The sequence below is a fragment of the Lynx canadensis genome, chromosome B4 (genome assembly GCF_007474595.2).
Source record: "Lynx canadensis isolate LIC74 chromosome B4, mLynCan4.pri.v2, whole genome shotgun sequence".
Classification (NCBI taxonomy): Eukaryota; Metazoa; Chordata; class Mammalia; order Carnivora; family Felidae; genus Lynx; species Lynx canadensis.
In genome coordinates, this window is record NC_044309.1 from 46,539,310 (window position 1) to 46,610,284 (window position 70,975).

General features: G+C 45.0%; 2 protein-coding genes across 3 annotated transcripts; one reads left to right on the plus strand and one right to left on the minus strand.

Moving 5' to 3' along the window:
• Positions 1-2,318: 2,318 nt before the first annotated feature.
• FAM234B (family with sequence similarity 234 member B) lies at positions 2,319-37,594 on the plus strand. 2 transcript variants are annotated; one of them, XM_030321833.2, is made up of 13 exons: positions 2,319-2,426; positions 13,121-13,519; positions 16,661-16,759; positions 20,103-20,291; positions 21,342-21,472; positions 25,088-25,235; positions 25,595-25,736; positions 26,739-26,882; positions 27,046-27,127; positions 30,097-30,252; positions 32,602-32,719; positions 34,280-34,500; positions 35,082-37,594. In XM_030321833.2, the coding sequence occupies exons 1-13, from the start codon at positions 2,390-2,392 to the stop codon at positions 35,085-35,087; spliced, it is 1,872 nt and encodes a 623-aa protein (XP_030177693.1). In that variant the 5' UTR covers positions 2,319-2,389; the 3' UTR covers positions 35,088-37,594. The 2 variants fall into 2 exon arrangements, with proteins under 2 accessions (XP_030177693.1, XP_032449804.1); XM_032593913.1 differs by having other exon boundaries at positions 2,376-2,426; positions 20,094-20,291.
• A 606-nt stretch (positions 37,595-38,200) lies between these two features.
• Positions 38,201-54,446, minus strand: GSG1 (germ cell associated 1). The gene is made up of 6 exons (XM_030321685.1): positions 54,321-54,446; positions 44,174-44,495; positions 42,345-42,515; positions 41,482-41,634; positions 40,695-40,806; positions 38,201-38,736 (listed from the first exon to the last, which is right to left on the minus strand). The coding sequence occupies exons 1-6, from the start codon at positions 54,366-54,368 to the stop codon at positions 38,394-38,396; spliced, it is 1,149 nt and encodes a 382-aa protein (XP_030177545.1). The 5' UTR covers positions 54,369-54,446; the 3' UTR covers positions 38,201-38,393.
• Between the last annotated feature and the right edge of the window lie 16,529 nt (positions 54,447-70,975).

Here is a 70,975-nt window from a genome sequence, read left to right on the forward strand (position 1 = left end):
TCCTGCAGGTAACGAGAGAGGAACTTGCAGGTTTCCTCTTTGTAAAAGGCCAGGATCTTGATTCATTTGGTGGTTGCTCTGAGGTTTTTTTCCTTCATTTGGAAGCAAAGCACGTTGAAATTGAGAAACAATGTTCTAAGCTGGGGGTCCTGTGTTAAGACGGAAAAAAAAAAAGTGGAGGATGGAAGAGATTTCTGGAAGGGCCAAGGAAAACAAAGAGGGGGGACCGCTCAGGGAGCTGAGAAGGAGTCTTCAGCGATCTGCTTCCCCCTGAAAATCATTTGGGCAAAGCTGGGGTGATTATAGGGAGATTGTAAATGCCACAAAGATTAGGCATGGAAAGCTGAGGGGCCGGAGAGGACACAGCTCTGGGATATGTGTACATTCACCCGCGTTTATGTGCTCACAGGTAATTATGTACACACGTGGGTGCTTTTGGTGACTATGCCCTTTGAAGCAGAATTTTAATCAAACTGTAAGCTGTACACTTTTACTTCCGTCACATAAGAAGCATATACCCTTTTACTGTGAAAAGTGGATAGATTATCTCTCTCGTTTCTGTGTACCCTGGCTGTTCCAGCCCACCTGCTTTCTCCTAGAAACTCAAGTTCCTGTTCTTCTGCAGCTAACACTGACATATCCTGCATCCTGCTCACTTTATTTATTTATTTATATATTTTTTTACGTTTATTTATTTTTGAGACAGAGAGAGACAGAGCGTGAACAGGGGAGGGGCAGAGAGAGAGGGAGACACAGAATCTGAAACAGGCTCCAGGCTCTGAGCTGTCAGCACAGAGCCTGACGCGGGCCTTGAACCCATAAACTGTGAGATCATGACCTGAGCCGAAGTCGGACGCTCAACCGACTGAGCCACCCAGGCGCCCCGCATCCTGCTCACTTTAAAGTTATTTTCCTCAGTCTCCATATCTCAAGAATGTGTTCTAATTAGCTAATCTGGTATCAGGCAAGCCACTACTGGCTTACTGTGATCTGTAGTGCTGTTGGTCCAGGATGACCTACATAGATGTAAAATATGATTTTTAATCATACCTCCAGAGATATGGCAAAGAACATTGGGGTATTGTAGAACTCTGAAAGAATAAATGGATAAATTACCAATCCGTTATTATTAAATTTATGTTATTAAATTATTAAGTTGTCAAAAATTAATCACTTACTAATAAAAAGAAGCACTGACACTTATATGACAGGTACTAGGTGCCAGGCACTCTTCTAAGTGCTTTGCATGTATCCATTTAATTCTCAGGACAACTCTGTGGGATTGGAACTATTTCATTTTGCAGATGAGGAAATTGAGGCAGAGAGAGATTAAGCAAGAAGCCCTAGATCTGGCAGCTAGGAAATGGTGGAGTCGGGATTCAAACTCAGTGGCCTGTCCCCAGACTCTGTGCCCTATCAGAGTCCATGACATGTTTTTGAGTGGAAAAGGGTGATGGGATGTGAATTACACCCACAGGATACCCACTGACAGTTTCTCATGGGAATGAGGCAGAGTCCAAGAGAGAGGTATCTTAGAGCTTTTGTTTGACACTAAGAAGTCACATCATCTTTCTAGATCTTAGTTTTCTGTTCAGAGAAACAGGAGGGTGGACTAGGTGACCTCTAAGACCCGTCCCAAGTCTAAGATAAATAACATCTTCAGCAACCCTGCGCTAAAATGCTGATCTCTTGGTGCCTGTGGGGAAGAAGCAGGTCAGTTCCTGCTTCCTACACCCTTCAAGCCAGAAGCTGCAGGGTAGAGTGTCCAGTAGATACCTGGGAAGAACTGGAAACACCAGACGGGGGTTAGAGGCCTAAGAAACCTCACCCTTTACCTAAGAAACATAAAGAAACACATTTACTGAGCGCTTACTGTGTGCCCTGTGTCTTAAACAGATTATCTAATTCTCACAATAAGCCTGTGAATTAGGTAGGGTCTCCATTTAAAAAACGAAGCTGAAGCTTAGTCATGCCAAGTGACTTGACCAAGATGGCCCAGCTGGCAAGGTATGCAGGTAGGATTCAAATCCCGTCTAACTCCAAAGCCCAGGCTCATTTCACAACCAGTGCCTGCTTTAATACCTGCTATCTCATTCCATTCTCACTGCAAGCCTCCGGGGTAGTTATTATTTCCCCATTTCACTGAGCAGGAAACTGAGACTGGGAGCAGTGAAGTGACTTGCCGGGAAAAGGATCTGGCTCCGAGTGGGCGGGAGGAGAGCGGGCAGAAGCGTGCACGTGGACTCCGGTGCCGCAACCCCGCGCCTCCCCGGGTTCCGCTCTGCCTCGCGGCTCCCACCTTCCCCGGTCCCAGTCCCGCGCACGGCCCGCTGCGAACTACACTTCCCGGCAGGACGCGGGCGCGCGCACGCGCACCGGGGCCTCCGCCATGGCGACTGTGCTGTCCAGGGCGCTCAAGCTCCCGGGTAAGGAGTCGCAGCCTCGCGACCACCCTGCTCCTGCGGACCCTGGGGAGACTGGGAGGCGAGGCGCTGGAGGCGAAGCCGGTCGGGGCCTGGCCCCAGCCCCTTCGTAGATGCAGGCGCGCGGAGGCGAGCCGGTGCAGCCCCCACGGGCTGGGGGTCTGTCACCACCAGGGGGCGAGAGGGGCGCCAGGCTGGTCGGGGGTCGCGGGCGCGGGGCGAGCTTGGGAGACTCAAGGGAGGGAGCGCTGGAGGCGCGCGGGGCTGGTGGCCTGGAGCAGGCGGGCGTTGTTTCGAGGGCGGCAGTCAGAGCGCGCGTCGCCGCCATCCCAAAGGGAGGGCTGGTGAGGGGAGCATCCTTTCCTGAGCGCCGCGGACCACATACCGCAGGGTCCCCAGCTCTTTCTGTCTTGGGCTGGCCCTGCGGGCGAGGGGGGACAGGAGCTGCAGGACAGCGGGCCACCCTCTGGAGCAGCCTCTCCACTTAATGACAACACTGACGCAGCCATAAGGTAAGCGGGACAGGTGTTTACCCCTTCTGATTTACAGAAGAGGAAAATGAGAGTTATTTGGCTAATTGACTTGTCCCAAGGTCGCAAAAACGGTATTGGAAACGCCTGGACTAGAACCTCTGGGGTCTCTTGATTCTAGATCCTGGGGTTTGCTTCCTATTGATCAGCCTCTGGCTCTCAAGGCTAAGTATTGAGGAGGGGAAGGATTTGGCCCCTGAAAGTTGAAGATAAATTGTGGAATGTTCTTTAAGGAGGCACACTGGTAGTGTCGACAACTTCTAGAGCTAATTCAGTACTTTGGGCAGCAGCTTCAAGTTTTTAAAAATTTTCGCTTAAACCTCCAGAATGGGACTGTGCCGCTACAAGCTTGCTTTTTAAAAATTTTTTTTTCTTTTCCAACGTTTTATTTATTTTTGGGACAGAGAGAGACAGAGCATGAACGGGGGAGGGGCAGAGAAAGAGGGAGACACAGAATCGGAAACAGGCTCCAGGCTCCGAGCCATCAGCCCGGAGCCCGACGCGGGGCTCGAACTCACGGACCGCGAGATCGTGACCTGGCTGAAGTCGGACGCTTAACCGACTGCGCCACCCAGGCGCCCCAAGCTTGCTTTTTTAAATAAAAGTATATTTGTCCTGCCCAAATAAATTTTAAACATTAAGCTGCAAACATGTATTTGCTGATACGGTGATAGTGGGAAAAGCAGGGTTAGTAGGAAAAACAGTTGCTTTCACTGGCATCAGAAGAAAGGGCTAGTTTGGTGTCTGGTGGATAATCCAGCATATGGCATCACAGGGTGCATCACAGGGACTTTATTCTAAAGGAGCTTCCAGCCTGCTGCCACATTGTGCCATGGATGACACTGGGTTGGGTATGAATTTGCATTTCTGTCCCCAGACTTCATGACCTGAGACATTTTTCCCCCGACATGGGCTCATTAGAACATTTGAAGGAACATTGATAGTATCTGTCTTGGAATGTGTATGTAACATTGGAATGAAGTGGGGGATGGATGTGTGCCTTTACCTGCAGGATTAGTTTTTTTATTTTTATTTTATTTATTTATTTTTTTAAGAGAATGCAGAGAGGGTACAAGCGGGGGAGAGGGGCAGAGAGAGAGAGAATCTTAAGCAGACTCCACACCGAGCTGGACGTGGGGCTCGATCCCACGACCCTGGGATCATGACCTGAGCCGAAATCAAAAGTTAGACACTAAACCGACTGAGCCACCCAGGCGCCCCAGGATTAATTAACTTTAAAGAGAGTACCTTTGTATATCCTTAGTGTAGGATGATATCCTCTCTAAGGATAATGAGATGTCAGACATATTTAGACTTATTTCTTTTAAGTTCCTTTTCTTTTTTTCCAGCATAGATAATTATTCTTCTCTAAGGATGGGAATGCAAGAAAAACGCTTTTGAAACTCTTGAGGTCTTTTGCATTCTCACATCGTAAGGCTGTGACACTATCACTCCCTGGAGTATTCAGTTGCAGTAACTCAGTCAGCTGACAGGGTAGGGAAAGTATAGTCTGGTCCTTGGGTCTGTGTTTGAACAGCGCCTTGGACCTGAAGAGACAGGTATGTTCCATACTTTTTAAGGCCCGGGTGCAATGGCCATGTGTTCTTTTCGATGATGTGGGTTGTGGTTTCTTTTGTTTGTTTTTGTTAGTACTTTTGCTTGTCTCCCTTTTGTCGTTTCTCCCCACTGCCCCAAATACAGTTTTTAGTTTTTATATTAGGTAGAAGTTGCCTTCTTAATAACTTTTTTTTGGATTTCCTGTGATTGGGACTGTGAGGCTGTTATCCAGTTTGGGCTACTGTGTTATGTTACCTTAGTTAACATCGTCTCTTTTTTTTAAACTGAAGTCTAATTGACACATCCTATTAGTTTTAGGTATACAACGTAATGATTCAATATTTGTATATATTGCCAAATGATCACCACAGTGACATCCTCACTATTTCTATGTGTAAGAAAGCAGACTAGAATGGTAACTAAGAGCATGACACAGCTTTGGGTTCAAGTCCAGTGTTTACCAGATTGGTTATTTAATCTTTTTAAGCTTTAGTTTGTTCATGTGTCGTAATACTATTATTATGGAAAATTCTTTAGGTACTGCACACTCTGCTTCATATTTACCTCATGGGGTTATTTGGCTTAAAATTTTTTGGGGGGCTCCTGGGTGGCTCAGTTGGTTAAGCTTCCGACTTCAGCTCAGGTCATTATCTTGCGGTCTGTGAGTTCGAGCCCTGCATCAGGCTCTGTGCTGACAGCTCAGAGCCTGGAGCCTGTTTCAGATTCTGTGTCTCCCCCTCTCTCTGACTCTCCCCTGTTCATGCTCTGTCTCTCTCTGTCTCAAAAATACATAAATGTTAAAAAAAGAAAAAAAAATTTTTTTTTCAAAGTTTATTTATTTTTGAGAGAGAGAGAGTGCGAGCTGGAGAGAGGCGAGAGAGAGGGAGACACAGAATCTGAAGCAGGCTCCAGGTTCCGTGCTGTCAGCACAGAGCCGGATACGGGGCATGAGCCCATGAACCGTGAGATCATGACCTGAGCCGAAGTTGGATGCTTAACTGACTGAGCCACCCAGGCGCCCCGGGATTATTTGTCTTAGTAGAAGAAATGGATGTACTGAAGAGGTTTGTTATTATTCAGTAAGTGTTAGTTCTTATTATCATCTTTGTTGGCACCAGGCTCATTTAGGAATGTGCTTCCTGAAGGAAGGCCTAATGTAACAGTGAGCTAATGACAGATGTCATCAAGTTGGTGAAGAAAGGACAGTTGCTTGGAATCTATTTCAGTCTCTTACCCTTCCACTAAGCCCAAGATGGAAAGATGTTTGGCTCACACGCATATGATAGGGTAAATTAGTAACAGAAGGACAATGTGACATTCATAAAGCAGCCTGTGGAACAACTTATCTTAAGTAAGTATTTTTTTTAGTCCATTTTAAAGTTTGAAGGTCAAAGCCTGAAAGGTATATCAGAGTGCAATGTTACTGTAACGATTTGTTTTATTATGTGTAATTTAGAATCGTTATGGGCCCTGGATAATCTAATCTATGATTAATGTGATTTACCTTTAATTGCAGTAGAGTGTAGTCTATGTATAGTACATATCACAGAATGGTGTGTTTTACACCATATTTTCCTGAACATACCTGGGGAAGATACAGTTGCACTTCCTTCCTGTTTTCCTCTGTACCATTTTGGGAATGCTGTTTAACTGGCATCCTCAGTCTTCCTAAGGTGAAAAGTGATAGCTGTGGAAAGCTCATTTATATTGATACATTATGAAATCAGTATCCTCTCCTTTATTCTTTGAAAACCTTTCATTGATTAAAAATATGGGTGGTGGCTGTAATCAGTAGTGAAAAGAGTGCTAAAGTGCCCTGCCTTCTGAAGTGTGGATTTGATCATGATTATAACTTCAGGCAAGTTGGTGTACTTTATACTTCACAATCCCTTGTCTTTCTGTGACAGATAGCAAACATATTTACATAGGAGTTCTCTGATCAAGTTTATAGTCTGGAATAATTAAGCTGGGCTTTGTGTAATGTCTGGAAAAATACACTATCTTTTGATAATATAGGTTACTGATAAGAAGTTAGCCTGATTATTTTATTTTATTTTTAAAATTTACATCCAAGTTAGTTAGCATATAGTGCAACAATGATTTCAGGAGTAGATTTCTTAATGCCCCTTACCCATTTAGCCCATCCCCCCTCCCACAACCCCTCCAGTAACCCTCTGTTTAGGAGTCTCTTATGTTTTGTCCCCTTTCCTGTTTTTATATTGTTTTTGCTTCCCTTCCCTTATGCTTATCTGTTTTATATCTTAAATTCCACATATGTGTGAAGTCATACGATATTTGTCCTTCTCTAATTTCAGTTAGCATAATATCCTCTAGTTCCATCCATGTAGTTGCAAATGGCAAGATTTCATTCTTTTTGATTGCTGAGTAATACTCCATTGTGTGTGTGTGTGTGTGTGTGTGTGTGTGTGTGTGTGTGTGTGTATACACCACATCTTCTTTATTCATTCATCCGTAGATGGACATTTGGGCTCTTTCCATACTTTGGCTATTGTTAATAGTGCTGCTGTAAGCATTGGGGTGCATGTGCCCCTTCAAAACCCTACAACCCAGCAATTGCACTACTAAGTTAGCCTGGTTTTTGTTCCCATCTTTAGTGACTGGATTCTCTTTCCCTTGGCTTGGCTGCTCATATATGATTCTTTTTTTGTCCTTGAAGTTTAGCCCCTTTTTTGCAATATATTTCAGTATTGATTACTCTGTATCAGTTTTTCTTGGGGCTCAGTGTACCCTTTACCATTTTGGGTCTTGCTATATTACAGGAGCTTGTTTGGCATGTCTTTTAATTATTGTTTTTTGTTCCATTTTCTTTTCCGTTGTCTTCTCCAGTTATGCATATATTGGGTCACTTTTGCTGTCCGTATCTATGCCTTTTTAGTCTTCTTGAAAGCCTTGATCTTTTCCATGGGAGACCTCAAAACCAGACTGCCTGGATTTGAATGCTTGCATTATTGCTTACTTGCTGTTTAACTGTGGGCCCAGTTACTTAAACTTCCAAACCTCAGTTTCTTCATCTTGAAAACGGAGATAATAATGTTTCTGTCTCCAAAAGTTGTTATGAAGATTGCAGAGATAAGGCAGTAAAAGGGTGTGGAAGAGGGCATACTAAGTGCTTGGAACTACCAGCCATTCTTGTTTCCATTTCATTTTGCTTGATTTTCCACCAGTCTGCCCTTTATATCTCGGACTCTTTTCAGCCATGTCTGCCCGTTTGCTCATTCCAGTAAGGGTATCTTTTCTAAACTTGTTTTATTAATTTTTCCATTGTTTTTCTGAGCCCTGCTTGTTTACTTCTCATCTTCTCTATTCAGTTGTCCTTTATTCTTAGAAATGTTATGTGTGTGTGTGTGTGTGTGTGTGTACTCTTATTTCAGAGAAACTGTTTTCTTTAATTTCTTGGATTCCCTGGGGAAGTATCTGTTCATTATTTCTTCCATTTTGTGGCATAATTTGTCCAGCATTGGTTCCTCAGTAGATTTTGTTGGCTGTTTCTTTGTAACTTCTTTCTTGAATATTTGCAGAACTTTGAAGTATCTCATAGAATAAGTACTAATGATGGCTTCTTTCTGATTATAAATCATATTTAATGGTCATTTGTTTTATACCTAGCTCTTGGCTGACATGCAGGCAGAGGCTGGGGGAGTGAGCCAGGGCAGTTAGGAGCTAGAATTTAATCTACTTGGGCCCCAGCCTGTTTAAAAAAAAAAAAAAAAATCCCCCTCTTCAGGTCTGACTGTCTACATCTACTTTTCTTACCTGCCAGGCTGACAGCCTGCTTCCTGTAAACATAGAAGCCTTTCTCATTTACTCTTACCTTGCTTTTGAGTCTATGGTGTTGAATGGGGCCCATCGATGCCTTTGGGACCCCAGACTTGGTCTTTCTAAGCAAGAAATAACCAGTTTGGCTATATATCCATGGAACAAGGGAGGTAATACAATTGATTGGTTAGGATTGTGAATTCTGTAGTCAGATTGCCTGAGTTTGAATCCTGGCTCTCTTTCTCCCTAGTTCTGTGATCTTATGCAACTTATCTCTCTATATTTTCATTTCTTGTTGGTAAAATGGGAATAACAACAACAACAACAACAACAACGATACCTACCTTCCAGGGTTGTCATGAGGATGGAATGAATTAACATGTACATGCTTGGACCAGTGCCCAGGATAGTAGGCACTCCTACTGTTCAATTAGCATCATTGCCATCATCTTTATTGTTGTCATTATTAACTCTGTGAACTCTGCTCACTGGTGGGGACCTGAGATGCATGTATCTACTCTTACTGTGCTTCCTCAATAGGATACAAGTTTTGCTGCATTTGGCAACAATTTTTCATAAATTGTAGTTTGGGAATGTGGTTGTTTTCTTTTCTCCCATTTTATTACACCCCTCCCTCCACCCCCCAGTTTTTAGGACAAATACTGACAGAAATGCTTTCCTTTGCTATCATCAACTGGAAGTATATAGTATTTTACAGAGACCATTTCAAGAGCAGCTGATTTTCAAAGGATGCTTGCAAATTAGTTTTATAGGTTTAGTAAAGATTTTACTAGTTTCTGTAGCATATGCAGCCAAGTTCTCTTCCTGCCTGTGATAGTGTGTGATATCATAAAATGCATTTCTTTTAAACTGTTTTGTTAGCCAATATTTTAGTAAGGGTTTTACTTTGACTGTTTTAGACTGGTATATTTGTTGCAAGGTGGCAACTGACAAGCAAGGTTGAATTTAGTAAGTATCAATGCTAAATTTTTCACTTGATGCTAAAAATCCAATTGTACCGTTATATAAGATGACCTGAGTGTATGTAGACAATAGTTGGGAGTTTGAGTTGAATCAGTTGTGTGATGTGACTGCCAAGAAAGCTGGCAAGATATTAGGTTACAGTAATCGAATTGTAGCATATTCTCTAGATTAGGGAGGACACGGTTCTGCCCTCCGCTGGCCTGGTCAGACTGCACCCTGGGGATTGTATCCAGTTCCAAGAACCATACTTTAAGAAGCACTGACATATCACATTGTGTCCAGAGCAGAGCGACCAGGATGTTGAGGACACGTGAAACGGTGCTTCTTCAAGTGATGAGTTGAAGGAGGTGGAGACGTTTAACCTGGGGAAGACAAGATTGGGCAGTTGGGAGAAATAATGCCAACAGTAATAATAGAAGCTGAAATCTGTTGACTGCAACTATAAGCCAGACCCTAAGGACCATGCATATGTTATCTTATTTAATCCTCAAAAATAGTTGCATGAGGTGGGAAACATAATTGCCCCATTTCAGAAATGGGGAGAATAAGGCTTACTAAAGCTGAGAAATTAATTGAGGTCACATGATTAAAAAGAGATGGAGCCAAGATTTGACTCTGTCTGTCTGCCTGTAAAGACTTGAACTCTTAAACACCATGCCATACTTTTCTTATGACTGGTGTCTTCACGTTTTGAAGGACTTGCATGTGGAAGAGGGGTCCCAGAAGTTAGAACTAGGGCAGATAATCGGCAAATGGCCAGAAACAGATTCTCGAATCAGTGTATGGAACTGCTTTCTGGATTGGAGGGCAGTGAGTTTCCCTCATACTGCTTATGTTCAGGTGTATGCTGAGTGACTGCATGGTGGGTGTTTGATTTCCTCTTTGTTAGATATAGTCTTTTTTTTTTTTAATTAAAAAAATTTAAAATCATGGTAAAGTACACATAAAAGTCACCCTCTCAACCATTTTTAAATGCACGTTTAAAATGTAACCAATTTTAAATGTAGTATTGTTAAGCATATTCACATTGTTGTGCAACCAGTGTCTAGAACTTTGTCTAGCAAAGCTGAAGCTCTGTAAGGCATCCCCCGCTCTTTGATAGTTTGCATTATGTCCCTTTGCTTTTATGGAAGACCTGTGTCAGTGCCTATTTTCACTAACCTAAAGAAATCCAAAGAGGATTTTCGCTTTTGTGAAAAAAGGCAAAAAGTGAAAAGAGCATTCAGTGCTTGTTTTGCAGCAAGTCATTAGAGAGGCAGCGCTCACCCCAGCCGTGGGAGGGGTCCTGCCAAGCTGCTTGCCTGGGAACCACCCTCAGCATCTCAGCCCCAAGCCGCCAGGGCTTTGAACTGTGTCTGGGGGCATCTGTGCTTTATCCCAACTTATTCTGTGCATCCATTAGCAAGATGTGCCCTGAGGTATCAGAAAAGCCTAGGAGAGGTTATTGCTTGGGTCTGGGAAAGCTCAAAAAATTTTTCCATATAAATTAATGATAATTGCTTCTTTGTTTTATGCTATTACAGCTTAGGAGGATTTTGACAGGAATACTCTAGTTTTTGATAGTGAGGGAAACCTGTACCCATTAAATAATAACAACTCCCCATTTACCCATACTCCCAGGCCCTGGAAACTACATTCTAATTTGTTTCTATGAATTTGATTAATCTAGATAAATATCTCATATAAGAATCATACAGTGTCTCTGTTTATTTCACTTAGCATAATGCCTTCAAGGTTCGTCTGTATTATATAGCATGTTAGAGTTTCTTTACTTTTTAAGGTGGGATAGTAATCCATGGGATGTATATATCACATTTTGAATCCCATCAGGTATATCCTTTTAGTTAAAAAAATTTTTCGTTTTAAGTTTTAGAGTTAATATTATTATAACAGCCTATGGTTCTGTTTGCAGATTATTATAACTAAAATTATATGGGACAGTTAGAAAATGGGGTACCCTAATTAATAAAATAATTTGGTTCACGGAGTAGATATATAAATTGTAGAAGATTAGCTTAAAACCTGTACTGACTTTATAGCATAATTTGGAAATACTATTTTGAATTAAGTTCCTAATAATTGGTCTATTTTCTTACAATTTGTGCCTTTACAAGACAAATCCAATATTTGTTGATAAAATCAATAGCTTTGAAAGTGAAAATACATAGGAGTGTCTAGTTAATAGAATGCCAGTTTGCTCAGTATCTTCTGTGTTTTTTTTTTGTAAAATACTTAATGTTATAAAGTATATCTGTGTAATGTTTATTTTTTTAATAAAATATTTATTGATTTTCTGTGTACCAAGCACTAAGCTTTACACTAAAGATTTTACTTCCCATATTGGTTTCTATATAGTGTTTTATTGCTTCATATTATGTCTTGAGTAAATGAGACATAATATATGGAGTGACATCACCAAGATCACAGTGACAAGAGGCAGAGATCAACATCAAGAGTTTTTCTTTTTTCCTTTTTAATTAACTGAGTCGTATTTTCTTTTTTATATTTCTTTTTTAAACACGATTGATTGATTGATTGATTGATTGATTGATTGATGGAGGGGAGAGTTGGGGAGAGGGGCAGAAGGAAAGAGAGAAAATCTTAAGCAGGCTCCATGCTCAGCATGGAATCTGACAGGGGCCTGATGTGGGGCTTGATCCCACGATGCTGGGATCATGACCTGAGCTGAAATCAAGAGTCAGACGCTCGACTGACTGAGCCTAGGTGCCCCTTTACATTTCTTCTTAATAAAAGCTTTAACAATGGAGTTTATGTTCGTACAACTTACCATGTAATTTCTAACACTGGAAATTTTTTCTTGGTTTTTGCATGGTGATAGCATGAACTAAAGGCATAAAAGCAGTTAGTCATTGGCGGTGAGGGTCAAGGAGTGGCTTGGGAGCAAGTGTTGCTTCAGCTCTCCTATAATTTTCACCTGTCAGCCACCCCGAATAAATGTAGAGTTTAAGTAAAAATAGGGCGCTTGTTGTGTAAGCCAGCTTTGAGAAAAATCCTTTACCGCTGCATTCCTGCTTGATCCCACCCCTCCTAAAATACTTGCTCAGAATAGCATTTGTAAAGGTAAACAGTGTTTACTGAAACATGTACTGACAGGGCTTTAGAATCATAGGAAGTTTCTCAGAAGTGAGTTTTCAGGTGACAGTGTTCTACTTTGCAAGCTGTTTCTGTGGAGACCATTAGGAAGCCATGAATATCCGACTGTGAGAAGCAGTGCCCAGAGAACGATTCTTCTGAAGTTTAGGCAAGTTCCAGGAAGGATTGGAACATCACAGATCTAAGAAAATCAAAGGAAATCTGCACATAAGGCATATGGAAGGTTGATATAAGAGCTATGTCTTTCTTTAGTGAGATTCACACAAATTAAGAGTTTTTTTTTAAAACTAAAAAGGTACCAAAGCATAAGAGACTCTTAAAAACTGAGAACAAACTGAGGGTTGATGGGGGGTGGGAGGGAGGGGAGGGTGGGTGATGGGTATTGAGGAGGGCACCTTTTGGGATGAGCACTGGGTGTTGTATGGAAACCAATTTGACAATAAATTTCATATATTGAAAAAAAAAACTAAAAAGGTATTTGAAATTTGCCACTTTGTTTCTTTTCCAATTTTTTAAAGTCATAAAAGCAATAATTTTAGAACACTGATTTTCTTCCCCCCCATTCTTTCCCCATTTTGCTGGCATCTGTTTTATAGATAGCCATCAAGATTTAAGTTTGTAAACTTAAGTTATTTTGTTTTCTGTGTTTTCTTTTAGCTGTTCACAGTTGCCATGTAATGGTTGAGGGTTTCTCCTTCCTAGTTCTTCCTGACATTCCGTCTTTCTGTGTTTCAGGGAAGAAAAGTCCAGATCTAGGGGAGTATGACCCCCTCACACAGGCCGACAGTGACGAGAGCGAGGATGACCTTGTGCTCAACTTGCAGCAGAAGAATGGAGGGGTCAAAAACGGGAAGAGCCCTCTGGGAGAAGTGCCAGAACCTGACTCAGATGCTGAGGCTGTGGGGGCTGCAAAGCCGCATCTTTCAGAAGTCACCACAGAGGGGTATCCCTCAGAACCTCTTGGGGGCCTGGAGCAGAAGGCAACCTCTTCCATCGTGTCTTACGTACGCACATCTGTCTTCCTGCTAACTTTGGTCATCTCCATGATCCTGGTGCTCGTATGTGCTTTCCTGATCCCCTGTCCCCCCAGAGATTTGCACAGCACTTGGAGCCGCCACCTGGGCCCCCAGAGAGGTGAGTTGCAGGATTTCCAGCCCCAATGGTGGAAAACTTCAAGTTTACATGTAATTTTGTAAAACTTCTGTAAAACTGTATGCTGATGACGTTGAAAATTCCCTCCAGGTCTTTACAAATAAATGTGTGTCATATAGCATTCCTCTCCCTGTGTGTGGAGGTGGTTAGGAGGTTAAAACTGGAAATAAAACAAAAAGATTGATACAGCTCCAGAAGCTTGGGAAGGTCGCTGCTCTGTTGTGTTTCTATTGGCGTTGGTCTTAATTAGATGCAGATAGGACAGAGCATTGGTTTGCTGGGTCCTTGCAGTGCAGCCAACACTGTCAGGGGAGAGCAAAGCTGTGAGACGGGCTATTTACAGAGAAAAGTAAGGCTCAAGGCCTGGCCAGACCAGAGGCCAGGGCTTTGTAGGACCCTCAGGCATTTGTCGATTATAGGAGCCTCACCCAATTTGAATTTTGAAATAATTTCTTTCAAGTAAAGTCGACTTGCTTTCTTGCGGTAAGTTTTCTTTCTTGCTCCTAATGGTTAGGTTGGTGCCACCCAAGTAATTCTAGCTATTTTGTCTCATTCTGGGGCAGGTTTCTTTAAAACAGCTTGTTCTGGGTCCAGAATGCGATTCCATCTGAGCTGTGAGTGCCAAACAGTCCTGTCTTTTATGAACTGCCTTGGGGTGCGGGGGTTCAGAACACCACCCCAAAATATGTCACAGCAAACAAAATATTGTTTATTTTGAGTTGAAGGCACATGAATAGCAGCAGATGCAAGAAGGGCACTCTGACCTTGACCTTTAATTCTTCCCTGAAGCAGGAGATGAAACTCCTATGTGAAAGATGCCCTCCCAGTACCAGGAGGAAAGAAGCATTCTAATCAACAGAGACAGGGGGTTGAGGCTGAGGGAAGTCTGTGCAAACAGAGACCTTGTTAAAATAACTCTTCTCTTCCTTTAGTCTCTTTAGACGTGTTAGCTCCCTTCCCATGGCTACCACTCTTTGTTCAACCTAGTACGTAAGCACTTCTCCAGGTCTTTATTTTTCTGTGGGGGCTCCCACGTACATGTGAAATTTCATTCAGTGAACGTTGAGTCCTTTTGTCACGTCAGTCTGTCTTCTTAACCAGTTATCTCATTATGTTTTATTACTCAGTCCCAGCTAGGAACCCTAAGAAGGTAGAGGAGAAATTTTCCCTCCCCTACAATACTCCCAAACCCCTACATCATCTTCGTTTAGAAATATTTTACCTCTGACACTTCACTAATTTTAGTTGATTTAGCTTCTGATGAGTTCTGTGTTCTCACCTTTACTTTCTCTTAAGGCAAGACTGGGTAGATGTGACGTATGCTGTATTCCCACCACACAGGATATCTCTCCCTGTCTTCCTTTTTTAAAAGATTTCAATTTATTAACAAAAATTTTTTTTTATTTTATAGAGAGAGAGAGCTCAAGTAGGGGCGAAGGGCAGAGGGGGAGAGAGAGAGAGAAAGAGAGAGAGTGAGAGAGAAAGAGAGTGAGAGAATCTTAAGCAGGCAGGCTTCACACTCAGCTCAGAGCCCAGAGCCCAACACAGGGCTCGATCCCATGACCCTGTGATCATGACCTGAGCTGAAATCAAGAGTTGGATGCTCAACTGACTGAGCCACCCAGGCACACCTCTTCCTTCCTTTTTTGATGATTCTAAGTGAGCTCTTATAATATTTGTATATGTGGTAAGGCTAGGAACAAATCACTGATGTATCCACCACCGAGTTTAAGAAATAAGACATTATAAAGACCGTTGAAATCTCCATGTGTCCCTCCTCACCAAAGCCACCTCTCCCTGCCGGAGTTCTACTGCTCTGAGTTTTGTGTCATTATTTCTTTACTTTTCTTTAAAGTTTTACCACATGGTAAAGTAATTTTTCCCATTTTGAACTTTGTATAAATGTAATTAAGCAGGCTTCTGTGACTTGTTTTTTCTTTTTGTTTAGCATGTTTATAAAATGCTTTTTGACGTTCATCAATATTGATATACTGTAACTGGACCTTACTCATTTTCATCGCTGATTTCCCATGGTATGATTATCCCATGATTTTTTGATTCATTTTACTGTTGATAAACATTTAGGTGACTTCTATTTTTTAAAAAATGAATAATGCTGTTAAGAAGATTCTTGTACATGTTTGCTGATGCAGTGTGTGAGCATTTCTCTAGAGCATTAACCTGTGAGTGACACTGCTGGGTCATAAGGTGTGTGTGTGTTCAATTTACGTTAAATTATTTTCCATAGTGGTTGTACCAATTTACACTTCTACCAGCTGTGCATGAGTTCTCTCCAACTTTGGCAGGTGTCCTCTGACTCCACACTGTTGAGGGGTAGGGTGGCACTATCTGTCACAGCTCAGTGGGAAGCCCAGACTCCCTGCTAGGCCTCTGCTGACACCACCCAGGCAGGGGCGGTGCGAGCTGCCTCATTCATGCCAGGTAGGGGTAAAACTATAGGCTTCCCTTGTGTGTGTGGAGGGCACTAGGCAGGGATGAAAGTCCTGGCTCCCCACCTGGCCTTCTCCGATGTGACCTTGGCTGGGGTGGGGGAAGGGTGCCTTATTACAGCTGGGCAAAGTGGAACTCTAGGCTCTCACTTGGCCTTTGCTGTGGGGGTGGGGTGGGGGCACAGTTCTATCTGTATGGTGTTTGGTTGGTGTAGAACACTTGTCATCTAAACCTTGCCTGTCTTGCTATGCTGCTCCTTTCCTGGTCCTTTGGCTAGGGGAGCCAGCTTTTCTTGGACACTTTTTGTCTGTACCTGCTGGCATTTCTGGTTGCCAGCTTCTGCAGCACCTCGTCTGGGACATTTCAGGCCAAAAGAAAGCCCAGGGGAGTCATCACCTTGTCATTCGTGGGTTTTGCAATCTCTAGCCATGCTACCTTCTCTGCACCTTCCAGAGTCTTCTTACATTTGTTTTCTCAGTAATGCCTGGGGACTTGAGCTGCACTTAGAAGAATAGGCAGTACTGTGTGTACTCTGTCTTATCTAGGAACCAGAAGTCTGCCTATTTTTTAGGGAGGTGCTGGCAGTGCTCTGTGTCTGTTCCCTTTGTAACCTGGGAGAACTGGTTTGTGGTGACTTAACTCAGGACTTTTTTGTTTTTATGTGTTCATCAGGTGGGGACCTGTCTCCGTTGGAATTGGCTGATGTGAATGGAGATGGCCTGCGTGATGTACTTCTCTCCTTCGTAACTTCAAGGAATGGGAGTGCGGTTGGTAAGAGACATGTCTTATAGAGGCTGCTACAGGAGAAGTTCATTGATTGGAGGGGCTGTGAACTAAGAGAAAACATGAGGGTTGTCTCCGGAAGGGCACTATAGAAAAGGATCTGGAGTCAATAGAAAGTCATCATGGGTCTATCATATGTGACTAACCTTATTGGAAAGCTCCTGTGTGTAAGCAAAGCTCATTTCAAGGAATCATGGAGAGTTGTAGCTGGAAGAACTTTTAGTGGGTCGCCCAGTCCCATAATACAGAAGCTGAGATCCAGAGAGGAAGTGACTTGTCTACACACCAATGAACAGCATTAGTTCTCAGGGTTCTTGAGTTTTCTCCTGGCCAATTTTCCATTGCTTCTTAGATTATAGTAAATGCTAATCCAATCCAACCTTCCCATTCCCAGCAGAAAGCTTCTGTTCATGTTCTAACATATTTTTACACACATATATCTTGGCCAGGTGCTTTCTTTTTACTCCTGTTTAGTCCTCTCTTGTTCTCTCTGGTCTCCCACCCTGCTCTCTGCACTGGAAGGCCAACCAGTAGGCATTATGTCAACAGGCTTCCTTGCTTACCAACTTCTGATTGGGTTTGGCCAATAGCAAGCACAGGCAAGGAGTTGGAGGAGAGGAAGAGAGTGAGGGGAGGGTATTTATTCCCTTGGCTCCTTCCCTGCCAGGGTGAGCTCAGGCTGGCTACATCCTTGATCATAGGTCACATCCTCTCTTAAGGTGGTCTTCTCATAGGACTTTCTTTTTTGGGATTTCAGGAATCACTTCCTCTCCTGTCTCTTTGTGCCTGGGAGTGGTAACAGTTCTAAGGGGTTGTACTATCCCTTGTGGTTTGTCTGTACCCAGACCACAACTTTGTAAACAGTCTCTTTATTAAACCTTACCACAACTTAACCTGACTGAGTGTGTGTCTCACAAAAAAAAAAAAAGTTGCTTTTTCAGTGTAGGTACATGGGGGCTTCTGGTTTGTCCTACAGCATCCATTAAAGTAGATTCAAACTATAGTCTGTAAACTGATATAGGAACTCTGGTTTGAGGCTGAGGATGCCCTAGTAGCTACTTTCTAATCATCCAGGCCCTGAAATAAACATCTAGGTATGTTTTAGGGAATGCTAAGCTGCCCTCTTCTCTGACATTATTAGAAAAAAACTTTCTGGGTCTTGTGTAATCTGTAGAAGCAATTTAGGAATAGATCTGTTTGCAGAGAGAAACTTCAGCCTAGAGGGTTGACTTTTGACTTTAATTGACTTCTATATGATTGAACTTTAATTACATTTTTTTGGTCTATGACTATTAGCCTTTGAAGTAAAAATTTTCCCTATCCCCTTTTAGATTTGGAGACTTTGTTTTAGTTATTGTTTTACACAGATTGCTATATATCAAGACTCCTAATGGCAAGGCCATGGGTTTGGGCACAATGCAGACTAGCCTGATTTTGTTACAGATGATGAAAACACTGGAGCTAACATATGGTACTTCTTGTGTACTATGCACTGGTGTAAGTGTATAACATGTTATGAACAAATTTATCTCTCAACATAATCCTATGGGGTAGACTAATATCCCCCTGTTCCCCATTTACATATGGGGAAACCGACATAGGGAGTTTGAGGAACTTGGCAAAGTCCCATAGCTGGTAAATGGTAGAGCTGGGATCAAACTGTATAGCTGAGAGTCTCTGGAGTTCACATCTGTGACCCTTATGTCAAACTGCTGTGCCCATAACCCCAGCCAGTGGGTTCAAAGATCTGTGCCACTGAGCACAAGAAGGGTTATGTTATTTATTTACTTATTTATTTATTCATTTGTGCATCCATTTATTCAACAACTATGAATTGAATACCTGCTGTGCACCTTACATAGAGCTGTGCCAGTCATATTGAGCTAAACAAGATGAATGTGGTCTCTGCCTCAAGGAGCCATAGTCTGGTGGGGAAGGGATAACCCATTACCACCTGGAAAAAGATGATTCAGAGAACTGATCTGGAGTCTCAGAGGGTCCTTAAGGAGGAAGGACAGCACAGTATATTAATCACAGCAACGCTGGGAAGTCCGGAAGCTAACATATGTTAGTGTAATTTGTCATGTGTATCAATGCTTCTGGCAACAGGGTCTGAAACAGTGAGCCACAGCTTGTCTCTTGTTTTTTGGTTGTATATTTAATTAGCAGTGCTGAGGAATAGGTGCAGGGAAGCTCTAAAACTTAATTGCTTTGTCCATATTGGTTGTTGCTGGAAGTGGAAAGTGTTGAGATGAGTCAGCATCCCTATCCTGAAAGTGAATGTAAAACTGGCAAGAGAGAAAGTTGTTATTCTAATTGTTAATTAAGTGACATAAAGGATTATTTACTAAAGAGATGAGCTACTCTGATCCCTTACCAGCTGTCCTTGAACATAGACATTAAGTTTTCCCAAGTATTCTTTCCTGACTGGGGCTATATCAGCTGATTCCATGGGAGTCTAGACCAGGAAGGCCTACTGATCATTGCTACGTGTAATCTTCAGGATTTTATTTTTAAAATGTTTTACTTTTTCTGCTCTCAGGGAGCACTTGCTAGCGATGATTAGAACTCAGGTATTTCTTTTCTTTTCTTTTTTTCCAAGTTTATTTATTTATTTTGAGAGAGAAAGAGAGAGCAGGGGAGGGGCAGAGAGAGGGGAAGAGAGAGGATCCCAAGGAGGCTCCACACTGTCAGCACAGAGCCCGATGTAGGGCTCGATCTCATGAACCATGAGATCATGACCTGATCTGAAATGAAGAGTCGGAGGCTTTGCTGACTGAGCCACCCCGGCATCTCAGAACTCAGGTATTTCTTTGCCCCTGCTCTGTGCATGTTCTAGCTCAGTCTGACTTTTCTGAGCATGCCTTACCCTCTTGATTACTTTTGTTCTCCGCAGTGACTTTCCCATGTTCTAGATTTTGCTCCTGTCTTTTATTCAGCAAACGATTGGTTGCTGTGTGTGCTAGGTGCTTTGTGAGGCACTGAGGATACAGAAATTAATGTGACAGTCTTTATCCTTACGAGTGTTGCTATTTAGTGGGGGCTGAGGTGACGGACATGTAAACAAGCGTGTTGGGGGAGGTGCAGCATGCACACAAGGTGGCCCGGACGAGGTCCACAACCTCTTGTCCTACGTGAGAAGTGTGTTGGGCAGATGTGAGAGGAACTCTGTTGTTGAGACTTGGAGCCAGAAATATGGGAAGGAGCAGAATACGCAGGTGTGAGGTGCTGCTTTGGCACCATTTACTTTTGGTTTTCTGGCCTCCTTCTCACCTGTACTGTTTATCTTCTCTGTCTCCTTTCTTTTCTTGTATCTCTCGAGTGCTTTTAGGTGTCTCAAGGCCAGCTGCTATCCTTGTGTGCCTTTCGGGGATGAATGGCAGCACACTCTGGTTGAGTCCCCTCCCCGAGGAGGCCCGAGATATTACATGTTTGGATCTGATACCAGGAAGCGTGGCTGAAACCATCTGCCTCGTGACAGGGACGCATAAGATGTTCAGTGCGTTCAATGCGACATCAGGTAAAGATCACTTTCCACAAAAGCCTCTGTTCCAGTGAGTCACAGTCTCTGGTCAGAACAGTCTCGTGTGGAAGGGGCCTTTCCACTGTCGCATGATGGAAAATCTGATTTTACTACTTGGGAAGGTGAGTATTAAGATAGATAGAGAAAGGGTTTGAATAGATTGAGTAATAGATCCATGGTTAAACCTGTTTGGTGTTAGGTTGGGGCTAAACTGAATTGCCCAAACAGAAACTACCCTGAGGCTTTTGGTTTCCAGTCTTCCTGCTGTGTACAAAAGACAGCCAAGCTCTGTCTCTTGTATCTGATATATACGGGGTCCCTGTGTAAACTTGGCCATTAACCACCTCAGCAAAGGTCAGGGAAGAAACTAAGGTTTGTTGATGCATGTTGATTTGGCCTTTTGACTTCTTATTATACTCAGACATCCATGACACAAGGAGTAAAAGAGAATCAAATATAATGAAGGCCCCCGACACCACCATAAGTGTACTGCTTATTAACACCTCGGACTCGAGCGAAGCTGAATGAATGCATAGCAACCTTCCCAGTTTTAGAGGTTGGAGTTTGGTAGTGGGGTAACTTTGAGTGAAAAAAATTTAAATGTGAGTTAACTCCAGAAGTGAAGTCATTTTGAAAACCTCCTACAATTTCCCTGCTCATGTGAACATGTGGTAGCGGGAGGGAGACTTGGTCTGGCTGGCTGCCCTTGGATGTTTCCTTAATAGTTGTAATAATCTCTTACAGATCAGTTTCTCTGCCCCAGACAAGTGGGCTCCTCTTTCTTGAAGAGACTTCAGCACTTCTATTTTATCTAAAAAATCTAGGCATGAAGTTATCACACAGGTTTATGAGTCAGACACTTGAGGATTTCAGCTTACACTCCCTGCTCCGTTTGTCCCCTGTAAGATAAAAACTAAAAAAGTAAGGAAGAGCTGCTGTCTGTCGTTTGCCCATTGGGTTTCTCTTTTCTGATCTGGGAGCATGGCGTCTGCCTTTTCCAGAGTCCGAAAGCTGTAAATTGTGATCAGCCTCTTTGCCCTCCCCTAGGGAAAGCCATTTGGACTTTAAACCCAAACTACTTATCCAACGGTACCCTGGCTGCCCCAGGGGTGGTGCTGCCAGACTTGGATGAAGATGGTGTTCGAGATCTTGTAGTCCTGGCCATTGGGGAATTGCAGGTATGCCCTATATTAAATGGTCTGTGTTTCTCATAGGAAATGTTCCAACTTTAGTCAGCTCCTAGTGTTGTTATTATAAATGCTGCTCGAAACCTTTTTACGAGGGCTTGGGTTTAAGCAAGTAGTCTTTGTGAGATTTAATGAATAAATTACGATCATGAACTCGTTTTCCCCGGCAGCCTCATTATGTTCCCATTGACTGTGACATGGTAGAGCTCTGGAGCCAAATAGGTCTGTGTTTCAATTTGTGCTCTGCTGTAGCTGTGTGGCCGTGGGCAAGCCATGGGATCCAGCTGGGCCCTGGACATGGGAAGGTTCTGTCTACTCACAGGATTGTTGTGAAAGTTGGAACTAATGTATTTAAGTGCCTAACGTAGTGCCTATTGGACCATGTGTTTGTGTTGTTAGTTATGTATACTTAATTTTTATTTTACATAAAACAGTAAGATAGGCTGATAGTTCATGTACATAAAGCATGTTGTAAATTGAATAAGTAATAACAACAATGACCTAAGAAAGGATAGTTGTAACGCAGGCTATGATAATACAGACTTTGAGTCTAGTACGTTGGTCCTTAAATTACGCTTCTCAATTCTGCTTTATTGGACCTGTGGGGTACTGGAACTAGTTATTCTGTGCACAGTTAAAATAATAGTAGTTTTCCCTCCTGATTCACAGGAAAGAATATGTTAACGAACAGATTTATCTCAACTTTAAGTTTTTACTCCTAAAGCTTTTCCTCAAGCTTGTGTCAGAGTTCCTCTAAGTCTTTTTCTCAGACTTCCTATGTGAGTTTGCCAGGAACAATTGGCAGATAATATTTGTGGAAAACTGTGGATGTAGATGATTTTGCTTTATTTGGTAGCATATGTTAATTTTTAGTAGACCTTGTGTTTGCTGCTGTGATTTTTGTAATGCATATGCGTGGAGTATAGTTATAAAATCTGCAAGTAAAATTATTTAGAATAGCGTGAAATCTATCAATGTTTTGTGTTTTCTGCCAGGAGCACCAGAGACTAACTGAAAGTGCTTCACCAATCACAAGTGTTGAGGAGCACTGCTCTAGGACACCTGGCGATACTTTTGTAAGATGAAAACAAAGAAGTTAGGTACATTTCTGAAGGCTAGTTTGTTTTAAGGGTGCTTTCTGTTAGTTTTTCTTCAGCTAGCCAGTTGGTCTCAAAGTAGATTGAACCCAAAACTCAACTATTGTTTACATAACCTTTTTTATTACAGTCATTGTGAAGAAAGAGACCAGGGTGTAGGGAAATTTTTGAAGACTATGCCCATCAGGGAGTGATTATCTGAAGGTGCCAAAGTGGAAAGTATGGGGAGTTTCTTTTCAATGGAAGTATGGTTAGCAGAGGCATAGCAAGAAATTGAAAAAAGTTTCTGTATCCTGGATAAGTTTAAAAATCTCGGCCTTAATACCCCATTTGGCTTCTTATTAGCCAGAGGTGGTTGACAGGCTAGAGGTTCTGGCTTCTAAGGACCCTCCGTAGTGAGGTGGCCTCTATTAGAGGAATTAGCTTCTTGTCTGCTCCAACTCTGTGCTTTTTTTTTTTTTTTTTTTTTTGTCTTAACCAAACAGCAAAAAAAGTGTATCACCCAACTTGTGTCACAGAATTATTTACACATTCTGCCTGAAAAGTTGATAGATGGTTGATAGATGGTTGGTAGATTAAAAAAATCTTAGTGAAGCAATGGGTTTACAGCAGTAGCCTCATCTTTCTACTGACCTCTCTTGACCATGATGCCAGCAACAAAGAACCTGGGAAACTTAAGCTGGTTTACTCTAAGCTACAGTATAGAAGGCTCTCTCTTCTTGAGGAATAGAACATACGAGGTCTATGACTTAGAGTGACTCTGTTCTTAGATCTGGGTTTAGAATGAGGTGGGCTTGGGACAGTGGGACCTGGTTTGGGGTGAGAGGAACTGATCTGGTCTAGAACAGTTTGGATCTTCTAGGTGGGAAGCCATGTGGTGAACCCTCTTCCACTGTGCTATAGTCTGATACGGTATTCTAGACACATTGGCATCCATACTCTCCATGAGTACTCAGGCTAATGGGAATATCACTGATTTGTAAGGCAGTTCATTTCATTTTTGGTCAGGTCAAGAAAATTCTGTCACATTGGTGAGAATTCTGTTTTCTCATAGCTTCTACTCACTGTTCCAGCTTCAGCCCCACAGAGCTACTCTGAAAGAATCTAATCCTCTTTCTACATGCTTTCATGTAGGCCTATTAGCCCTTAGCCTCGTCCCACTACACCTGCTACTCTAAGGCTACCCCCATTCTTATACTGTACTCTGTACAAAATGAAGTCTAGACCCCTCTCTTTCTTGCTTTCTTTTCCTTTGCACTCCATTTTATCCATATCTCTTTTAAAATGTGGTACCCATATCTGAAAACAATATTCTATTTGTGATATAGCCAGTTTTACCAGCATAGGGAAATTATTACTTCTTTAGATATAGGCTTTATATTTCTATTAATGCAGCTGAAGATTGCGATAGCCTTTCTAAGATTTAGTTTTTGTTTATAATCCGTTAAAGCACCCACACCTCTTACTTAATCAACTCATTAGTGGCCCCATTTCTTCTTTCAGATTTTGACCCATCTTCCAAGCCTAAGACTTCTTTGAATTTTGAGTTTGTCATATAGCATATTAGCTATCACTTTCAGTTCCATGATAAGCTTGAGATAAGCTATTCATTCAAGTCTTTGATGAGAATGATTAGTAGCAATGGGATAATGGCAGAGTGCTGTGACATCCCACCAAAAGTCTCCCTCTGGATTGGCATTGACTCTTACTCTAGGTGCACTGAAAACCATATCTTTTTATCTTGTCCAGAAGAATTCATGATGCTAAACTTCGTCAAAAGCTTTACTTAAGTCAGGATATCATGACAATCCTCATATTGTAGTGACCGGTGACTCTATTCCTAAAGAAAACCCTTTAGGGCAGGGTTGACAAACTGACCTGCAGGCCAGATTTGGCCCACTGCTTGTTTTTCTAAAGTTTTATTGGAGCACAGTCATGCCTCTTCATTTATTATTATCGATGGCTGCTCTCACACTGTGGTGGTTGACTAGTTGCTACAGAAATCATCTGAGTTGCAAAACCTAAAATATCCACCTTTTGACTCTTCACAGGATAGGTTTGCTGATCTCTGCTTGAGGGTTGATAGTGGCCAGGCTAGACATGTAATGTTATGATGGGAGAGACTGCCCGTGTTGATTTTAGTTGGGACCAAATATTACTGGGGATTTCTGGGTATGAGAATAGAGACCCAGCAGTCAGCTGTCCTATACTTAGCTCTCGGCTAGAACTCTGTGCCTCAGAAGACTGTTAATCAGCAACAACCATGCTTCAGAGAAATTGCCTGAGCTACCATGAAGATGCTTTTTGCACATATCTAACAAGGAATGGGACATTGGCTTCATTTTCTTGCTTCCAGGGAAAAAAAGGGAAGCAGGTTTGGCTTTGTGCTGTGCAACTTTGGGAAGTGTTTCTGAACCCTTAGCTAATCAGAGCGCAGTGACTTCTGTAGAAGCTACTTGATTAGGAGACGATATGACATCTATTGACTCCCGTTTTTTTGCTTCTTCAGCCAGATCTGTGCTTTCTGCTGGTGTCTGGCCGGACAGGGAGTCCGGTGGGCCGACCTGTGAAGTACAACATCGTGGGCGTGGGGAATCTGATTGGTCCTCAGGTTTACGTCACCACAAACGGGGCTGTCTATATCCTTTTTGGCTTTGGTAAGAATTAAGTGTAGTTTTGCTGCTGTTCCCCATCTGTGTGTGTGCGTTAGGCCTCCCTTTTGAGACAATGAAAGCTCGGAATTGCTGTCACCAGCCCTATTGCCCCCTCCTGTCCCAGGGGCCTCTCACTCTCCCCCACCCATTGCGGGTTATTAACTCTGCTTTTCTCAGCTGCCTTCTCCAAAGACTGTGCAGCATCCGCTTAATCACTTCTCCAGTTACTCCATGTTGAATATGTACTGGGTGGGCTATATTAGACCCATCTGATTCGGCTCTGTGTCTCTTGCTCAGATCCTCACCCTGGGAGAGTTCTAGTAAATTCAACTTCTCAGTGTTGGTTCTTCCTGTGGTGCTAGGAAATATCCAAGCTGTCGCCCTGCGGGACATTTTTGTTCAGGCCCAAAATCGAGACAGCTTACCACCTTCTCTGCAGATAGAAGAGCCAGAATGGGAGAAGCGAAGATCTATCAACCTGTCTGAGCTCATTGACATTTACAGGTAGGGCAGATGTCTGACTTTGTCACAGTGAGATCTGAGATCTCATGTGTTATAGAGTCTCCAAGTTTGGTTGGGCTGGTGAATAAGTGGGCAGAAGTTTGGGGGGAAACAGTGCTGCCCTTAATATACCATCTTCTGGTCTGGTGAGTTAGAAACTTTCTTTTCTTGGTAACATAATGTGTTGATAGCTATGTGTTGGGGATCATGATTTGTGATCACTCTGCACATAGGTTGCAAAGAAGGATATTTGTTTAGGGTTCTGAGAGTGGGATAGGTGAGACTGGGAACCCTTCAGGTAGGGAGACAGATTTATTTAAAATGCCTGCTTGTAAAACTGTGCTGAAGCATCTGCCCTACTCTTTTTCTGTGTTTTTCTCTTAGTTAAAAACTCATTTTGGCAGAAGCAAGGCTAGCATCCATGAAATCTTATTTTTTATTTTTGTTTATTTCTTAATCCAAAGCATGCCATTTTCCACATGGAGTGGATTTTACCCATTTAACCCCAGGCCTGGATGGTAATTGTCTTCATTCTATTCTGTCAGAAGTTTCAAATCATTTTCTAGCATTTTCTCTGGCAGTATCACATTGTTTCAGTCAGTTTGGCAGTTGTTAAATAGAATCGCCCCAGTTGTCCAGACAGAGAAATAATTTGATGCAGTGTCAAGTGAGTTGCTGTCCAAGCTTAGTGACAGTTTCAGGCCTCCTGTCCAGGTTTCCATCCGCCTTCCTTGCCATTATCCTTGGCTCTGTTATCTTTCCCAGGGCGTCTAACATCAGAGATACAGCTCTGCAGCGCTTCTCCTGGGAGTTCCTTTTGAACTTGCATGAATTCTCTAGGGATGTTTGGTTTCTAAACTGAGATTCCCTGGAATGACAGAGTGCCCACCTGATGAGATAATGGTGGGAGATGAATACAAGAGTACCAAGACCAAAAGCCCAAGCTGGTGGGTTGGGAATCTCATCCCAGCTGGAGGCTAACTGTTGGGCTCTTGTTTAATTCAGTGATGGTGTCGAGCTACTCCAGATGGTGAAGGCACCTGATTCCAACTGCAGCAACCTCCTGATTACAGCCAGACAAGGCCTTGTCCTGCTGCGGGGGCAAAATCTGACACCTTCCTGGACATTGAGCCTGCAAGGCCTGCACAGGTTTGCAGCGTGTTCCTCTGTGTGTTTGTCGTTCTGATCCGCTTTCCCATGTGTCAAAATTCCTCAGGACAATCGCTTGATATGTGGGGCAATGCAGGAGAAGAGAATTCCTTGTTTTCCTCTTCTTCTTATTCACCACTGATCACTGTGTTCTCATTTGCAGCCAGCCTACTCCTGGGTATTTCACTGATGATCAGACGTTAGACTTCCTTCTACAGATACAGGATGGAGTTGGGATGAAAAAGGTAAAACTTTGGGACTCAAATCAATTGAAACATATATAAGGTATATATGTTGTGTCCAGCCATATGCTAGGCCCTGTGAGAAATAAAAAGAACCTAAAATTTGGTCCCTTCCTTCAGAGAACTCAAACTCTGGCTGATGGATAAAATGAAAACTCACAATTCGGTGCTACAATCTATAGCATTGGAAGCCTGTCTAGCTAACTTCCTTCCTGTACATGAGTTCCCACTTCTGGATTCTTTTTTTTTTCCTTTTTAAAAAAAATTTTTTTTGGGGCGCCTGGGTGGCTCAGTCGGTTAAGCGGCCGACTTTGGCTTGGGTCATGATCTCGCGGTCCGTGAGTTCGAGCCCCGCGTCAGGCTCTGTGCTGACAGCTCAGAGCCTGGAGCCTGTTTCAGATTCTGTGTCTCCCTCTCTCTGACCCTCCCCCGTTCATGCTTTGTCTCTCTCTGTCGCAAAAATAAATAAATGTTAAAAAAAAAAAATTAAAAAAAATTTTTTTTTAGTGTTTATTTGTTTTTGAGAGACAGAGACAGCGTGAGCAGGCAAGGGGCAGAGAGAGAGGGAGATACAGAATCTGAAGCAGGCTCCAGGCTCTGAGCTGTCAGCACAGAGCCGGATACGGGGCATGAGCCCATGAACCGTGAGATCATGACCTGAGCCGAAGTCGGACACTTAACCGACTGAGCCACCCAGGTGCTGCCCGCCTCCCCGCCACCCTCCCCACCCCCCTTTCTGGATTCTTAACTCACAGTTAGGCAATAGGAACCTTCTGAAGTCTCTTGGTGGGGAAAGGCAGGCATAAATGAACTTAGTACTTCAGTACATATCTTCCCAAGATTTCAGAGAAGGCAGGATATCTGGGGTGGTTGGGTTGTTATGAAAGACTTAACAAAGGAGGGAAAGATGATGAGCAGAACCTGGAAAGCTGAACCACATTTATATGAGGAAGGGTGGTTGGGAAGGCTTGTTAGGTTAGAAACACTGACACCAGTGGCCCAGAGACAGAATGGTATGGCATGTTCCATAGGTCTTCCTGATTTTATGTGAGGTTGCATATTATGAGGTTATAATGATTGGATAGACAGTTTTCATTCTTATTACAGGGAGAATTAGAGTTTTTAAAATTTCTTTTTTATAACTGACCAATCTTTTCAGCTTATCTTTACTGTAACATATATATTTATATATTATGCCCTGTTCCCTGTGAGCAAACACAACACTTAATCATCTCCTCTAATATCTGTCAAGTTCCGTGCCAGATGCACAGATGATATCTGTGGAGACACAGCAGTAATGAAGACAAGGTCCTGGTTTTGTGTAGTTCATAGTCTTTGGGGTGCCTGTATGCACACAGCCCTACCACATCGTGGTGGGTAGGTAAAGGAGGTCTGCACAATGCCATGGGGACGTGGGGAGCAGATAGAGTGCAGGGAGTCAAGAGGTGCTTCATGTTGGTTGCAGGTGAGATGTTCAAATCATGAGAGCAGAGAAGTGGTTTGCTGGGTCGGTATATAAGGGTAGGCCAAGGGGTATTTCCTCCAGAGAGATCAGAGTGAGCTCAGCTGATGATGGAGGGCCCTGAAAAGCAAGGCTGCAGAATTTAGGTGATGTATTGGAGGCAGTAGGGTTATTTGGTCATGAGTGGAGGACAGAGCCGATGACAGAAGCATCACTTCAGGGAGCAGTTCCAGCAGTGCTGTCCAGGAAGGAAGCGATGTCTGGTTGTGTTTCAAAAAGATTTCAGGTAGAGATTGGAATTTCCATGGGCATTCCAGCGGGATTAAGGGAGAAGGGGATATGTAGCTTGCTTAAGAGCTGAGATGCTGAGGGTTTGGACCTGGAATTTAATCCTGGCTCCACTACTTGCTAGTGACCTTGGGTGAATTACATAATCTCACCCAACTGCAGATTCTACATCGCTTTATAAAGTGGGAGTATCACCTATCTTCATAGGGTTATTATGACAGCTAAATAGTAGGTGTGACTGGATAAAATTTTTTAGTGTGGTGTCTCAAGACTTTTTTCCTCAGACTGCCGGAGGGAATCTTGAACTGCTGGCTCAGGGGAGTTTGTCCCTCTGTGTGGTTCCAGGACCTTCCATGAGGCAGAGTCCGAGCACGGACAAAGAAGGGCAGGACCCAGAGGCTGGAAGAATAGGGAAGTGATTGTTGCCAGAGCTACAGTCCTTCCGTTTATCCAAGAACAGACCCTTGAGGAGAAGGGCCATAAAGACAGGGGCTAGAGGTGGATGGGGAGTTTCTTGTGGATTTTGGCCGAGAAGAGGCTCTAAAACCGTGAGGTATGAGGTATTTGGGGTGAAAAGGAGATAGCAGTGTGTCAGGGATGATGAGTTCAGGCCCCTTAATTCTCCTTTGAGAGACGCAGCTGAGGAGTAAATCTAAGTAAACTAAGTGAATCTCTTAGTTTATGTGTTCATCTGTTTAGATGTGCTCTTTTGAATTTGAGACCACCCTGGGGCTGAGCTACATGTGCCGTGACATCATCAAACCCAGAAAGCTTTTAGCACAGCCCATAGGACTTGCGTCCACTTAGTCATTGTTCCCTAAAGTGGTGGCTGCAGTGGCGGGAGGGAAGGAGCGGGAGTAGGTGCTCCCCTCCAAGGGCCGCTCTCTGTCGGAGCACTGTCACAGACCCTGAACAATCTGAGTCCCTTCCTGTCCCGGGCCTCCACCCTCTCACCCTGAGAATGAGAGGTGGATCAGATGATTAACATCTCCTTCCCACTGGAGAATTCTACAATCCTTTACACTCTACAAAATGGAGACAACGGCTGCTGAAAAGCGGGGCTTGGTCCCTAGGTCTTATATAATGCTCTCCGAACACCCAGTTTGTTCACATGTAATAAGCTCAACCTGTTAACACATCTCGGGTTTTCTTTGCTCTGTGTGTTTTCTTGGCCTGCTGCCTTTCTGGAGACGGGCTGTACTCACAGGCTCCTCTTCTGCAGATGATGGTGGTGGATGGGGACTCGGGCTCTGTTACCTGGACCTACAACGCTCCCTGCCACATGAAGGAAACGCCAACCACCTCGGCGGTTACTTCAGATCAGAAGTCTGTCTTCCTCTTCTGGGCCGAGGGGATGTCGACGGTAACTCCCAGTTCTGTAAGTGGGCCTGGGGGGTGGGGGCCTTTGTCATTTGGTGAGGTGATAACTGCTCTGCTGGGCTGATTGGGCCTGCTGGGGTCCATGGAGCCGCCATGCTTCCGGGTGGCGGGGGTGGATCACAGCAGCACTCGAGCAGGCAGGGCAAGACCCTGCTTCCTCCTGAGCGCTGCTTGCCCTGGCCTTCCTCTCGGCCGAGCATTGTGCAAGCCGACAGCCCCTGGCTGCTGGCTGCTGACAGTGGGAGGCTAGATAAAGGATAGGTCTTCTAAAGCCACAAGGTCCAGATTTCCAGATGATCCATCTGTGCCACAGTCGAAGAGAACTAACTGTGACTGGTGTGGAATGGGCAGAGGACGTCTCATGGAGGGTGAGGCTGGGCTTTGAGGCGAATAAACGGAGCCTGCAGAAACGGTGTGGGGCTGGGATGGCAAGCAGTTGGAGAGGATGACGAGGCTGAGGCCGAGGTTGAGGGTTTACCCGGGGGAAGTGTGGGAGAGAAGGTCCTATGCCCAGAAGGCAGATTTTGGAATGTCTTAAGTGCTATACACAGCATTTCAGTGGGGCTGATGAGGCAGGGTGCCACCTGTATTAGGTGCCTGGGAGTTTTTGGTAAGACCCACCCTGAATGAGTTCAATTAAACACGTCTTGACCAGCACTCACTCTGCGCCAGATGCCGTGTTCTCTGTAGGGACCTAAGGATAGCCTGGAAAGAGTGCTGGTCCTCTAGAGGAGAAGGCAGATGGTCCCCAGATGGGGGGGGGACCCCAAAGGATGAAGAGTCCTGAGTTCATCAACCGTGCACTCTTGGACGAGCCACCTCACTTTTCTGAGCCTCATGATCTTTATCTGTCAGTGAATATGCTAATATGTTCCAGTTTGAGGATCAGATTTACTCAAAATCTAGGTTTTAGTCCTAATTCTGTTCTGCCCCAACGTGTGCCCACGAATAGTTTGCCTAACATTTTAAACTTCCCGGTTTCCTCATTTAATAAAATGAGGGGATTAGAGCAAGTGACTCTCAAATGTAAGTGTCTATAAATAACCACAAAACAAAGGCATGTCACACATGCCGCAAAGGAAGCACAAATAAGAGGTTTAGGTGGAAGCACAAAAGGAGAGGATATTAATTTTGTCTGGGGCAGTTAGAGAGCTTTTTGTGAAAGGGGTGGCATTTAGGTGTGGGACCTAAGGCTGAGAATTGTATTAATGCATGGAAGTGGGCTGCAGGGATTGTTAGACAGTCTAAGGGGGAAATAGGTTGGCAGAGGTTAGAGAGGGCAAGGGCAGTAGAGGTTGCTGAAGCATGGGTGGGCAGGTAAATAATTGTAGGAAGAGGCTGGAAACGGCAGATTTGGATTAAATGCCGTTAGACCTTGGTTTTCAGGCTAGGAATTTGGGCTCCATTCCCTAGGCAGTGAGGAGGGAGTTTGACTCCTTGCTTGTCACGTGGACAGAGCCAGAGGTCTGTCCTCTCAAGCCTGGGCTCCTGAGCGTGTGTGTGGAAAACGCCCTCTTCTGTGTGGTGGTGGGAGCGTGGCTGCAAGCTTCCCACCTGTGTTTCTCCTCACTCAGTGGACTTCTTATGCTAAGAATATGGGGTTCCACTTCCTCCACTAGCAGAGCCCCAGGATGCTCCCAGGGGAGGGGAGGTCCTCGAGGAGCTTGGTAGAGCAGTTATTTACTAACCCATCCGTGGTATTTTTGTGCATTAACAACCGAATGGCTGCACACGTGCAAGAATGGAATGTCATCCTTGCGCAAAAGTCACACCGGTAAAGGAAGGGCCAATGTGCATGTCTTCTGCAAAGACGACTGACACTTGGGCCTTGGAATTTTTTTTTTAATGATTTGCTTCTGTGTGGCCAATGCTCTGTTTATCTCAGGAACTGAGAAGAGTTTTGTGGATTTGAGCTTGACACTTGTAATTGGCTTTAATATCCAGTGAGAGGAGACAGATGTCTTTTCAAACATACATTTTGTCTCCACAAAGCCCCACCTACTGCAAGAGATGTTGTAATACTCCACGGGCAGAAGACTGGGAGCCGCCCCATCAAACTTCTCTCCTGGGGCATGCACATTTCTGTTCTTTTTTTTCTCATAAGGGAGAGGGCATTTTCCAGCTCTAGTGGTTTGAAGAAATTAGTGGTTAGTCTGTTTTGAGCCCTTTGAAATATGTGGAGTTTTTATATGGGAGTTTTTCTCAAACACATGCTTGTATTTGGGGTCAGGTCATAGCATCAGAGAGGAGTGAGTAATCACTGTCCCCTCTGCCCTTTTCGTCCGAGGACCTCACATGTGGGAACGTAGAGTTACCTGCGTTCTTCCTTTTTGCTTCTCATTGTCAGGACGCCATCCCGGGAACTGGGCCACCCAGCCTTCACCACCTCTACCTCCTGCACCCAGCATTCCCCTCTCTTCTTCTCGATCTGGCCAATGCCACGGGCACAGTGACGGCTTCAGAGGGTGAGTCCCAGTGACAGTGGGGACTGCGTGCACAGCGAGGGGAGGAGATGTGCTGGCTGTGTGTGTGTGAGGGTACCACCGTCCTACCAGCGGAGGGATGTGTACTTTCAAATGACAGCTGAGCACTCCCATGCATTTTCCCTGGCGTCCTGGTGCCTAGGGCCATGGCCGGAGTGCTCCCTCTGGGAGGAGCACTTGGCTCACAGGCTAAGGACCCAATTCTCTGAATAGGCCTGAAAGCCGAGGGCCAGTGCAGCCCCATGTCCCAGAGGTTCTTGGGGGGATGTGATTCCCACAGCCACTCCTTCAGCAGACATTCACTGAGCATCACCTGTATGTCAGGCACCATGCCAGGTGCTAGGAATACAAATAAGACTGGTTTCCCGACCCTCCAAGAGCTTAGGATTTAGAATTAACTGTGAGGGATATGATGGAGGTAGCATGTTGTCCCCAGGATATTGGTTTAGGATCAGTGGGAGGCTTTCTTTTGACTAGTACAAGTAAACATGCCATTGCGTAGAAGTGGCTGCCAAGAGAAAAATCAAAGGAAAAAGAAAAAAAAAATTTTGCCGGAATCTGACCACTCATAATTGCTATTAACATTTTAGAAGTATTCCTCAGCTTTATATATGTATGTAAATAATACCATACAGCAAAATCTGGATCCTGTATTGGAGTCCTGTGATTCAGGTGGTCAAAGCTCTGGAAACTCAGCCACTGCCACCTCCTGGTCTGGAAGTGTCTGATGGTCTCCTCCACCGAGATCCTTTGCCTCTCTCTGGCCTAAGCAAGTCTGTAGTCCTTGCTGTGGGTATTGTGGAGAGGAAGACCAGACTGGCCCCTTTTCCTTTACTTCTGTGTTCTCTTGCCATTCACAGACTGGCTCACTGTGCACAAACTCATTTGCCTTGAAGTTAAAGCCAATGATTGTGGCTCTCAGTTTGTTGAGATATATCGGGAAGAACACCTGATCTGGAACTTGCAGGCATACTGGCCTGCTGGCTGTGTGTGTGGTGGGGGGCCGGGGTGGGGGAGAATCCTGTGATTGGATCTAAATGAGCCGTTTCTCAATATTAGCATCAAATATTATTCAGTGAGGGCTAAATGATGGTGATTAAGAATGCAGACCATTTTTATGATCCCTGTTTTAAGGATGAGGCCAAATAAGCACTGGGGAGGCACATAGCTTCTGTGACCACGCACTGACAGTCCAGGAATTCTCAGAAGTTCTAGTTTGTCGTGCTCACTTTTTTACCAAATTGTCACCAGAGTTGGCATATCCTCATTTCCTGATTTGGGGTTTTCTTGGAAACAGCTTCAGAGAAGGAAAGGTTCAGAGACCGAGAGGAATGTGCTGGTTTGCCGGCCACCAGTCATTCCCACTGTGCACCCACTGCCTAGCTCAGTGCCCTGAATTTATTAGGTGCTCAATAAACTTTGTGTATGAATTAATGAAAGAGTAAATGAATGAATGAATCTAGCTGCTGAACCGAGCCACTCTCCTGTTAGCAGAAGTTTTTGGTCTTTATGTTAATTGCTCTTGTTTTTGTCCTTCCTCAGTTGGAATTAACGACCTCTGGAAAGATGCCTTTTATGTTACCAGGACAACAGGGCCCAGCTCCGAAGGCCACCCAGCACCCCTGGTGGTCAGCAAGCTCAGTCTACGGTGGGCACTGATGGAAGGCCAGGTGGTCCAACTCGAGGATACCACCCCCAAAATTGGCCGCGGGGAGCTGCGAAGATTCCTCTCTAGGATAAAGTTTGTTGATCTTCCCTACCAGGTGAATCGCTTCTGAAAGAAATACTTGGTTACCACTGAGGGTTTGGGGCAAATACTACCAACTCCGACTTTGTTCTCTAGAAGGTAGGGAGAGTGGGAGTCTTCTTGGGTGTCAAGAACCAGTTGTTTTAGAGCAGCACTCTTTTCTTAGGGTGCTTCATGACCATTCAGAAATATTCAATTGTTTTTAGCTGGGGATGGTACCATCTCCCTTAGGGGACATTTGGAAATGTGGGCTCATGGTTTTCACGGTCTCAGTGACTGAGGTGGGTGGCTTCTACTTTAATTTTCTGGGTTGGGCCTCGTGGTGCTAACGTCATGCAGTGATTGTGGCGGTTACTCCGGAGAATTATCTTGCTCAAAATGCTAATCCCCCACCCCTCAAATACTGTGGTCTAGTTCAGTGTTCATGAGTTTGTCATGGAAAAAGGTAAAGTTTTTGGACCTTTCTGGAAAGACTTATGAACTACTGGGGCTAGACAAAAGGACAGAAAAGTAGAGGAATAGCCTGACCTTTAGGTTTCCTCCAGTTCTCTACCATGAAAAAAATAAAGTCTCTGATGCTTGTGCTCTTTCCCCTAGATATAGTCTGATGGAATCTTCAGTCTCAGAAGAAGTGAGCAGGGTGGTACTCTCTCTCCCCCATCAGCGCAGAGTCAGTGCTTTGGAGAGAAGGAAGACTTCAACCTCATTTTACCACGTCTGCGCAATTGTTGCATAGCACTTTGGAAGGCGCATCAGAGTTCTTTGATGACAGCACCATCCATTTGGCTGGGGTATCTGACCTACGTTTTCAGTCCCTGCGTTAACCCCCTCTGGGCACTCTGTGGATAGTATGCAAATGTGAATCTTCCATGTTGTTTTTTGTATGTCTAATTTATAAACTCTTACTGGGAAATTCCAGTGAAGTTCTTCCCCAGAACATTTTGTTTTGCATCATGCCACGCGTGTGTATGTATTAGTATTGTGATGAAACATTTTCTAGGTCTGTTTTAAGCTTCAGGGACCCGGTTTCTTGTCCTTCTGAAATACATCTGGGTTATTTGGTCATCTTGAGATGTCAGGTGCCCTGCCTCCAATATTCAGGGCCACTTGTCATTTCCCTCTGTATTCTCTCACCACCTGTACCTTGGCTTCTTCCCTACTTTAACAGCAGGGAGAAGACTGGCAGTGAGGGGCTGAGGTAGCCATCCAGGACTTTATCATACAGAGCCTCCCTCCTCACACTTTCCATCTCTATATTCTTAGTTACCATAACCACCACCATATTCCTGTCAGAAGGGGAGCCAGAGTAGTATAGTTGGGGACCGACCTCTAACAATGGTATCATGTGGTCTTGATTGTTCTGCCCTGCCCATCATGACCTTTTCACGGCAGTAACGTCAGGAGTGCTTGTGCGTGTGTGGTCCTTATGTGTGTGAAGTCAGGAACGATTGAGGTGGGTAGCCTTATCCCTGCCTCATCTCTACTCTGCTTTCTTAGCATCTCCTATGGGGCATCCTCCTTATCGCCTCTCACTTGCCGAGATATTTTTGCTTTGCTTGCATGACAGCAAAGCTGTTTCTGGAGTTTTACTCTTGCTTGAGTCCAGTATGCAACCATTTTGCCTGCACATCTCCTTCCTTGTAGAGCCTTGGAAGCACTGTATTTTGGGAAAATTCCCATGTAAATATTATAACTTTTATAATTAAGTTCTTTGGAATTACTTCCAGTGCTTATTTCTTCCTTCTTCAATACATATGTTACTTCTATTAAGTTTTCTTCTAAACTTCTAGGTCATTGTTTGTATAGCAGAAAATCCCACGTTAGCCGGTGAAGAACTGCTTTTCTTCTTGAATAATTTTGATAGGTCATGCCCGAGTGCAACTCAGGTTCTGTCTTTGCTTGAGCCTTTGTGTTTTTAGCTTGTGTTAATAAAGGGAGTCCAGAAAATTTAGAGATTACAGAAATTTAGGGATCCCAGATTTAAAGGGATGTATATTACTTGCCCACTGGTTGGCATTATGACATAACACGAGTTTGGTAGCACTAGCAGATTGGCCTGCGATGTTTCTTGGAAACCCCCTTGCCATAGTCTCTGAAAGCAAATCTGGTTTCAATACTTTGGGAAGCACGTGTGGGTCCAGCTTGTTGTAAACTTGGGGAAACAATTAATTAGATGAAAACCCAAGAGGATGGGGATGATTCTAGATTCATTTCTAGGGTTTGAATCTACTTGGGTGGAAGAGCCTAGGATCTTGTTTGGCCTAGTAGATAATTCTAAGGACTAATCTATAGTCAACTGAATACCTAAAGCTTGGGTTGTGGTCCTGTGGCCTGGGCTGAGCCATCTATGCCTAAACTTCGTTCTCTACCATGTTGAGGCTCTGTGGGAAGCCAGCCACTTTAGGTAGAGGAATAAAATGCAAGGTCATTTACGGAGGACCTGCTCTGGGGGGATCCTTTTTGGTAGAAGATTGTGTTTATGCTGGGTGAGTCCCAGAACTATGTAAGAGGAAGCTAGGAAAGCATACATCCCTACATTCTTCGTGATGTGTTTACAGACTAACTTAACATAGGCTGTTTTGACTATAATTTTCCCGTTTTGCTAGACACAGTACAAGCTGTCGTCCCTCCTGCAGTCATGCAGAGGGTAGAAATGGTGGCTGAGGACTGAGGAAGCTTCATCTGACCAGCTTGGGTGCTGGTCTGTCAGATAGGTCCCCACACTTCCTTCTCCTTACAGGCACCCACCCAACCTGACATCTAAGATAGGAAGAGCTCCTCCCTTCCCCCCACTCACAACATGGGGAGCCGGCAAGGCCAGCGTGACTGCCACTTAGGGATAGTAGTGACTTCCGCAAATGCAAGGGGCTTCCTTCGCCCAAGCTTTCCTCCTTGCTATCCTTACAGCCTCTTCGATCCTAGACGGCATCCCCCCATCCCGTAGATGGTCTCTACTCCTCCTTGGCGGTGTGGGATGCTGATACCAACCCCCTTGAATGTGAATTGCTACTTTTATTGCCCATACTACAGAAGAGCCAGCTGGTATATGGTCAGGAAGCACTATTAAAAATGTGAATTGTTGCAGAACAAATAAAAATTATGTGTAGAAACATGCTTGTGTGTTATCCTTATTCTCCTTAGCCATTGGAATGGTTTCTTTTCCCTTACGGAAAAGAGAAACGGTGAGTGGGTGGATGAGTTGGGGCTCCAGAGAGGAGTATGTGCTGTGGCCTTGTTCATTAGAGACGTCTCCCTTACCATAAATCCCAAGAGGAATAGCCTCAGTGGACCCTTTCTGGAAGTGGACCTGTCCCTGCATGCTGTGGGAGCCTTCTCGTTTATACTAGTCTCCACCAGGAGGTGGCCTCTGGGTTAATACCTAATTAAACTTTTATTGGGTACCTTCCTACGTGGATGCAGGACACTGCAGCAGGCAGTGTGGAGGACATCTGTCCTACATGTCCAAGCTCCCGGAAGGGCCTTCGTTTTCCATTCTGAGGCTTCCAGGAAAATTCAAGTGCATCGTGGAAAGGTGAGTCACAATCACCTGTTGAGTTGCCCACCTCCATTCCCCCAAATCCCAGATAGGTGACCAAACTGATAAACTCCTAAAGGACAGGGACTGTGCTGCTTAGCCCAGAACCTGGCACGTAACAAGCAATCAGTAAAGGAGAGGAGGTGATTCTGAACGTGGGAGATAGGGGGACGGTGAAACGAGACAGGAGACGGAGTGGGAAAGGAAAAGGGAGCGATGGCACCCGGGCACACACCCCTTTGGTCTTGTACTTTAAGATACTCTTGTTCTTACCCATCAAAACCATGCTTAAGACACAGACTTTGGCTTACGTACATGTTGATAACGAACATGTAAGGTTGGGTTCAGCCTGCCCTCTAAACCCCCCACTACTCCTAACACTGTTCTTCCTCTACGACTGACCCCGCCGCCTCTTCCTTAAGAGCCTGGCTGGGTCCTTGTTGCAATCCCTTGTTGCGGAGCTCTGAGTAGAAGTCAACTCCTTCAGAGACAGAGCGGATGGGCTGATTGGGATACTGGTGGTAGCTGGTCAAAGGACCCCCTGTGTGGGCTGCACATAGCTGCTGGAGGAAACATTGGTGGTGATGTGGCAGGCAAGTCGGGTTTCCTTTGAAGCTCTTACTGTGCTTACACTTGAACTCCAGCACCAGCTTGGTGTATGTGTTGAAGGTGGTGACAGCCGATGCCATGCAGCAGGTGAAGGAAACCCAGGCCGTGCTAGGGATGAACAAAAAAAAATTGCACAGTAAGAACCTGACCTCCTTACAGGTTTCAGGGAAAATACCATGATTCCTTCCTACCAGCAAACTAGGCCGATGCCCCTCAGGGTTTAGGGACCTGCGTGTGCTCCCTCCACCACGTTGTAGGTCAAGAACCATGGGCACGAGGCCTTAATTTGGTCTGTCTTAGTAGGATACGTTCTGAACGTTTTGTAGTCCAAGGGAATGACTCTTGTAGTCAGTAGTGTTAAGAGTCAGACGAGGAGTTTAACAGATTCGTTTTCACTGGATTGATCCGTTGTCAGTGCTGAGCTCCTTTATTCCCAGTGTACCTGTTTTATATACATATGTAAACACACATGGTGCACACACACACACACACACACACACACACAGTTTTCTGGACTACTGTTTCCCAAGCTGCAGATACCCTTGTAATCTCCCGAGATTCCACAAACCTGTAGCTCAGCCATGTAGAGTGGATGCAGCCCAACGCACCCCCTCAGCACCCCCCACACCCTGCCAAAGATTTTCCTTTGTTCAGATCAGATGCTGAGAGTGATCATTCCTCTGCCTTCTTCGTTTTGAGGTTAGCATTCTTAGGGTTCACAAATTGAGCCTCTCCGAGTCGTTCAGGAAATACTACAAATCTGGAGGTATTATAGGTTGTAATAGTGGAATTTGCCTATTATGAAAACAGTGTGGTTCTTGGCTTAAGGGAGTTTATAATGGATGGAAGAGAAGCCGGAGATTTAAGAGAAGCTGGATGGATTTGACAAGGAAAAAAAAAAAAAAAACCCACCAGGGAACTGTATCAAACACATTCCTAAAAACTTGGAAAGTCAACCCCTAAATCTCCCCATGATTCTGGGAAGCCCAGGAAACAGGAAGTTGTGTGAGGTTAGCGAGGAATTTCAGGAGGTCAAGTGATGGTTAAAGCCAGGCCACACGCTGGCACAGTGTGTTCCTATCTGCTGCCTCTGACAGACTCAGTGGGCTCAGGTTGGCAATGCTTCTGATGGGGGTTTTGTAGTCTGAGCTCCGCAGATGTTGATGCCAAGAATGGCTTAAAGATAGACACAAGGTGCAAAACCATGTGTCTGGAAAATAAGTTCTGGTGGCTGGTGGGTTAGGCCAAAGACGCCTGAATCAAATGGCCTGTTTCCTATCATGAGAAAAGGGGATGGGATCTCCTAACAGACGTGGATGGGCTTCCATATCACCTCCTTGAGCCCAGCACCGTGTCTTTTCGGCACGATGAAAGTACTTCACACTTATCCCAGACAGTAGGGCAACTCCAAGCTGGCACCCGTGCAGCCGAGACAGCATGTTCCTCAAGGGAGAAGGCGAGCAACTCTTAAAGGGGATGTTTACTTGGTGTTTACTTTGTCATGGTGGCTGCTTCTCCTCAAGAGAAATCGAAAACAACTGGCCCCTTCATTCTTTAAGGGTTAGGGAATGACCAGCAGGGGAGGTTTTATGTCTCACACAGTTTGGTGGGATAAGAATGGAAGTAGGAGGAAGTTACTCTTCATTACAGGAGAAGAGTCAGCCATTCACAGGCCATGGGATTCCAACCAAATCTCAAGGCTATCTCTTCGTTGCTCTGTCCTCCAATACCTTGAGCCACAAAATATATAAAACATGGAGCATCGCTTCCGTAAGTCACATAAAACCAGTCTCGTTTCCCAAAGCAACATGTGTATTAGGCGAAGAAGCAACTGCTACCACCGTATCATCAGAAAAACAGAATCCCTTCCGTAGCTCCCCAGGAGGTGGGGCAAGAATAGATGTGACCTCATGGGCCAGCCCGCTGGTCCACAGACCCCCCTGATGAGGGATGAAGGATGAAGAGAAGATAGGACGACACGGAGCAAGCACCTGCTTAAGGGCAGAACATCTAATGCAGGTTGGCTGAGGAGGGGGTAAAAGGCTCAGGAGACAGTAAGCACTTACTAGAAGGCCCAGCCATAATTCCAAGCATGTGGCCTCCAGTCTTCTGGACCCACGTTGACCGTTGCCTGGAAGACTTGTGAATACATCATATGGGCCACCATCCCCAGAAGGCCTACAGAGGGAACAGGAAGGCAGCGCCTTTAGAGAGACACTGGCATTGCCGTCTACAGGGAATAGGAGTTTGGAGCAACCGCCTTGTTTTGCATCAGGTGCAGCCTAGGTTGAGAAGTTCCATTACCCAGCTGCCACCACATTCCCAGGGAGACTCATCTGCAATGGGGGCTTCTCCTTGAATGCATAGCTTTCCAATAGGCTGCCCCAGGCTTTAGGTGTAGGGTTATGGGAAAAGTTTCTGCGTCAATGCTGCATTTGGGGCTTTTACTTCTTCCTACCCAGGCCCTGTACGTGAGCTTTATTCCTGATGTGTCTTGTATCTGCAGATATAAGATATAAGATGTAAGATAGATATCTGCATCTCTTTCTCTTACTTGATCCAAAAGAGTCTTGAAAAGCTGTGTGTGTATATGTACAACTGAAAAGCAAACCAAACCATATTTCACATACTGGGAAAGCTTGCAAGTAAAAAGAACCTAGAGATAAATCATTTTGCAGAGTACATAATGCTCTAATACAAAATTTCATTTCAACTTAAACATGCCTGCAACGTCCATTCTTTATACCACCTGTGGGCACCCCGTTCCTGCCCTCCCTGCAGACACACACACCCTCCGGGGGTGCCTCAAAGGTGGCCAGGACACCCACCCCCTCCAGCCCGGGAGGTACGCACCTGACAGGACGGAGGAGATTGCCGCAAAGGCGCTCAGCTTGAGCCCACAGCCCGGGTTCCCAGTGAACAGCAGGTCCATCAGTAGCAGGAGGAAGCTGACGAATTCAAGTCCAATGGAGGAGAACTGGGCTCCCATTGATAACCATAGGATCTCTGTCAGAAACCAGAAGAAGAGCCCTCACCCAGGCAGTTAAATAACAACGTGGTACAAATGATGACTATCGGAAAGGGAAAAGCCTTGTGGAATCAGAGAAGGGGAGAATGAGACAGAGCTGGAACCTGCTTGGGAGCTTCCTCCAATTTGGGTCCTTTGCTGTCAGCCCCTCGGCTCTCTCTGCTCACTACCTGATATATAATCAAGTAAACTTGATTGGCTGGAAACACCGTTAGGGAGATTCCAGAAGAAACCATCTAATGGTCATAAAATCTTCCAGGGGCATGACTGCTATGGGTCATTTTTGTCTCTCTTTTCTCCTTATTGAATTTGGAACGATCAATTTTGTTTCTTTCTCCCTCCCTCCCCTTTTTCATTCCATTCCACTAAAAAATATATATAGAAAAAAATATATTTATATGTATATATGGGAGGGAAAAACCCTCTAAGCTTTTCAACATGGTTACTAGGCAATAAGAGGAAGTTAGAGAGGTTGGTTGGAAGCGGTTTTCTATTTGTGAACTTTATTTGTTCCTGCTGTTCCTGTTCTGCATTCCTGCATATGAATGAGCGGCAACTCTGGAAGCAATGCGTGTCAGCCTGTGGGGCTCAGAAGAAGAGAAAAGGAGATCACAGTACAATGCAGAGCACGGTTGGGCCAGAGAGGCCCAAGTCAACGGCAACTAAATTTGTTATCAAACCCACATACTTGCCACAAGCCCCGGGGGAGGGTGGGGGAGGAAAGCCTTCTCCATCAACCGCTTCCCTCCAAATCGGAGAGTGGGGTCACATGGGCCTTGCAACGTGGCAAACTCCAGTAGTCCTTTCTCACCTCTCTCGGTTGGTGGCGTGAGTTCAATGAAACTTCGGCACCTCTCCCCTGAAACACAGACGAGGTCTGACGTCAGGGAGGGATGAAAACTTTGCCCCCAGTCTCCCACCTGGTTCAGCTCCATCCGTTCAGACCAGTGCCTGCCCGCATACAGTAGGCAGGCAATGACATAGGCTAGAATTCCTCAGGATTAATTTCTCCCCGCGCCCCGCCCCGCCCCGATTCCAGACAGTGAAGACGAGAACATCGCTGAGAGGGCTTCCGCGGGGAAACGTCCCCATTTCTCGTGCCAGGAAGGGTTCACAATCCTAGTGTCAACCTTTTGCTGCCGCTGTACCACTGGTCTGAATGGCTCTCGATTGTTTCCAGGACTGGGGTTGGAGCAGTGCTAAGCGGGACGTTCATACTAAATCTAAATATACACGCATTTATATTTCTCTTCCATCTCCTTTTTCCCTTAGCCCAAATTGGGAGAAATGGCATGTGGTTAATTGTACACAATTCTGGGCTTTAGAGAAACTTCACTAGCAAGTGACCTCTGAATGCTTTGCGCAGGGGGGAGGAGGGTGTCCTTAGGCCAACTGCTCCTGACCGAGAACCACAAGTGAAGGAATGCACAATGACAGGGCACCGCTCTGCCAGTATGCGCTGAGTGGCAGGAGACCTGGGAGGGTCAAGGGCACCCTTACAGGGTCTAGTTACCCTCTTTGGGCTTCAGTTCCCTGACCTGGTAAATTATAATGAGAATACTTAGAAGGAGAAAACCCTTTTGGGGGCGGGGAGGAAGGGGCTCTACAGGTAACCTACTCTGATCCTTTCATCTCACCTGTGAGAAAATCAAGGTCTGTAGAGAGGAAGCTGCTCATATAAGGTCACAGCTAGGCAGAGCCAGGGCTTTTTCTAGAAGAATCATCTCTCCTCCCTTGGGTCTCCAAACGGCAATCCTAACTCACTAGAGTGGGAATTCTCATGATGTTACAAGTCTAAATGAAACCCTTTAAGGGTAATGCTATTTTATTTTTTTTTTATTTTTTTTATTTTTCAATGTTTTTTTTATTTATTTTTGGGACAGAGAGAGACAGAGCATGAATGGGGGAGGGGCAGAGAGAGAGGGAGACACAGAATCGGAAACAGGCTCCAGGCTCTGAGCCATCAGCCCAGAGCCTGACGCGGGGCTCGAACTCCCGGACCGCGAGATCGTGACCTGGCTGAAGTCGGATGCTTAACCGACTGCGCCACCCAGGCGCCCCAAGGGTAATGCTATTTTAAACCAGAGGGTCTACGAGACAGTGAGGAGGGGAAAAGCCAGATGGCCTTTGACCCTATTAAAAGGGAGTCCTGGGGCGCCTGGGTGGCTCAGCTGGTTACGCGTCAGACTCTTGGTCTCTGCTCAGGTCATGATCTCACAGTTCGTGGGTTTGGGGCTCTGTGCTGGCGGCGGGGAGCCTGCTTGAAATTCTCTCTCTCCGCCCCTCTCTCTCCCTTCTCTCTCTGCCCCTCCCCTCCCTAGCTCACGTGGGCTCGCTCTCTCTCGGTCTCTCAAAAATAAATAAAACTTCAAAGAAAGAAAAAGGGAGTCCGAGGAGAAGGGACACAACACAGAGGTGGGAGATGCCGAGCCCGGGGGTGGGGCCCAGCCGGGGATGGCGAGTGCCACTGCCCCCTGGTTCTTTGGCTGCGTAAGGTCCCCTGGGTGAGGAGCCCACCTGGTTCTTCCACGCTTTCCTCACAGGATAGCCACATGCCACTCCAGAAGGTATGGAAGGAGAAGCGGTCATCCCCAGCCTCCCAGCTGTATTGCACCACCTCCTGGGATGATGTGTTGTTGGTGCTGCTCCCATCCAAGGGCACCGGCACGTCAAAGCATTTGGCTGCCAGACCTTTTCCGCACACGGGCTTGGGCACCTTCTGTGTGCCCACAAACCAGTAGTTGCTGAGCAGGGATACTGTGGAGAGGCTGAGTGATAGCATGTTGAGGATGGCAGATAGGAATGCCCGTTGGCCATAGAAGCCCTGCGAGAGTTCCACCTGTGACAGACCAACAGGAGCAGAGAAGCTGATTGCAGAGTGCCCTCGGACATCTGGACAGGGTGCCCGATCCTGAGGCTCCCTGGGCTCAAGCCACGCCCCTCCCCTGTGCCAGGCACAGCCCGCCCCGGGGGCTCTGTCCAAGGAGCCGTGTGGAGGCTCAGCTTTAGCAGTGGCCCGGAGAAGACGCCGTGGCGATGCTGTTTGTTTAAGCTGGACCTTATTACACGAACATGTTTACTGAGGATGATCTGAATAAGGATCAGATAATAACCTCAGTCAGAATGTGATTCAGCCACTGAGCTAGTCTACCTCAAGCTGAGTAAAAGAATTGTGGTCACTCTGATGCTCTTGCTGAGAATTGTTTTGATTTTGTCTTCACTGGAACGTAGTAGCCCTGATGGGCCAAGGTATTTGCTATTGTAACAGCAGAAGTTTTTGCTGCCCTCTTCTCTGCCTGACAGATTCCTCGGAGAGGAGAGGGAAGGGGGATATGTTCGCTCGATAAACATTAAAGTGGCTCACCCCAGTCAGGGGGCGGGGAGCAAGGATTAGGGCCTTCAGGATTAAAGAAGGCAGTGGACCAACTGGGACGAGGGGGTGTTGAGACCCCGGGAGAGGAGATGGGGCTATAGGTTCTGAGAGATGGTGATCTGGGTCCGGCTTTCACACACTGCCACAGAGATGACAGAATCTCAAATGGGAGGTATCCGGGTGGTGTCCGTGGAGACTGGATACCAAGTGTCATGGTCATGGAGCCACAGGGAGGGTGCCCTTGGCCACTGGGGAGGAACTGGAGGGGCATCTCCACTGCTTGAGGCAGCAGTGGTGCCTGCCTCACAGCGGGGACAGTGTGTGGCCGCAGAAAGATCTGTGGCCCATGTGGCTCTGGCCGGAGCCCCTGACCTCCTCCTCATTTTTAGCCTAAGAGGAGAGCCAGCTGAAAAATGACTAATAGTAGACATTTCAACACTGATGAGTGGTGGCTCGGAGCCAGACTGAACTTTAGAAGATAAAGAAATCTGACCGGTCTTGCACTTTTGTGTTATGGAGCTGTTTATACTGTTACATTAATACATACGGAACAGAAAAGAAGCCCATATTTAGTTGCTGACAGACGCTTCTTAAGTAAACCATCTTGAGCTTTCCGGGGGATCTCTCATATCAGAATTAATCAGACCTAAATCTTCTTAGCTTAAGAAACGTAAATAAAACCATAGCTAAATGGGACAGGCTCATAAATCTGCCTCATCATCTCCAGCTTAGCATTTTCTACATTTAACAGAGAACTTTATCTTAGAAATGTAACAGTTTGTTCTTCAGAATTTCCAGGGACTAAAACAGTGCATACCACAGATAAAGGACAGATAATTTATGGCAATAAGAAATATATAAGGTTCATATGCATATAAAAATCAATACATAAAATACATGATAAAACAACTTCTGGAAAGCAATCTGCTAATATGATTTTTTTTAAAAAAGCACTCAACAAATTAAATCCCCCAAGAATTGTCAGTCTGTGCAAGACTCTGGGTGACCTTGGTAAAGACTGAAAACCACAGCATCAGGAATGAAGAAAGATCTTATATTACCAGGTATGGAAGTCACATATTGCCCCTGTCCCCCCAAAAGAATGCTTTCATCTTGTTTTTAGTTCTGAAATCTATTGGTTTAGTCATTGCTCTGTTACTATAAGTTACTCTTTCTAATTATTTTCATATCCATTGCTTGAACAGGCAATGGACTTCCAGATGAAACATCTTCATTAATCATTCTGTATACAGACTGAGCTAATGATTTAGGCAATTCTATATTTTCAGCAACTATGTGGCTTGGAGATTTGACTACTATCATCACATCAGATTTTTTTCGTTACCCTCAATCCATTTCAAGTCACACGTATTTGTAAGTTATTCTGCAGACTGTTGCCAGATAAGAATAATGAACCCCACACCATGGTATAACCACTTTGCAGCACCAAGGTGATAACCAATTTAAGGAAGCAGTGAGTTGAGAGACAAAGGATGAACTACAGCTTGGAGTAAGGCTCAAAGAGGCTACTTCTAGAAGGAGTGTCCTACCGAGGACGGACACAAGGAGACTCATTCAAGAATTATTTTGATTATTGAATGGGAATTCATTCAAGAGCCCTTTCGAGAATCATCTTCAACACTTACAGTACTGTGCCCTTCATCCTGTATTTTATTTCTCCTCTAAACATGTCCTTTTCTCTCCAGGATTCAGATACCTCTTGCATTGGAAGGCCAAGTCTAATTTTGCAATGGTCTCTTTATAAAGTCATCATGAAGGGGTAGCAGCCATAAGAAAATTTTATCTTTGCATATGCTGGCAAGTCCCGCACCAAGGTGACTCTCTACTCTTGAGAAAAGGGGCAGAGAGTGGCTTCCCTTGACACTCTGGCTCAGGCCAGTTGGAAGTGCATAGGTGCCAAAACGTCACTAATTCTTCCATCGACAGAGGTTAACAGAAAAACTCAGAATTAACATAGACAACACATTGATGAGACAGACACACCTCTAAATCAGGCGCAAAATAACCATGGAATGTACGTTCTGAGCAATAAGAGCGGGAAGCTGGGTTACCTTGGCCATGGTCAGCGACTTGCTGCTTGTCTGAAGGACCACGGATGCCATCTGTGCCCCAAATCCCTTTGGTTTAATGTTGACAGAATGAAACTGCCTTCCCACCCTCCCACCTCCCGGCCCCTCCCTCCTCCTCTACCTCCTATTTTTTTGGAGTGCCTCTTGATTAAACCGCTGCCTTGCAGGGAACGTGGGCATTTAATAATTGACAATGCAATCATGGCCCAGCTGTTCTGGAAGAGTACATGGGAGAGCTTGCCAATAGGGATCCAGGATTAAGCACAAAGAAGCAAGGACCTGCATTCTCAGAGGGACGGGTCTTTAAAAAGTAAGTGAAGATTCAGTTTCCATCTGACTGCCGTTCCCTCGGTAGCTGGTGGGACTGGGCTTGATTTTATGGCAGTCACAGAAAATAGTACAGGGCATAGGAAGAAGAATGTTTATTTTTTTAAAAAGTGGTTCTAAAACTTTAAAAAAGTAATTTGACAAATCAGTAAGGGGTGGATTGCATATCTTCTTGCGGCCAGCCACCTGAGAACCAGGAATTCTTTCCGTCCTCAAAAATTGTACCAATTAGGGGCGCCTGGGTGGCGCAGTCGGTTGAGCGTCCGACTTCAGCCAGGTCACAATCTCGCGGTCCGTGAGTTCGAGCCCCGCGTCAGGCTCTGGGCTGATGGCTCGGAGCCTGGAGCCTGTTTCCGATTCTGTGTCTCCCCTCTCTCTCTGCCCCTCCCCCGTTCATGCTCTGTCTCTCTCTGTCCCAAAAATAAATTAAAAAAAAGGTTGAAAAGAAAAAAAAAATTGTACCAATTAATTGGGATGGCAAGGATGGAGCTCGTGCTGCAGCTGCTTTTGATTCTCCAAATACCCGATGCCACACATTTTTTTTTTTTTTTGTCCTGGGTGCCTTTGCAGGCGCTCTTTTTTCTACCTGGAATGTCCTCAGTCCCTTTTTATCTGGCGATCTGCCTCTTATCAAGAGTAGTGTTAAGGCCACTCATTCTTGGAAAATGTTTCTTTTCTCTCAAAGAACAACCCCCTCCTCTCTGTCCTTCCATACTGCACCCCTCTCGTAATGCTTTCTGTGGTTCATGTTAGTTGGCTTGATCGTCCTGTCCTCAAAAGGCCACTCTTTATTTATTCTTTTATTTTTTTTTTTTAACGTTTATTTATTTTTGAGACAGAGAGAGAGACAGAGCATGAACAGGGGAGGAGCAGAGAGAGAGGGAGACACAGAATCGGAAGCAGGCTCCAGGCTCTGAGCCATCAGCCCAGAGCCCGACGCGGGGCTCGAACTCACAGACCGCGAGATCGCGAGATCGTGACCTGAGCTGAAGTCGGACGCTTAACCGACTGAGCCACCCAGGCGCCCCTAAAAGGCCACTCTTTAATTGGAGAGCAGAGGTTCTCAATTCTGCCTGAGCATCAGAACAACCACTGAGCATCAGAAAACTGAAAGATACTCAGATTCCTGGGCCCTATCCTGAGATTCCACAGTAAGGCTGAGTGAGGTCCAGGAATGTGCAATTGTAGAAAACTCTTCGTATATACCCAGGGATGGACTTCTGGTTTCCGGTTCCGCAGGTAAAGAGCTTGGAAGTTGCCACTTCAGCTTTACAATGAGGAAAAGGCCGAACAGACTGGAAAATATACAGCCAGGGAATGAATGTACCATGAAGTAATACCTGTTTGATTCATTTTTGGGCTTAGGTTTAATGAAACCCTTCGTGTTCTACCCCGGCCCTCCCCCACCTCTTCCAGATTTGCCACCAACCAAGCCATGGTTTTCCTGTTGTGTATGTGTACAGTTAGTTTGGGGAATCAAAGGCCCGCTCCCCTCTGACAGAATTAATCCAGATTGTAGCCAGATGGGTGTCTCTGGATCTTGCTTCCTACTCTTCTAGGACTGATGTAACAGCACATTTGACACGCATGTGCTTATGCCCAGGCGTTGATTCTCCGTTTCACCCAAAGGACCCTTAATTCATTGTGGCAGAGCTCTCTCTCTGGGAGAAGGGAGGAGGAATTTTGTGGTCACTTTTCACGTTTCAACTGGCTACAGCTTTTGTCCTGACGCTGGGTGGCACTGTCTCCTCATGTTTTTCCTCTTCCGTCCAGAACTCCAGTCATGGGGTGCAGGTGGTTGTCCCTCCCTGCGGGGGATGGCTCTTTTTTCTTCCTTTGGCCTCCTCCCCACTCACTAATCTATACAATGCCATGTGTCAGCCTTTTGGAATTCAGGGCTCGGAACGAACTCTGGGAGCATCCAGCCGCTCCCTCGAGGACATCTCGCAGGATTATTTCCTGTAGCACATTTTTTTTTTATGCGTGGCCAGTTCCAGTTCCAGTGACTCAATAGATCCTCAAATACTTCCCATGGGAAATACAACTCCACGGTGTCAGAAAATAGAGTTCGCCAATGTTTCCTGATGAGTTTTGTGCACATTTTTCTTTATTGAATTGTATCCTCATTCCCTCTTCCACCCCAGAACAGTGAACAATTCTTTTCCCTGCTCTGTGCTTACACCCTTCAAATACTTGCAGACGCTTCTCATATCCCGCTTGAGTCACTGTTTGGCACAGTCTGATGTCTTTGGTTTTTATTGCCTCTGCTCAGAAACCGCACCCCCTCTGCCCTCATAGCATTACATGTGCCTTCTCCAAGGGAAAGGGGACGGGAGCGGCACAGGCTGGAGGTTATGTGAGGAGGCCTAGAGGTAGACTGAGTGAAGCCAGGGACACTTTGGCTCTGGGGTCTTCTGCTAACTCAGGCCCTTTCCCAGCCCGTTACATACTCCTCATTTTGTATGATTCTTCTTAAAGAGAGCCTCCAAAGTTACATTACTTTAGGCCTCCCCAAAGCCTGAATCCACCCCTTCGAAGGCTGGCTCTTTGCATGGTTGGGCTGGCTGGCTACTAGCTGTGATCCATCTCGAGGACACCCTCCCTCCCCGAGGACCCTATGCCACAATGTCTAATTTCCCCTTTTTGATGAACCATGAGTTTCTCTGTCTGGCATCCCACTCACTTCCTTTCATTATATTTTTAGGCATGTTAATATTTTTTTCTTCTCTTTCCTCTCTTAGAACAGAAAAAGTGATTGCTAGTCAATGCAACATGACTATAATTAGGTTGGGCTCAGAAGCTCATGACTCAGGACAGACACAAAGATTCCACATCCCAAAACAGTATTTAACTTTGGTATGTTGGACTGTTACCATGTCAGGACGATTCCCCATGGGGATGTATAGGTGACTCAGCATTTATGACATCACCAAACCAAGGGTTGGGACTAACCTATACTTGCTAAGGTCCTCAGTCCCTGTTCCCTGCACTGTACGAAACCATATTTATTAAGTACACACAAAGGGAAACAATGGTTTGGGGACACCCACACAAACTCTGTAAACAGGAATCCAATTTATTGTTTTGTGAATACAGTGTCCATTAGACATGATTAAAACAATGGGTAAGAAGGCTGAGCCAGAGAAAATTGCATAGCATACCACTTCCCTAAGGCAAAGCCTCGTGGCAAATCCCTTCTTGTCTGTCCCCCGCCCCATTATCAATAGTGGCCTCTTCTCCCAGGATAGGTTCATTTGCCCTCCCTAGCAGTAGTATCTCTGTCCTTTGCCCAGGAGTCAGATTATCTGACCCATGACCCATTAACTAATCCCTTTCTGTTACTCAGCAGACAAAAAGCTGGAGTGGAATGCGAAATGTTTCTGCTGTCGCTGGCTCCGATCTACATGCCCCTGTTCTTTGTTCCTGCACGTTCTACCGTGTGCCTCTCAGGCAGCTCATAACATGCTCACTTGACTTTAAGTCGCTAGATACAGGAGCAGCTGTGTTTTATTCATTGTTGATCGTCAGCGCCCAGCACTTTCTAACATCCGGGAATCAGTGAATGAGGTTTGTAATGGAAACCAGGCTCAGAATACAATGAGGAAGCCTATGGGTGAAGAGCACATGTGAATAAAGAAAAGTGTCCCAAACAGTCTTTTATTGTTAAGGGACACGCAAATCTTCCTGATTCCCATACAGGAGAACAGTGAGAAGGTAGAAGGTCCACAGGTCCACAGACACACCCTGTGCCTTTCTACACAGATGCACCCATAGTTTCACTGAACAGATCCGCTGCCAATACATTTCCTCCCACCTGTGGAAACATTCCTGCTTTTTGATGAGCAAAGCCCAGAAAACAGCAGTGATCTCACGAACGAGTATTATCTTTGGTTCACAGATAGCAGGGTACAAACAGATTGCTTAAAAGCCAGTGACGGATTGGAAATGCCATGTCCTTTCCCAAGCTCTGTGATTCCCTAGTGATTGGAACCCATTCGGATGACATATCTTGAGCCATCTGAGATTTCACAGCTCCACAGCTCACAGAATCACTGATAAAACGAGGAATGTCTTCACGCAGGACATTTTGATAGGCCTCCCAGCCCAGAAGGGAAGAGTCATGTCACCAAAGTGCCCATGCCGAATGTCCAAAATATTAACACAGGACCCTTAGCTGTGGGATTTCTCAGCCTCAGGTTAACCTCACCCCCAAGTGTTTAGTGTGCGCATGGCCCCAGAACAGGGGCGTGTAGAATAAATACGACTCCTTTCTAACATGGGTCCCCAGTTGAGTTCTGGGAACGCTTCTACTTATGTCGAGTGGGAAGGACTGAAGAATAGCATTTGGGGGCCTCTCCTCTGTCGCCTTTCCCTTTCCGTTGTTGGTGGAATTGTTAGAGGGCTTTTGCTAATACAGTCATTTCCAGGAGAGGAAGCGGCCTTTCTTCCATGCCCTAAGCAGCTGGAGTGAATCAGAGCGGCAGCCACATCTGCACATCCTGTGGGGCAATCGCTCACGCGCGGGTGACCGAGCCCTCGGGGCCAGCTGGGGCTGGGGGCTCTTGGGGACCGCGGGGCGAGAAGGGGCGCCGAAGGGGAGCGGCCTCCCCAGGGATGCTCAGGGCCCGGAGCTGGGACGCCCCATTTGCACTCCGCGCGCGCCCCCCTCGTCCCTACTTTTCTGCTCTCCCTCCCCGCTGCAGTCGCGGTGTCCGAGCCCCGCCGAGTCCCCGCCGACTCCCTTCGCCCCCCTCCCTCCATGAGTAACACCTCCGCCCAGGGTTTACTATGGCTCCCCGGTCGCCTAGCAGCGGGCGCGCGTTGCCATGGCGACGCGCCCCGAGCGTGTTTTGAATTGTTTGGCGAGGCCCCGCCCTAGCGGCTGAGCGCTGGGGACGCGAGCGGGTGGGGCCGGGGACTGGGGCCGGTCTTCCTCTCCAGGCTCCTGCGTCTGCTGCCGCTGACAGCCGCGGCCCGGGCCCTCCCGAGACCAGGAGCCGGCGAGAGCTGGCGGGAGAGAGGCCGGGCCGCCGCCACGTGGTGCCCAGGGCTGGCCTGCTGGCCGGCGGCGGCTCCTGCACCGCCCGGGTCATCCGATCATCTCGTCACGCCCCGGCCTGTAGGCCTGAGGGTCAGGAGGTTCGGGGTGCAGGGGAGCCCAAAGTCCGGCGTTTCCCAGCCCCCGCCCTTCCCCTAAAGGCTCAGGCCCCTGGCCGCTGTTCTAAAGCAAGACTGTGTCTTTGCCTCCTTTCGTGGGCCCAAGAGGGGAAAGTGGGACACCGAGAAGCCTCAGTAGTTCTGGGTTCTCGTCACTACTCCGCCCACCGCTGGACTAACGATTTCGGCCAAGTTACACAACCTACCTGAGTGATTCAGAAGTAAATTGGGAGAGAGTTGTTCCTCACGGTCCCGCCGTGAAGACCAAGAGGCCTCGTGAAAGTGTGGAGGAAGGGGAAGGGAATCCACGGTGTTCCGGACACCTTGCTAGGCTCCTCACAAACATCTCCTTGAACCCTCACAATAGGCCTGAAGGACAGGTTGTTTCCAGAGGGAGCATTTGACTTGCTCCAGGCCGCAATGCTAGTAAATGGTGGAGTCAATATTCCAAGTCTCTTGTTTCAACCCCAGGCTGCCCCTCCGTAAAGGGGAGGCGCACACACTTAAACAAAAGACAGGGATCGCCGGACAGATTATGGAAACGTACACAGAATGATGTGACGCGTTGTGTTTTATACTTCAGATATACAGATAAACTTCCATACCCCCTCTGTCTCTCCTAAATCAATAATCAATAAAATTTACCATGTCTGGCTTTTTCTACCGCGTTCTTGCCCATTTCTGTGGGTTCTCCTATTTATGACCTATTCACTTTGGGTTTCTATCCTTTCTTTTGTGATCCCTAATATCCAGCCAATTAACAGCACACCACATTGCTCTGTGTGCGTGAGTGTGCGTGCGGGTTTTATTTCTCTGGCGAACTGCAAGCTTCATTTTTCTCTCCCGAGAAAGGCAAGAAGTATGAGAATGAACATTTGCTTTTCTAGTAACCCTTTGAGTGGAAAGATGGCAGTTCCCAACTATCTCAGATGGGAGGCAAGTCATTTCCAGATGTGAGTTCTCCTAAACAAGCCAAGACATCTTTTGCCGACCGTGAGGGTCTTTCTGGAGCTGCAAGGATCCCTGCAGATTCTCCCAGGTTCCCTGAGACCAGAAAGAGCCCAACTAAGGTTGTGCTGTCCTTAGTTCCAGTAGATTCCAGATCAGAGCTCACTACCAGCAGGACCATGGGGATGCCTCACCTTTTTCTGGCAGAGAACTTAAAATCTGTTTTTCTTCGTTAGAGTGATACACAGCTCTGTGGTTACCACTACCGCTGAGCCTTTTACCAGGAACCAGATTTGGGCAGTGGGAATCATACAGATGGGAGGGAGGAAAGGAGAACTAGAGGGCTCTAAGTAGTCCTGGGAGCAGCAAGGAAAAGCAAGAGGCAAAGGAGGAGGGAAGGGAAGTATAATGGAAGAGGATGAAAAAACCCCCAAGGCCGAGGTATGGCCATCACCAGGTTTATCAGTAAAAATGGGGCTTGAGTAACAAATTTTGATCCTGTTTTGTATAATCCCATAGTGTGTTCTCAAGCTCCTTACCATGAGCATGTGAAACAAGGCAGTGAATTTTTATAAGCTGTATTACAAATCCACCATAAGGGGTATGATGCAGGGGAGAGTCATGAGATTTCAAAAATTTTGTTGTGATGACGTGCTGTTGTACTGAACTGTTGAATTTCTATACGGTATACCTGAAACTACCATTTCACTGTGTGTCAACGAACTGGATTTAAATAAAACCGAAAAAAAAAAAAAGTCTTGGTACCTACCTTCTGGGTGAGACAAACATTTTGAGTCAGTTGGGAGGGTTTGCTCATTCACTTTTGAAGCTCTGAGGCAAGGGTGTTTCCGTTTCTCTTCGGCTCTGCCTTAATCGGTTGCACGGAATGAGTTTCTGGTGTGAAGACGAATCAGGTCCCCTCTTGCCAGCAGAGGGGTGAGGTGGTGTGAGATGGGCTGCCGGAGATGGAAAGGATATCCTGCGGCCCAGGGCGGGTGGGGCTGGCTGACACAAGAGGTTTTCTCTGTGACATCACAGTGGGAGGTAGGGATATCTCTGCTGCCCACCCCCCGCCTCCTCTCGCCACCCCCAGAAGGATGGGGGGGCCACTCTGGGGTACCTGCCAGAGACCTGGATATCTTCTGAGTCATCCAAACCTGCGCTGCTGTTCCTGGGCAGAAGAACACGCTCCCTGCCGGGGATCCTTGTGAACCAGCAGATTCTGAAGGCCTGGGATGGTTCCCACATGTTGCTGACCACACTGAGGCGGGAGGTTCTAGACCAGTGCCGTCAGAGAGAAATACAATATGAGCCATACATGTAATTTACAATTTTCTAGGAGCCACATTTAAAAAAGTAAAATGGACACACATGTTGCGATGCGACAATGGTATCTTATGCGGTGGTATCATCAGAATAAAATGTAGTCCTCCTCAGAGCAATAAAGTTGGGTTCAATGGAAAAATAGCTGACACTGATGAAAATGAAACGAGCTCCAGCAGTGCCTGGGTGGCTCAGTCAGTTAAGCGTCTGACCCTTGATTTTGGCTCAGGTCATGATCTCATGGTTTGTGGGTTCGAGCCCAGCATCGAGCTCTGCGCCGACAGTTCAGAACCTGCTTGGTTTTCTGTCTGGCTCTCTCTCTGACCCTCCCCTGCTTGTTCTCTGTCCCTCTCTCAAAATAAATAAAAATAAACTTAAAAAAAAAAACCTTATTAAAAAAAAGAGAGCTTCAATTCCTTGGTTGCATTAGTCACCTAAGGGCTCGGTAACCACGTGACCAGTAGCTACTGTATTGGATAACACAGCTCTAGACCACTCCCAGAAAAGGCAAGAATGTGCAGAAATTATCATTCCAGTATCTGGAAATCTAGTTGATGTTCACTAATACAATTTTAATAATACATAACGAGGATCTGGGAGCTATTGACACTGAGACGTAACTCTGAGGTTTAAAGAGCAAGGTGGTGTCTTTCCCATTATTCCAGCTAAGAGTCTGGATGGGGGCTTTCTGTCCTGTGAGACAGGTCACCCTCAGTCCACCCCTGAGCTTTGCCTGCGTGCCCCTCACTGGGATTCCCTCCTCTTCTTTGCTACCCCACCTAAATCCTACACAACCTTCAGGACGCGTGATTCCAGTCTCTATTCAGCCCAGAGCCTTCTCTTGTGATTCTAGTTGTCTCCTCTCTCCCTTTCCTCTGAACTTGTATAGCATGTATGATCCAATTGTACAATGGGGAGCTTCGTATTCACTAAGATGCCTAAGTAAATGCCTAAGGGAGGACACCAGATTGAAATTATCTATTGATAACTTGAACAAAAGGAATTCACATGCCTCGTTCTTGGCATGTTTCAACTTGATCAAGATGTCGGTTCTAAGTTAATTTACAAATTTAATGTAACCCTAATACAAATACCGGTGAGCATTTCTAAAGAGCAAGACAAGTTGATATTAAAGTTCATTTAGGAAAACAGATGCACAACACTAGCTAGGAAATACTGGAAGGAAAGAGCTCTGAGGGAGACCAACCCTAACAAATACTAAACCAGGCTGCAATGAAATGAAACAATGTGGTGCTGGTACACAACTAGCAAACAGATCAATGGGCTAGAAGAGGAAGTCCAGAAATACACACAGCTCCATATAGACACCCAGTATATGATAAAGGTGATATCCATAATTACTGGGGCAAAGATGATCTTTTTAACAAATGACATTGGGACACACTTGGATAGCTATTTAGAAAAATGTAAATTGTATCCATTTTTATGCCATATACAAGGATAAACTCTGAACGGACAAGAGATCTGAATGTAAAAAAAAATGAAATTATACAAGTACCAGAAGAACGTGTGGGCAAATTACTTCATAACCTGGGTGAAAAAGAGGCTTTCAGACTATGGCTCAAAATCCAGATACTAGATAAGAAAAGATTGATAAATTTGACTACATTAAAAAACAAATAAACAACAAAAACCTTCTCCATGGCAAAAATCACCATAAACAAAGTAAAAAACAGATCATAAACTGGGAGAAAATATGAGTAATACATATGACAGATAAAAGGCTACTCTCCCTAACATATAAAGATTTTTCAGACATTAAGGGAGAAAAGAGATCAAAATTCCCTTAGAAAAAAACAGGCAAAATTAAGAAACAGGCAATTCAAGAAAAGAGACATATAAGTGGCCCTAAATATATGAAAAGATGTTCACCTTCATTTATAGTCAGAGTAGTGCATATTGGAAAAAAAAACAATGGAATCTCATTTCTGATCTGGCAGACTGGCAAAATTAAAAAACTTGACGATATAACTCTATTGATAAGGCTGTGGGGGAAACAGGCACTTTCATTCATTGCTAGTAGAAATCCAAAATGGTACCAGCCCCTTGGAGGAGAACTGGCAACATTGAACAAAACTACACATGTGTTTATCCCTTAACCACAGAAATCCCACTTCTAGGAATTTACCCTGAAGATGCACCTCCAACAATATGGAAATATATATGCACAAAGTTATTCATTGCAGTGCTCTTTGCAGTCATGAAATATTGGAAACTACCTGAATCTCCCAAAATAGATTAGTTGAATTAACTATGGATACATACAAACAATGGAGTACTGTGCAGCTATATAAAAATTAAAAAACACCAAAATGAGGGAGATTTCCATGAACTGATATAGTATGATTTCTTGGAAATATTAACTGAAAAACTGGAAAGTGCAAAAGAGGATATAGAACATGCTGTCTTTTGTGTGAGAAAGAAGGGCAAATAAAACATAAATATTTGCTTATCGTTACCAAAGAAACAGGAAGATAAACCAAAAAACAATGAAGTTGATTACTTGGTGGGGGGCAGGGATGGAAGTGATTCAGGAGGGAGTGACACTTCGCCCGAGAACAATGTTTTTTGTGTCGTTTTGACTTTTGGAAGCATGTTAATGTTCTACGTATTCAAAAATAAAATTAAAACAAGATGGGAAGGGAAAGAAAAACCTACAACTGAAAACAAACGGGAAACAAACGAAGGCAATTGTGTTTCATATAAACACTACAACCACCCTGAAGGGGAAAAAGGAATAGAGCAAATCCAAGTAACTCGTGACTACTTACCTTCTGTCTTGGGTGAAGTTCAGTTGAGGAGAATGGCAGCCACCTCTTGAACTCCTTTTAGTAAATATCCTTAATGCATCTTGTGGTAGATGTGTCAAGCAATTTGGAAACATTTCAGAGGTATTGTGGCACTGGGCAAATGGAAACATGGTTAATGCAGTTGGGCGCTAGAATTTCCACATGGGAAAGTGACATCAAACTATGGAATGGGGGAAGGCAAGAAGGAACCTTATTGGGTGGACTGGAATTAGAGGCATCAGTGTGAAAAAAATATATATATATATTTTTATATTTGTATATATATTATATATATACATATATACATATGTATTATATATACACATATGTATTATTTATATATATACACATATATATTATATGCATACATATATACATATGTATGCATATAAATATATATGGACACCTAAATATGTATACCTGTACATATGTGTGTGCATGTGTGTATATGTATAATATGCACCTATGTATTATGTTTGTATGTATATGCAAAAATATATGTATATTTTTTCTAGCTTTGTCTACTGAAAGGGCCTAGAAGTAAAGGCTCCCCAGTAGCAGTGAGCACCTAGCATTCAAATCTTGGCCTGTAAAACCAAGAGTTCCTCAAAGAAATGGCCAATCCCAGAGATGGGACAAAGTTGTTACTAGATGAACTTTGAACATTATGTGGGAGGGAGGCAGAGGGAGACTGGGCACACACAGAAGAGGACAAGGCAACGTGGCCGTGGAGGCAGAGGCCAGAGTGATGTGGCCACAAGCCAAGGAATATGGTGGCGGCCAGGAATTGGAAGAGGCAAAGAAGGATGCGCTCCTGAGCCCCCAGAGGGAGTGCAACCCTACCGACACCTTGCTTTTGGCTTAGTGGAATAACTTTCAGACTTTTGGCCTCTAGAAGTCGGCAACAGTACATTTCTGGTGTTTTAAGCCATCAAGTTTGTGGTAATTTGTTACAGCAGTTTTAGGAAACTAATACAGTACTCCCAGCTCATACACAGACTTGCAGGAAGGCATGTCTTCTCTGTGCCTTGCTGCTTTTAATTTATAACAGAAAAATGGAATACGTAGGGATTCTGCGAGTAAAGGAGCAAAGGTCTCCAAAATACAAGCTCTTCATGTAAGCCTCTTCTCCCTCCCATATATGAAAGGTAGGTGGTTCTCAACCTTGCCTTCTTCCCCTGATCCATTCAGACATCACAGGCACAACGTGATCCAAATTGACTCTACAAATAATTCTACCTCTTGTCTTTTCCTTTCTTAAACCATTGTTTGGCTGAGAAAGGATCCTACTCAGAGTTTTTTAAAGAAAAAATCCAATTGCCTATACTGATTAGTCATACTCTCCTTAATTAAATTCAATATACTCAAACTCCTCATGAGCAGTAATAATATAATGATATTACATTGTTAATAACATAATACGGTATAATGTGATATAATACAATATTGGGTAGCTAGTATTTATTGACTACTTGCAACGTATTCTGCTATGGGATTTTTTTGTTCATTGTCTCACTTAGTCCCCGTAATGCAGTCAGGTGGACTCATTAATATTATTTTATCCATGAGCAACCCGAGGATATGACTGTATAGATCACGACCCTTGAATTTCTGGTAAGTTACAGCAGGACTGTAGGTCTCAGAGGGTTTCTGTGGAAGCGAAAGTATCACAGCCTGAACACACATTTTACCCAACTTACTAGGATGACTAACAAACATGGCGGAAGTTCAGAGAAGGTGACTCTCTATGGAGGCAAACTGAGAGCAGACAGGGCTTGCAGGGAGGGATTCCGGGGGAGTTTGGAGTCTGAATCATTGGCGATTCCAACGTAACTGCTAGTTTCGAGTGGTAAGCGCTGAAATGAGTCTGCTCAAGGTTCCAACCATCTCTGGCACCGTGTGGCTTTGAGAGAGCCCAGGACATGAGTTTTCTCAAATGTAGGTCATTTCCAGCTTGGCTTTGAAGAGTCCAAACCACCTGCATTCTCTACTGGGTAAAGGGTAGAATTTTTAACATTTGGATGCGATGCTACTCACGTAGCAAATAACAATTTAAAAAACACATGGATTGCATTCTTGCTTATGATCGGTCTCAAGGCTGATTATAATATTCTGGCTTTCCCTCTTCATGTATGTGGTGGCTGATACTGTGGAAAGACGATGGGATAGGCTGTTAAGTGGAATGGGATGCAGGATTAGTGCCAAAACTCTTAGGTAAGTTGTTGATACTCTGGATAAATCCATTTCTTCATCTTTAAAATGGGGTTAATAAAACCTTTCCTACTTACTTCATAAAGGTGTCATAAAGCTAAAATGGAAGACTCTAAGCTTAGGAGCTTTGGATTTAGACAGACCTTGGTTCAAATCTACTTTTTGAGTTTGAGTCGGTTTATTCAAAACTCTAGTCCTCAGTTTCTGTATCTGAAGAGTGAAGCTAAAAACAGCTACTTCATAGGGTCTTAGAAGAAATTAAATGAGATAGCAAATACAAAGCATTTAACAGTGCCAGACACAGAGTAAACATCTATTTAATGGAGGCTGTTATTATTAATAGTCCTAATTGACACAAAAGGCATTTAAAAGGTAAAGGGAAGTGTGCAGCGTATTAGCTATCCTAGTAGTAAATGCAAGGCTGTGAAATCTAAGCACGCCTTTGAAAGTATGCATGTGCATTTTTCTTAATAAGGACAGCGAGCAAGGCAAATATGCTTGGTCAAGCAATTAGCCTTGGACATAGAAGTGTGACCCGACCCCAAGGACGCTCTCCCGCTGGAGACATCGTCCACCTATGTATAGATTTCGGGTCCTCCCAGTCATCCTGGCATTTTGTGAAGCATTTTATGCCATGCGTAACTTGATATGCATCTTCTCCTACTTCCTCTTAAGACTGTAAATTCCTTGAGAATAAAGACAGCATTTTCTCGGTGGCCATAAAGCCCTGCAGGGCTTGGTGAGGACTGCGTGGGTGTTCCGTACATTAGGTACTAATTGGTGTCGGAGTGCGGCAGGGATCGTTATTAACTTTTCCACCCAGTGTGATTCCTGGGAGTTGTGTGTAGTGTGTGGGAGGAATGAGCAGGGAGACGCTGCTGATTGGCCAGGTATTTAGAGCCTCTCGTGCAGGAAAGCGCACACCCTTCTCTTCCTTGGGGCTCACAGCCACGGTGGCATAAATACAAGTAAATTCCAAAGCAAAGCAAAGAGGAGTGGGTAGGCTCCTTCTTTCTTTTTTGAAGTATTGCCTTTCCTTAATTGGGACCAAAGTCTGTGTAAGCTCGGAACACTCCCTAGCGTGGGAGCTGATTAGGTCATTGGGTCACTGTGAGCTTCAGTTTTCTTATTCTTAAAACAGGGGTGATAGTATCAGTTTTATCTACTTCACAGGGTTGTTATAGCATCTGATGAGATAGCATACATCAAAGCTAGGCACACAGTAAAGCCTGACACACAGGCTTTTGCACACACAGCTACTATTATGATGTCACTCACCTAGGGGCATGGGGCTTTATTGGTGGCCTCTTGCCCAGAGGGGACAGCTACATTCAAAGCTGCACTGGCTTTCGGGAGGGATTGCTGTACAGAGCACGTTAGCGGATGTGTTCCCTCGGTGGCCTTAGTTCTCTGGCTCGCAAACTGGGCTGTCAAACAGCACAGACCCAAACCTGGTTCTCCAGAAGCAGCAGGAGACGTGCTCAGATATGTTCCCCTCACTCCAACACGTGTGTTTGCACTGACTGGTGACTGTTTTGTCCAGGGCCTGTGTAGGCATCTAAGAGGCAACTGGCTGCGTTGGGGATGCTGTTGAGGACCTAGAACAGAATTTGCGTGTGGGAAGGTAACTAGTCCCCAGCCGTTCTGGCTTCCTGGGGCTTTCAGGGTCTTCTACAAATATGCCTACCCTGAGACCTCCCCTCTTCCCTTCCACATTTTGCCAGGTTGCTCCTTCCCGATTCTTTGCTTTAACTCGTGGTGTTGGGTGACTCACTTTACACTTGGTCTGTGGAGCTTGAAGCCTGAGCTGGCCTCTGATAAAATCAGCTGATGATGTCATATAGGCCTCCTGTCTGTGCCTCCTCAGCCCCTCAGAAGAAGGGACGCTATCAGTTGTCACCATTATCTCATTTTTCGAGGATATTTCCAGAGGAGAGGGGGGCAATTGAAGTGGTTTTTGCCCTTCTCTTTGGTGATCATCAGACATGGAGTAAGACAGAGGAAAAGTCTAGGGGCTTCCCTGCTTGCATTCCTCATCAGCCCAGTTCCTTTTTACATGCATGTCAAGAACTCTCATGGACAGATTCCCTTCCTGCCGCTCTTCCCATCTCATTGCCTTACCTGGAGGAGGTGCCCAGGGCAATTACAAGCTCTTTTAGACTTTAATCATAGAATCACTGAACTTCAGTTAGAAGGGGCCTTGGTGGGGCGCCTGGGTGGCTCAGTCGGTTTAGCGTCGGACTCTTGATTTCTGCTCAGGTCATGATCTCACGGTTTGTGAGTTCGAGCTCCACATCAGGCTCTGCGCTGACAGCGTAAAGCCTGCTTTGGATTCTCTTTCCCCCTGTCTCTCTGCCCCTACCCTGCTCACGCTTTCTCTCAAAATAAATAAACTTAAAAAAAAAAAAAAAAAAAAGAAGGGGCCTTGGAAACATGGTGTCCTTAAGGTTTCATGTGGACACATGCGGACCCTGAGGCTCAAAGAGGTGAAGTGACTTAGGTAAAGCCCCAGAATCAAGCAGGGAAGTGGTGACCCCAGCCAAATGTTCTCTGCTCTCTCACACTGCACGGGACTGCAGTTCCTCTTTGCAAAAATCAGCACGTCATAAACTAAAAGGAACTTGAGAGAACTTTAGCTCGCGTCCTCTGATGGAGGCACCTGGTACCTAGACCACATGAGGATCTCTTTACTTCTTTTTCTTAAATGATTTTCCTTTCTGAGGCCTCTCTTCCCTCCCTCCCTCCCTGTAAACTAATTCAAATGGCTACTTTAGCCCCTAGCCTGGTGATGTATTTTCTTTAAAAAAGAAAGAGCACGAAGCAAAACAAAGTGGTGCTGCCACACCAAAGGGTGAGACTGTGTCCCCGAACGCTGTTTTCCCCTGGCCTGGTCCCTGCCTGTCCCTTCCGCCCTTCCCTCCCGGTTTATTTGGAACTTAGATTCTTTCAGCAAGTTTTCTAGGCCCCAAAGAACACCCTGTTCAGAGAGCTCAGTCACTCCTCCACCCTGCTGCCACATGCCGCAGAATTCCAAGTCAAACAGAACTTTCCTGCCTTTTCCGTTCAGCACAACATTCCTGGGCTTGTTTCCTCTGCCGGTGGGAGCGCACAGACAGGAAAGCGGAGCAGGCCCGTGAAGGACTATGCTCCGTCACCACAATGGAAATGATGGAAAAGTAGATAAAAAGTCTAATCCTTGTAGTTACGAATCATTAACGGGATTACTATCTCAAAAAATCTTGTATATGTGAGTTTAAAAATGACACATTAGAAATGTTTTGAAACCTACACAGATCATCCAGGAGCTCAGGGTCTGTGTTCCCTCTTTCCGGTGACCAGTATTGTAGACCCAAGCCAGGACCCTTTTGAAAGTGAAAGGATGTGTTACTAACAAGGATGCCGGTGGGCCTTGGGCTCGTACCTAAACACCTTTGCTAAGACTAGGCGGTGTGATTGTCTTTGGACAGCTCTGAGCATTAGCTAAAATTAGCGTAAATTCTTCCCTTGGGTTCATCTGGCAAAGTCTCATCTCTCTTTCCAGGAGAACAGATCAGGTGCGTGACGATAGCCCTCCTGTTTTCTAAGTCTGTTCTGCTCCGGGCTAAATATGCCCTGTTCCTTCAGCAATTCCTTATTGGGTGTAGTATCCTGTTCTTTCACCATCCTGGCTGTTCTGAATGAGCTCCGCATGGTCTGGGCTGGAAAGTGTCTGTCCAGAGCTCAGTGTGGCCCTCCTTCAGCCTCCAGCTGTTAGATCTCTCAATCTGTCTTTACACAGCAGCTTCCGAGGCAGACTCGAGGAGCCAATGCTCAGCAGATTCCCCCCTCCTTTCCTTGAGCTTCCTCTCTTGGGAAGAGGCCTGCTCTCTTCCTCTCTTCCTCTCGTGGATAGGATGGGTGTTCCCTCACACTGAGAGCAGAGGTACAGAGGGAGGAACAGGGAAGGAGTATGGGGACTCTATTCCCACCTGAGCTGGTCTTTTATGAAATGGACAGGATTAAATAGCTTTGTCTCCCTGTCAAGAGCTTCGTCTCTGGAATTAGACTACTTGGATTCAATTCTGTTTTTTTAAAAAAAAATTTAACACATTTATTTTTTGAGAGACAGAGAGGGAGCAGGGGAGCGGTGGAGAGAGAGGGGCGACACCGAATCCGAAGCAGGCTCCAGGCTCTGAGCTGAAGTCGCTTAACTAAACCGACTGAGCCACCCAGGTGCCCCCGGATTCAAATTGTTTTCGCACCCCTTATAAGATCTTCAAATGTGAGCAAGTTACTTAATCTCCTGTTGCCTCAGTTTCCTCATCTGGAAAATGTAAAATTCAAACTGTTGTCCTCAGCATGCTGTTATTGGGATGAGGGTGACTGTTCTCCTGCCCTCCTTTATTTTCTTGGCACTGAGGGTCATTCTTGCGGAGGATTTCTGCCAGCAGCAAAAACGGCGTGTCACCTGAGTGCTTCAGGCTGAAAACTCACCTTCTGCACTCTAGATTGTAGGTGCCTCTGTGGGAGGGTAATAACACGCAAAGCCTGTCATTAATCCCTTTCAGGCTCCCAGGACCTTTCATCCTAAAGGATTCCAAGGCCCTTGAATAAAAGAAGCAAAAACACTCATTAAAACATTACCTTTTGTATGGCAGCTACCACAAGTCGCTCTGATACAGCACTTCATAAAATTGCTCGTTATCTGAAATTTTGGTTTGCAGGGGTGAGTTTATTTCAAATAATCTCTAAGTCTCAGAATTTAACCCTGAGCTCCCCCATCTTTCTTTCCCCTGTGGCAAATCGGATGCAAAAGGTCTGGAGCATTCCCTGGAGCTCAGTTGCCAAGGGGTTGGGGGAGGGGAGTGCAAGGCACCGGGCAAAAAGAGGAAAAGGGCAGTATCTGGGGATTCTTGCAAATAACATCACAAGAGCAAAGAGAACTGGACCTTTCATCTTGAGATCTCAAAGCTATTTATACTCGACATATCTGATATCTGCCGCCAGGCATAATTGTACTTAATTTATAGAGAGAGTATTTTGACTTGCCCAAGGTTGTATTTTGACTTGACCAAGGTTGGAATTTCACCTCTTAGGTGGAAACAAATGACAATAATATATTGGTTTGTGAGACCTGACCCACGTTTTCTGATTTTTAATGAAGTACGCGGGGTTCATTAATCGAGGATGTGCCGGAGTTTGCCCGATCCTGGCGGCGTGGTTCGCCGTGCACGGTATTGGGGGAGTAGGGGTTGTCAATGCGCAAACGGGAAGGACCAAAGGCTGGCTCTCAGTCTAGTTCACTCGCACTGCAAATGCTTCATGTTCTGGTGAAACAAAGAGATGGGAAAGCTCTGTTTCTGATGGCCCAAGTGAGCACTCTGCCTAGAGATGCTAACCTGGACCTATCTGAGCGGGGTCTCAATCACAGCAACAAGCTTTTAAAGACAAGTGTTTTCCATTCTCAGCGGCAGCAGGTTGTCTGGATTTTCCTCTCACCCTCCGCCCCACGTGTGAGTGCCAGGATGGAGGTAGCATTGATGAAGCGGGCTGTGGTCTCTTACTGTCTCTGACTTCTTGGCACGTTCTTAGCTCTCATTTCTGGTTCTTTTAGGGAGAAAGGAAAGAGAGGACTGAATGAACATTCAGTGAATGCTAATGATGAATCAGAAACATTACATACATGATTTCACTTCTTTTCCCAGGTTGCAATGTTACCTGAAAGCCGTGAGTGTGTGAGTGTGTGTGTGTGTGTGTGTGTGTGTGTGAGTGTTTGAAAATCCAAGTTAAGGAATGTGGTGGGCCATCTGTACTTTAGACCAGAAAGTAGGGCCTCTTGTATTTCTCGACTCACAGGAGATGAACATGCTGAAGTGTGGTCAGATTCTTTTTTTTCCTTCCAAGAATTTATTTAAATCCAAGTTAGTTAACATAGAGTGTAATATTGGTTTCGGGTGTAGACTTCAGTGATTCATCACTTGCGTAAAGCACCCAGTGCTCATCCCAACAAATGCCCTCCTTAATGCTCATCACCCATTTAGTCCATCCCCTCCCCCACTCACGTCCCCTCCAGCAACCCTCAGTTTGTTCTCTAAGAGTCTCTTAGGGTTTGCTTCCCTCTCTGTTTTTTGTCTTATTTTATTTTTCCTTCTCTTTCCCTATGTTCATCTGTTTTGGTTCTTAAATTCCACATATGAGTGAAAAATATGGTATTTGTTTTTTTCTGACTTATTTCACTTAGCATAATGCACTCTAGCTCCATCCATCCATGTTGTTACAAATGAAAAGATTTCATTCTTTTTGATGGCTGAGTAATATTCCATTATATACATATATATATATACACACACACACACACATATAAAACTAATATACTAATATATACCACTAACTATATATAATATATATGTAATATAAATATATACCAGTAATATTCCATTGTGTGTGGGGTATAATATGTGTGTGTGTGTGTGTGTGTATATATATATATATATCACTTCTTCTTTATTCATTCATCAGTCGATGGACATTTGGGCTCTTTCCATAATTTGGCTGTTGATAGTGTGTCAGATTATAACACTGGTAGACTTCCACATTTGGGCGCTTTTTGAGTGCCAATCCTCACTTGCAGGTTTGTGAAATGATATACTCATACTACTTTGTGGACTGTCATATTCAATGACAGCATCGGTTTGGATTTGTGCTGGTGACTCTAGGACCACTTTCGTATATTTAGCACAACTAATTGAGAGCCTTCTCAACTCATTACTAACCATGTGTCTGAGATGTATAGCCATTAGACTAGGAGGCCACCACCCAGGTACCTCTATCACCCTGTAGGACAACTGTCTTGGAGAAAATAAACTGCCTGGATACCCTGTTGTCTATAATGATAGTAATAGCATAGTAACTATTTGTAGAATAAGCTTGATTTTGGTTCTCATTGCTTCAGTTTTGCTTTTTCTCATAGGAGTTATTGCTTGCTGACCCTAATAGCTTAGAGCTTAATTTTGTTAACGTCTTTTTGAAGTAGATGGCATGCATTGTGGCTCAGAGATCCCAGGAACAGGGTGAAGATGTGGCTTCTGAGGTTTGACCCTGACTGTTTCCTGTAGGTGGGCAGATGGCTTGTTCCACATGATGAGTTGCTGGAAAAAACTTATGTGAATTATTGCAATTTGCTTTGCATATATAAATACTTAAGCCCGTGCTCAATAATACACTTGATGCAAATATCCTATAAACATATTAACTGCTAAATCAGCCTTTCAGATAAGTTCAATGGGCTTGCCATCCCACGGACAGTTTTTATCAGCCTGCCCTCTTTCCAGGCTATAAAGCCTGTATCACAGAGACAATAAAACTGATTAAAAATAATTAACATTCTTTCCTATTGACCTTCCTTAAGCTTCTCCTGGTAATAGGTATGTGGAACGATGACATATGAGACTCAATCATTTACAAGTGTTTACTGGGCATCTTTATCCTAAAGCTAAGTGTAGATACCTGATCCAGAAGAGGTGGGAAATATGATCCCTGCCCTCAAACACTAATAATCAAGTCAGGGAGCTAAAAGTTATGCTTAAGAAGTAAGCATAAACATTTTCGACAATATGTGCAAATTATGTGACTAACTTCTGTCCTGACACCTATGTGAAAAGGTCAAAATGGAGACAGAGAAATGAGCGGGGACTTGAAGTTGTAGGGTTTGTATTGTTAGTAACACTTATTAACAATGGAGCACATTAGCATTTATGGTGAGCGCTTTTGAGGATCCTTTCACCACCTCTCTGAAAGAGGTGGTGGAAGGAATGTAATTTGTTGAGTAAATCTGCTAGGTGGACCAGATGATACTTGTACCTGAAGTGGGTTTCACTATAAAAGAGGAAGCTTGAGCTTAGGGGACCCAAATCTTTTATGAAGGGCAATAAGCCTTCTTGTATTTTGTTCCAAAGGGACACTCTATCTTCCAAGTCTGTTTGTTACACAAGTGTCTTTGAAAAGCTAAATCTGGAACAAAGAGTAATCAGCACCTCTCTCATAGAGACGTGTGAACTTGAGAGACTCATGGAGAGTTGTCTTCTAATTTGCTTAAGGTTGCCCGGCTAGTAAACATCAGGGCAAGGGTTAGAACCAAAGCAGCCAAGAGAAGTGTAATGATCTCACTGATTCCCTGTCCAAGACATCAGACTCAAATTTGTTCCAGCACCTGGGAACAGCCCTCGTCCTGTTTTGGGGGCGGGGGGGGGGGGGGTTTCTGTTGCTGTTCTGGCTCATATGAGGCATCCCTCATAAATGATTTGGTTCCTTCTTTGTCCCATGATCCAAACCCCAGTCTTGGGCTCCATTCTTTCTTGCCTTGCTCCTCAGGGCTGAAGCGGCTGCCTTGGTCATCCACCCAGTCCCACAGTCTCAGGAATTTCATCGCTGTATCCTGGGCCACTGTTGGCCAGCATCATGCCTGTATATTTGTGTATGTGGTCCAATTGTCACACCTGTAGGAGATTCTGGATGCTGACGGGCCCACCAAGACCTTTATCCTGTTACTCACTCCATAGGAATTACTCCATCCATCAGCCCCGTTGGACTTCAAATATCTTCTCTTATAACGTCTGCTCCTGTGTGCTTGTATGACCCCACTCAGTGTGTTTTATTTCCGGGCCATTGTCCAGTTGCTTACTTGGTTTTATTCTAGTGGGGGAAGGAGGTGGTGATGGGGGGACCAGGGATGAACATCATAAGCAGAGTGCTGCCGGGGCATGAGTATCGTGGACCAGCCCCAAGGCAAGTGTGATTACAGCCAGGGGGAAGAGTGGCTCAGAAGAGACTCTGAGTGCCATGCTGAAGAATATCAAAGGGACAAGGAGCTGAATCACAGAACATCACAAGACTTCACGGTAGTGTGCACAAACTGATAAGAGAGAGCATGGGTTTGGGAATCAGACAGCACTGGGTTTGAATCCTGGATCTGCTATGTACTAGAGCATGACCTTGGAACTTTTGGTCTATGTCTCAGAGTCTCTCATCCATAAAATGGTGGTAATAACATTTATCTCGTGAGGCTGTGATGGGGATTGCTGATAATACAGATACAACATCTAACACAGTGACTTCAATTTTTAAATGCTCAATAAATGGTAGCTGTTACACATTTATCGTTATGGAATGTTTGCCCTGGAATAGACCTTAGAGCACTAAGAACTAACCCTCTTATTTTAGGCATCAGAAAAAAAGCAAAAAAAACAAAAAACAAAACGAAACAAAGCACAGAGTGATCAGCAAAGTAACCTGTTTGTCCACCCTCCTCAGCCAGGGACAGAATCTTACTCATTGAACATTTATTTCTCAAACACTACTTGATAGTGTGCAGTCAGGCATTTATTCGTTGGTGACTTTGCTGCAAGCAATCAGGAGCATTTTTGGGAGATGCAGACTATGGGTTTAATTCAGGCTTACCCTATGGTGGGGGAACTTTCCTCTTTAGCCACAGACCATCTAGATGTAAACAATAAAGTGCTCCTGTGACATAGCCAGCCCCCTGGCTCTTGAGCCCCTTCTGTTCCTCGAAACTGCCTCACTTTTTGCTGCCACTTAGGGCTACTTCATTCAGTTTATTTCTGCTCATCCTACTCATTCCTACTCAGCTTAAATGCCATTTTTCTCAAGGAAGTCTTCCCAGATCCCCCCGCAGCGAGGCGAGGACGCCTGTCACATGCTTCTGCAATGTCCCGTGCTTCTCCTTCTTGGTGTTCCTCATACTCTGATGACATCGTCAATACCCATCTTTCCCACCAGGAATCTCTTGAAGAGCAGCATTTGGTGGCACTTGCTCCCTGGGACATCCCCAGAGCCGCACAGAGAGTAGACGCTTAATGCACGTTGGGTTGAATGATGAAATAAGGCTGGCTAACGGCAATAGTTGTTCCAGAATTTTGGAGTTGCTGCTTAGAATGTAAAAACTGCTCTAAAAATGGGAAGATAATAGTCTCAAAATAAAGGAGCGTTCTTCCCAAGAAAGGCGGTTAGAAAAGTTATCCTGATGTACCTATGTATGCAACAGACCTGCACACACACAAGCATTTTGCAGTGTGCTTATTTTTCTCATTCTATCTTGTAGTGACACTTCCTCAAGCACTTACTTGGCCTGAGGACTAGCATTTGGAAACTGCTATGCGAAAAGTCAGAGTCATTAATTAACTATTGCAATTGCCATTGCTGCACATTGCTGAGGAGAGCAAATTTCAGAGTCCCAAAGGTTTTCATGACAAAGGTACCAAATACACATCCATCTTTTATTTCCTCTTGGTACAGTTTTTATCCCTAGGTGTATTTTTTTTTTTAATGAAAATCACCTCATCATGATGTCTTATTTAGTTCCAGGGCAGTGCACACAAGGGGGACAGCGGCACACACAGAAAAAGACCATTTCTCTGGGAAGTGTCGTTCAGCCAAAGTGGAACATGCCCCCCTATAGGGCTGAAATCCTTCCGATTGTCCCAGTCCTGCCTAAGGATGAGAACAAGGGAACCGTGCTTCGGAAATAGAGCACGGGGCCACCATGGACAGCTGTGCAGGCTGTGTCTTGCCAAGGGTCCCCAGCTGAGAGAAGTGGGCTCTCTCACCAAGCTACGCATTCAGGTGGGGATTGGCTGTGCTTGAGGATGAAGCTGCATGTCCCGGGTCACAAGGAGAAGGGTCTGGAGGTGCTGGCGATTCAGCGAGATCAGACATTTTGGTTTAGAGGACGTGAGCTTTGCAGTCAGAGAGACGTGGGTTTAGAGCTCTGCTCCACGACTTACTGCTTGCCTTTGGGCAAGTTTGTAAGCCTTGGTTTCTTCATCTGTAAGACAAGGATAACAGCAGTGTCTATTTTATAAGGCTGTTGGAAGGATCAAATGAGAGTGTGGGCAGAAGGCTCAGCAGAGTGGCAGGGCCATATTTAGTGCTTCATGCACCTATGTTGGTCGTCGGTGGTGCCAGGATGCCCACGGCCATCTGGGGTGTACTTATGGGCAGAGAGCTCATATACCGTTTGCTCTTTTCTCCTTACCTCACCGCCTTGTCCCAACCTGTGCCTCCCCTTAGTGTCTCCACCATTCTC

Excerpts from the sequence above, each read along its gene's own strand:
- FAM234B (XM_032593913.1), top strand. The coding sequence starts at position 2,390 with ATGGCGACTGTGCTGTCCAGGGCGCTCAAGCTCCCGG. Across the intron at positions 27,128-30,096 it reads ATGGAGTTGGGATGAAAAAG|ATGATGGTGGTGGATGGGGA; the intron begins GTAAAACTTTGG and ends CCTCTTCTGCAG. Across the intron at positions 30,253-32,601 it reads CGACGGTAACTCCCAGTTCT|GACGCCATCCCGGGAACTGG; the intron begins GTAAGTGGGCCT and ends TCTCATTGTCAG.
- GSG1 (XM_030321685.1), bottom strand. The coding sequence starts at position 54,368 with ATGAGCAAACCCTCCCAACTGACTCAAAATGTTTGTCTCACCCAGAAG. Across the intron at positions 44,496-54,320 it reads ATGTTTGTCTCACCCAGAAG|GTGGAACTCTCGCAGGGCTT; the intron begins GTAGGTACCAAG and ends GGTCTGTCACAG. Across the intron at positions 42,516-44,173 it reads GGAAAGCGTGGAAGAACCAG|GGGAGAGGTGCCGAAGTTTC; the intron begins GTGGGCTCCTCA and ends TCTGTGTTTCAG.